Below are 71,892 nucleotides of genomic sequence, written 5' to 3' on the forward strand. Positions count from 1 at the left end.
TTGTTATGAACGGTGTGACATACTCAAATGCATATCAACGTTACAATGAACATCCATATCACAATGTTTTTAGGCCGGTTGATTTGCAAGAAGTAGACCCGACTTTCTCTTTGTTGGAGACTCATACGGAAGACCCTAGTATTTGCACCAATGAACTACAATTTTTGGGGGAAGATTCTGATTCCGATAAAGAGGTTGACGAAGAAATTGAGATTGAGATTGAAACAAAGTTGATTGAAGTCGTGGAAGACCTAATTGAGATAGATAATAATAGTTCGATAGAGGACCACGATATACTTGAGGTAAATAATTCACTGTTAATTAAGAATGAGGATCCGAAACAAGGTTTGTCTAATCCTTTGCATAATTCAATATCTATTGATCATTTTCTTCTAATCGAAATAGCTTCTCAAATAGTTGTTAACCCAACTTTTAAGAAAATACCTCAACTAGGATTGGAGTTGTGTGATTCTAAAGTTTTAACGGATTATTTTGCTTCTAAGTATCCACCACTTGATGTGTTTGATTCGAGTATTGTGCAGGTTCACCAAGCTGAGAGACCTTTTGAAGTTCCCGAATTCCATGTTCTCTGTTCACTTTCGAGTGTAGAAAGGACCAAGTGTGGGGGAAACTTCAACAAAGTGATAGCTTCAATATTTATGGTTTGTTCTAATATATTTGTGAAGCTATTATTTGAATTGCAGATTGTTATTTGGAAGGATTACCAAATTTTCAGATTATTGGTGTATGGACGATAACAATAACGTTGGGCTTTGACGACGTTAAACCAAGCGCTAAATGGGAGGAAACCCGTCGGTTTTGTATCTTTATCCCTTTTGTTTTTAATTTTCTTAGTTTTTCATATCATATATTTCATTCCCATCTTAGATTTTACAAGTCCTATATCTATAATGAAAGTTTTGACGAATTCTCGTCAGAAAATTCTGACTGCGCACTTGTTACGAAAATAGCTCTCGAGACTTCATTCGAAGTCCGATTTGAGTGATTGACCCCAAATTTTAAATAGGACAGACTCACCTTTCTTTCACAAAAGAAAATATGAATTTGGAATCTGTTAAGTTGGACCGATTGGCCTGGACATTTGAGTTTCGGTATTTTTCCAGAACTTTTTCAGATTGCATGTCAGTCAGTCCGGAGGCCATCAAAGTCAGACCGTTTTTCTAAACACTGTGCCCTTTTGAAAAGTTATATAAAAGACGTAGGCGAAAAACTTTCGTTTAGGATGTTTTTCGTAGTTTCCTACCCATTTGTACATTTTTTGAGTTTTTCAGGGTTGTTATGTCAGAAATCAGAATTTTCGGTTTTGAACATTGAGGACAATGTTGAGTTTAAGTGTGGGGGAGCATTTAGTATCTACTATTTGCATATACACATAAAAAAAATATTTGATTTATCTTTTGGAGTTAATTATGAGCTATTTAGGATGACACTCTAAACCTTTTAAGGTAGAAACAGTTCTTACGGCTATAGATTAAGTTCCATTTATTTCAATCCTTAAATATATACGTTCATAATTGAATGCGAAACTAAGATATGGTAGTCATTTGAAAGATTTATCCTCATAATTAATAATTACTGAATCACTTTCTTTTTATTTTTGCAGTTTTATGTTTCTCTAAAGTGATTTGGTGGAATCCTAATACTGCCATGGATGTTGTAGCAAGGTAATCATTGGTTGAGTATATAAAAGTCCCATAAGACAATTGTCTTACACTCTTAAAGAGTAAACAGTGAGCCGGAAAAAAAAAATATATATATATATAAGGCTCCTCTTCATTTCTCGACACTAATAAATGATAGGTCCGGAATCGCGGATAATCATAGTCGATGAAAACAAAAACCATATCATCATTACATAGCAAGTCAAAAATACTATTGATGAGGTTCTTGACACTTTGATAGCAGTATGTGTGGAACGTTGTCCCTGTCTCCGTCGCCTAAGCAAGCGTGGAGTGCAGGATCCAAGGCAAACTATCATGTACTTGCTGAAAAGGAACATGCGCTTAGATTATCTAATCATGTGGTCGAGTTAAATGGGTGCTTCTCTCAACTATTGCGCTATAAATAAATATCCTTTGACGACATTCATACAAGTATTGTGGGTAACATCTTTCACTTTGGTCAACATTTGCACACTTCACTTTTCTATTTCCATTTTCTTATCTATCCATGTGATTTCAGTATGCGAGTGTTGTGGCAAACGTTGCAAAAAGTACGATGACTATCTTAGTAGAGTTCTGCAATCAGGTTGAATGTCATAGTAAGTAATTGCTTATGTGTGATAATTGGAATGTATATGGGATGTTTGTAGCTAAAGAACATATGCAAGCTAATTATTTGGTTTTCTACTTTGTGTCTATCCTTAGCAGTTCTTCCAGGACGAGAGATTGGAGTAGGTTTTGTGGGTATACCTCTTGTAAACCCTCACGAGACTACAACTCGTCCACTAGGGACACCTAGGGGTTTTAAGGCCTGTTATTCATGCTAAGAGTAATCGTATCCTCACGACATGAAGTTGTTGTATTTAGGATTAGTTTTATTTAGTTTGCTCGAGGACTAGCAAAATATAAGTGTGGGGGAATTCGATAAGTGCATAATTCATATGATTTTAGTGTCCATTCCATACTTGTTTTAGCTATTATTCTTGCATGTATTCGTATTATTACTCTTGTTTTATCTCATTTGCCTCTAATAGGTGAATCATCCACAAAGGAGCTACAAAGTTCTTAAAAGAGTTAGGAAGAGAATTATTCCAAGAATCCGAGTGCCCAAGTCCAGGAGAAGTGGAAGAAGTGCGACGAAAGGAGCAAAACGCTCATAATCAAGACACAGGCCAAATACCAATCTTAACTTATTCAAATTAAGGATTTCTCATCATCATCTTGAAGAGAATTGAAAGATAAAAATAATTCAAAAATAATGAGGTCATTACGAGTTCGTATGAAGAAGTTGTGGCCAAAACAGTTTTCATTGAATACCGAAGACAGTGAAGTCCGAGAACTGGGTTTGCGAACCGAGTTCGCAGACTTATTTCCGAAAATATCTGCTGGAATTTGAATTTTGTGGACTGGGTACGCGAACTTATCAAATGGGAAACATGTATTCACACCTTGGAAGGCCCAAGGGCACGTTTGGAGTCGTCATGTCATATTTTCGAGTCGGGTTCTTAAACCTAACTAAACACTTGGAGACCAAGCAATGTAAACCTATAAAAAGGTATTAGGTTATGTAAAATATATTTATCATCAAATCTCATATCACAAGTTCTACATCAAAACCTAGGGTTTACCCCTTTAGGGGGAAACCACCATTCTTCATCTTCTTTGTAATATGAGTAGCTAAATCCTTTATTGATTAAGGATGAATTCAATGTTCTAAGCGTGAAGCTTTATTAAGAATACAAACCTATTGAGAGTTTTTATCATCATCGTTTGTCTTTACTATATATAAGGTTTATGAGTGAATATTAGATTGGTTTGGATGCGCAACCAGATTAGTCTATTGATTGTTCTATTGCTAGTGGAAGTTAGGAGATAAGTAATCGTCGAATAACTCTCTACACAAGTAGAAATCACGAGACCTTACAGAGGGATTCTGTGGAAGAATCGTGTGTGAAGACAACACCAGCAAGTAAACCTTGATCTAAGAGTTTAACTACTGGGATCAACCTAAATTCACAAAGCTTAAGGCGTTCGATTGGATTACACCTTGAGTGATCTACTACTTGGTGGTTCGTTGGATAGAATCTGGTAGGCGAGAAATTTTGTATCCAGTAATAAAAGGAGTTTGGGGAATAACACTGATCTAGCTGTCATTCTACGGTTGGTGATGAATGGTTCTTACGAACAATAGATAAGTATTCTAATCCTGTTAACGCTTGGTAACGGCGAAGGATTCCTTAATCATCTCTTTTCTTTATTGTATTTCTATTTATCTAACAACCAAACCCCCCCTTTGTTATTTAATTTATCTTGCTGATCAAATAACCTATCAATTACACAGCTCTCTGTGGGAACGATCTCTTACTACCGCTATATTACCAGTTAATTAGTGGGAAATATATATATTAATTTGTTGAGCCTACGACAGCCTATAAACATTATGATCAAAGTGTCAAGGAATTTATTGAATTACGAAGTATAACGCTTATCTTTTGAACTTCGTAAATACGACATCGACATAATCTATGATATATAGTTGCTTGATTATGTGTGCATGATATAAGTATGATTTCACCCTAGGAAACAATGATTTATAACATTTGTTTAAAGGAGGTACATATACGAACTTGTTTCATAACCGAAAGGAAATCATGATTGGTCAGGTTCTTTATTGAATATCTTTTCAATGACCAATATAAGATAACAAGTTATAACATATCTTAACTTGTTGAGATTTATGGTAACCGGTGATAGCCTATATAATATAGCTAGTAGTAATCTGTCACAAGTTACATTGGAAATTGAGGTGTAACTGATCACAAGTTATATTGGAATGCAAGTTGTAACCGGTCATAAGTTACTTTGGGATCCAAGGTATAACCGGTCACAAGATAAATTGGGAAGTTAGTTGTAACCAGTCACAAGCTACCTTTGGGAAGCAAGGTGTAACCGATCATAATCTACTTCGGGAAGCAAGGTGTAGCCGGTCACAAGCTACTTTGTGGAGCAAGGTGTAACCTATTACAACCTATCTTGGGAATCATGTTATATCCAGTCACAACATATTTTAGAGTTGTGGTACAATCACTTCCATGAGAAAAACCAAGTTTCCATGATTCACATATTTCTTCATGATGTGTGTGAATTAGGGTTTCAGGTTTGCTAAGATGAGAAGCTTCAAGATGTCGACATTATTTGAACATGTACATAACTCTTATCATTAATTGTTCAAAGATATTCCTTGATACTCAAGGTGACCCCACGTCCAAAAAAGTGAAAAACATTTAATTATGATTTCGTCATTAAATACCAGCAATTAAAGCATATCCTCTGGAAAATATTATTAGTTAATGTGCTAGACTAATAATAGAAGTTTTCTATGAGAGTTTTCGGAAATATAGTTTGGCCTTTAAGTGGAAATAGGAAAACCAAAATTATGCACTTTAATGTGAATATCTTGAGAATATTTTTCCGTTTTGGAATTTCCTAGTTTTCCAAACAACCATGGTGTATAAATACTTGAGTTCGCATTTCTTGCAAATTATTCTAAGAGCCAGGCAAACTTCATTCTTGTTGTTTCTGGTGGAGTCGTCTATCTGGAGAGGAAAGTATCCTAATTAGGCGAAATCTCTTACGACCACTCGTTTAAAGACTTCTGTGGGATCAAGAGGTTATACGAGTATCGTTGGTGGGAAACTAGATAATTGCACTGTTATAGTTTTCGATTATTTATTTGATTGACTAATAGTTGTTGAAACTTTGATTGCACCTAGTTTGTTTATTCTTGAGAATCTTCTTTTTTGATATAAGGTTCACTCAAACTAGATCAAAGTATTGACGGGATCTTTAAAACCATTTTCTGATCTAAAGACATCTTGTGATAATCCATTGTTAACAGACTTCGTTCTGTGCGTGATTGATCACACTTGGTAAATGACTTATAGGTTGATAAATAAAAGATTGTGGTGTATTTGGGTACCATCGTCTTTTCACAAGTTTTCTATAATTTAACAATTTCTTTTCACCGGATGTTTGAGTCATCTCATCATCGAATGTATATAATACATACCAGCTAGCATATGCCACGTCATCTCTCCGGTTTTACATACTTCTCAATTTTTTAATTGTCTACAAAAATTTGTACCACGTTCTTCCAGTGATGGCAATACACCGTCTTGTGACCGTGGTACTTATAGTACGTGCAATATAAGATGCCCGACGCTTGTGGTTTTTTCGGTATTTCATACTCTTCTTCGGGAATATGATTTGGAGTTTCTGGTTCACTTCGTAGAATAATATGTCTAATGGCAGCATGATATCCATACTAGATAGTTTTGTGGCAATCCTCATGTAGCTGTCATGCTTTGCTTGTCTGTATCGCGGTCTGCATTGGTGGTACGTACTCTTCAATGGCTTTTTGTGCCATTCATTGGTATTTGTTTGCCGCTACCAGTATGTATACTCTAAAAGATTGAATTTTTTTTAGCACGACCATCATCCTCGGTTTACCGGATATTGATAATAATTCTAGACACTTCCTCATGAATTTTTAGGTATGTCGCTTTCATCGTTATACTCTCCAGCGATTCTTCTTTCACTAAGGTGTAAATCATACGTTCAGGGTAATGTTGGCGTCTCTTTCTAAACCCTTCCGGAATAGTGAACCTAGCAGCTTTCCCGTGTGTTGTCCTCGACCATGTTTCGTTATTATTGCATGCTTTTTAAACCGTTTTCGACGTGGTTGGAAATATTGAATGGGTAATTACTTGGTATTTGATTCGTGATTGCTTTTGGTAATAATCGCATGGTCATCATTTGCTAGGATACGATTGATATATGTGTCTCTGTTATTTTTAATAAGGCGTCTAAACGTGTAAGAATCATTTTTAGTTTTATTCCTTGGATTCATTCTGCGACGGATTTATATGGTGTGTCGCTCTCTAGCACTTCCATTGGGATCTATATCTTTCTCGATGACTTCTTTTCTTATCGTTTTATGACCTTCTCCAACTCTGATCTAGTTGGCGGTGTGAGATCCTTCATAGCCTTGACATGAAACAGGTAGAGATCTAGTGTTTTGGGTTGTGCATTAGGTAGTTTGATAGGTAAAAGGTGTTCAAGCCTACTGGACCGATCTTTTCACATCGTTGTTTTCTAAAATAAAATTAGGTTACATGCAATATGGTTCCTCCCCCTTTTTTCTTGTAGATTACATGGTTAGTTTCCACATAATTTTTTAGGGATAAGTTTAAGTCGGATCTGCGGCCAAAATGTAGTTGCCAGGATCTAGAATATATACACCCATGTACACAATAACACTAGAAATCCATAATAGTGTAAAGAGTAATGTTATTTCTAAACACAATATACAACCTACTCTAGACTCTCGGGAGTCGGGGACTATTTATAAGGATCAAGTGAACACAAGCTCTTTGTGGTCTTGTACCATGCTAGAACTACCGAGACTATGTTATAATTGTGTATAATATGTAGCGGCATCGATCCGTTTCCTGGTCGGGTGTTCTTTGGTACCCATAATATGCATGTTCCTATATTAAATAATAATAATGATATGTTGATGTAAATTATGCAATGACTTTAGATATATATATACATGCAATTGGTAAAAAAAATGGAGTCAGAGAGTGAGAATTTTCAGTCTTCTCTTACCCCCTTCTCAAAAACCTAGAGAAAACTCATCATCTTCTTCCTCCCTTGATCAGATCTAGTCCTTTTGGTGCTAGATCTGAGCAAAGTTTGTTTGTTTTTAGGAGATATTTAGTTATTTTTAATAAAAAAAAATTGCTATTAGAGCACTCTTTTCTTAGCTATTAGGGCGGCTTTATCTGCATTTTAACAGTGTTTCTTTCTATAGATTTGTTCATGATTTGATTTGGTGGATACAAGTACATCGGTGATTTGACGGAGGCAAGATCAAGTTCTTCTTCAACGGAATAATAAATCTAGGATTTCTGGGCTTCTCGTTACACATGGTTTTCGGGAAAATCACTCCTCTCTCATAGCAATATCTCTTTTCAAGAAGAAAATCAATCAAATTGGTCGAATTATGATTTCGAATACCATTCCTTCTCCAATATCTACATACAAGATTTGGGTGTTACCGTTGTGGATCGCTATTTTTCTTCGCGATTTATTTGCGTTTTGCATCTTTCATTCTATTTTTTTCATGCTTATGTTGTACTTGTTTTTTCTTAAAAACCATCATGTAAACGTTTCTTAAATGGGATGAAATAAAAAAAAATGGATGAAATGTGATATTTGAATGAGTTATCACTATCAAATCAATTTAAGGTTTTACATTATTTCTTCAAATTTGGAAAGGACCGAAAAGAATCTCTATGATATATAAGAACGAATATGGAGATAGAAAAGTCAACACGAAAATTTTTCCACCCTTACTAATGACCTGACCCTCCACTGTTATCGTCGCCACTTACCTATTGCGGTTATATGATAGTGTGGGGTTTCAACGACCACCGTAATAGTCATCCGGAAAAAACTTACTAGGAGGTTATCCATCCATGAATTAATCACGTCCAAGAATGTTTAACTACAGAGCTTATTATCAATTCTTGAGTCAATTGCGTTGAAAATTCCTCGGTATTAGTAAAAGTCAAATCATTACTTATATTCCAATCGGTGAACCCTACCTGCCGAATCGAAGTATATAACCACAGATCTTCGGCGCTCCTTGCCCCACATGAAATAAGCATCTGGCTCATCTGATCCAGCGTACCTTCCCTTCCTAGGCAGGTGACCAGTCATCTGCTCTGCTTCCGATACCATTTATAATGATCTGACCCTCCATATGTATTGTCCCTATTTATCCACTGTGGTTATCCGGCAGTATGGGATTTTCAATGGGCACAGATACGGTCATCTAACAACAGTTTCCCAGGAGGTCACCTATCCCTGAATTACTCCCATTCGAGCACGCTTAACTGCAAAAAAAAAAAAAAATGCCGGCTCTGGAGTCTATTATCTTAATAAGGCCTCGATATTTGTAAATATCAAACCATTACTTTTATCCTCCTGCCACTCGACAAACCCTACCTGTCGCATAGGCGTTGACTGTTTCTCCTTTCACTCTGGGATAAAGATAAAAATTAAGATTTAGATTGAGATAGAGAAATAACTATAAGTTTTCCTGGTATCTTTTCCAGAAATGCTAGGTTTACCGAGAATAAATTTCGAAAAATTCCTAATAGACACAATGATTAGGCCTAGCTTTATCTGTACATATCCCAATACTAGAATGGCTATATATACTTCCCTTAAGTCTACTCTCAGAATTTTCCTTGAGATTTTTGACGGCACTTAACTCATCTTTCTTAGTTGGGGAAACATATAACATCGTCGTTACCTTTTAGTTTTATCATCGGGTATAAAAAAAATCCATCTAGACAAATCAAGATAAAAAACAGAAACAAACAATCGACTCTCATATTATCCTTTGGTGGGCCTCACTGTCCACATGGTATATTTTTCGAAAATGCTAGATTCATTGAGAAAAATTTCCGAGAAAAATCTTAATAGACACAATAGGTAGTCTTTACTTTACCAGTACATATCTCAATGCTAAAAAGTAGGGCTGAACATGGTTTCGGTTTTCCGCCAGAACTGGAACGAACCACACCGATTAGGAAGAAACCGAACCAAACCATTTACTAATGGATTGGTTATGGTAAAAAGAAATTAAAAAACTACATTACTGGTTCGGTTTTGGTTTGACGTGAAAACCGAACCAAAAACCAGTGGAAAACCGATAAGTAATTAGGTACATGAAGTATCATACCAAGAAATACTTGAAGAAGCACAATGTCAGAGACTGGTTGAGAGTCATTGACTCATTGTGGCACATGTAGTTATGAATATGGAATTTGGAGCATGCAGAACTTGGAATTTATGTATTTTTAATCTGTAATGTTTATGTTTTGAACTATGCTTATAAACTTGAGTTATGAACTACGCTTGTGTGTTAATTACATTCTGCAGGTAGGTTAAAAAAATTCAACTGTGTTATTTTTTGTAAAGATTTGAACTGTTCGTTTCAGAAAACTGACATACAGTCGGTTTTCCATTAACCCAATGGAACAAACCGAAACCGGGTAAAACCATTTAGAAACCGAATCAATGGTTAATGGATTGGTTAGGTTTAGATTTTTAGAAACCGATAGTAATGATTTCAGTTTTGGTTTGGCTGGAAACCGAGCAGAAACCGACTATGAAAAACCCTACTAAAAAGACCATCCATATTGTCCTTAGATCTCCTCTTAGAATTTTCCTCGAGATTTTTAGCGACACTCAGCTCATGTTTTTTAGTTGTGGAAACACATATTGCATCATCATTATTTCTTAGTTTTATGGTCAAGTATAAAAAGCGTGACGTCTTTAGGGGCGACCCTGAAAGAATTAGGGGCGACATAATAAGACAAAATAGGTTGAAAATACTTATATGTCCCTTCATAATCGGTAGTATAGTTTTTTTTATCTACCGATTACAAAATCTCATTTTTGGGACAACTCTATATTCGGTAGTTATGTGAACTATTTTGACTACCGATTATAGGCTCAACCAAATTAAAAAAAATAGAGAATTTTTGCAAAATCTCATTTTGGGGCTACTCTATATTCGGTAGTTATATGAACTATCTTGACTACCGATTATGGTAGGATTCCAGCAAAGATAACCACTATATAATTGGAAGTCATGATAACTTCATTTCCTACCGATTGTAGGCTCAACCAAAATTCAAAAAATAGAGGATTTTGCCAAAATCTCATTTTGGGGCGACTCTATATTCGCTAGTTATATGAACTATTTTGACTACCGAATATGGTTGGATATTTGCAGAGAGCGCCACTGTATAATCGGAAGTCAGGATAACTTCATTTCCTACCGATTATAGGCTCAACCAAGATTCAAAAAATAGAGGATTTTGCCAAAATCTCATTTTGGGGCGACTCTATATTCGGTAGTTATATGAACTATCTTGACTACCGATTATGTAGGATTTCAGCAAAGAGGTCTACTGCATAATCGGAAGTCAGGATAACTTCATTTCCTATCGATTATAGGTTCAACCAAAATTCAAAAAATACAAAATCTCATTTTGGGGCTACTCTATATTCGGGAATTAAATAACCTAAATTCACTACCGATTATGGTAGCATTTTTGCCAAAGGTCTAGTTTAATCGGGGGTCAAAATAACTTTATTTGCTACCGATTATAGGATAATCAAAATTCAAAAGATAGAGGATTTTTATTTTGGGGATACTTTATATTCGGAAGTTATATAAACTAAATTGACTCCCGATTGTGGATTAACTTCCCGATTGTAAAATTATCTACCGATTGTGAAGGGTAGTTTGGCCAATAGAAAAAACGGGAGATAAGGAATAGCTACATTTTACGTTTGGGTGACCCTATTTTGTCTTTAGTGTCGCCCCTAATTCTTTTGGGGTCGCCCCTAAATATGCCAGGATAAAAAATATCTTTTAGACCAAAATAAAAACAAAAAAAAATACCCAGAACTAGCCGGGAGGTCCACTATATGTGAGCCCGTTTTCCCTTTGTCAAAATCTCTCTGTTTGTCAAGGATTTTTGATATAAAAACTATTTCATGTTTAATTAATCGAGATAAGATGAGAATCCAAAGATAATCTAACAGGAAAAGACTTGGATATACAACAGGGCCAAGGCTTTTGAGACCCTGGGTCACTGATGTGCAAGTGCAATATCCTTTGCCAAGAGATAATGATGAAATAGACACGTAAAACTTTGGCGGTGTTTCTGTACCGATCATTTCAGCTGCAAAGTACATGAGGAAAAGAAAAAAAAAAAAGAAAGAGAGAAAGCTGGAAAGCAGTGGAGACATGGAGCCGTCTTGGAGAGTCGTCACATAGAAGTTGCCCAAAAAGAAGACCCCCCTCCTCCAACTGCTCAAGTAAACAAAGCTTGCAAGAAATACTCGTCGAACTTTCCTAATTCTTATAACCACTGATATTCCTCCACGTGTCACCGCACCGCCCAAGCGCAGTTGGTTTTCAGGAAGCGGAATCAATCCAGTAGTATTCTTTGTTTTTGTATACCTAAATTCCATAGGTGGGAGAGAGAGAGAGAGAGAGAGAGTAGTTGCAAAAGCTTTTTTGAGTTGGACTGGTGTCTTGGGGGTCAGTAGTCAGTCAATAGTGAATGAGTTGTATTTGGATAAAAATGGGATTTTTTTTCTTGCTTTCTAGTGCCATTAGTACAGCTCATGTGCTGAGCAAACACACTCTGTAGTGTTCTCACTTTCTTAGTTGTCTCTCTGGGGTTAAGTTGCTGCTTCCACTTGTTAACCCTCCTCCCTCCCCCATTTCATTCAATTCCTCCCTTGCTCTCTCTTTCTCCCTTGCTCTCTCTTGATTCTTTCTTTCTTCCTTCAAATCAAAACTAAGTAAACTCTATTCTTGCATCATATCATGGCTACTGAGACTGTTGCTATTCCTGATCATACTACTACTGAGGTAAAATAAATTCTCTTGAGCAAAACTGCTATTATTATGTTTTTTCTATTATTGGTTTTGAGGATTGGGTTTTGTATAGACTTAACATTCTTTGGGGTTCCGTCAAAAGAAAAGAAAAAAGATTTGGTTTAGATAGAAGTTTCTACTTGAGGGTTTTTAAGTAGGAGTATTTGGATTCCTTTTGAGTCTACATACCCAACTTTAACTCTTTAATTACTTTGCTTCTCTGTCTATTTTCTTTTCTTTTTTACTTTTAGAAAATTTTATGTTTTGGAAGAAATTGTGTGAGAGTCGGTAAAATTAAGAGCTTATGCATCAATAGAAGTTCAAGAGCTTATTACTTTCGTCTACCAGAGCCGATCAGTGGACTTGTAAACAAATAAATCAGTGTTTGCTTTTGCTGAAATAAGTACTTGATTTTCTCTTATCACTTATTGGGATGGGATTTAAGTAATACATGGATTGACCAAGTGACAGCATGAACATCTGTTTCTAGTTTCTTTGCTAAATTTTTAAGTCTTTGGTTTTGTTATTTAATTCCTGTCAGGGGGTTTGGTTGCTTGGTATTTTATTAATTATGATGCGTTTCGTACCACGGACTTTTGCCTTCCAAAAACAAATATTTTGGTTGCCTATTGATGGATCTTTTATTTGTTGAATTTGAAGCGCAAAACAAGAAGGTCTCATTTGAAATTGGTTGAGGATTTTATGTTTTAGCCAACGCAAGAAATTTTTCTGTCACTTTCTTTAGGTTTGTTTTGTTTATCGGTTAATAACTTGTTAAGAACTTGATATACTCGTATAATATATGAGTTCTACGTTTCTCTGGCGTGATAATATTTGAAGAACCAAACTTGGAGAGAGTGAATGGAGGATTCATATTATAGCATAGTTTCTTGGTATCCATTTGAATTATGTTAACAACTCCTTGTTAATTTGATTGGATACGCAATACTCCCTCCGTTTATGGCAAAGAGATACTATCCGATAATGATTTCCTTTGCTATCTATATCCCGACACTTTAGCTTATTGTTTCACAATTCTTGCAGCAAGTTGAGAAGCAAGTATCTGAAGTTAAAGCCATTGAACAAGAAGTTATTTCTCCACCCAAGGAAAACGGAGTAGAAGTTGTGGAAGAAAATCCCAAAACTGAGGAATTAGCATGTCCAGCTCACGCAGTCGCATCAGAAGAAAAGAAAGAAGACCAACCAATTGAAGCACCTGCTGTTGTGCCCGTTGAAAAGGTTGATGAGGTTCCTGTTTTGGATGCTCAAGCTGTAGATGGCCAAAAAGTTATTGAGGAATGCAAACCAGAACCAGATGTTTCTGATGCTCCCGTTGCGGCAATTGCAGTTGTTGAAAAGGAACCAGAAGTGGTGTCAAAGTTAGATGATGTCCCTGTTGTTGAGGAGGTTCCTGTTTTGGATGCTCAAGCTGTAGATGTCCAAAAAGCTATCGAGGAATGCAAACCAGAACCAGATGTTTCTGATGTTCCCGTTGCGGCAACTGCAGTTGTTGAAAAGGAACCAGAAGTGGTGTCAAAGTTAGATGATGTCCCTGTTGTTGAGGAGGTGATACAACCTGAAACCACCCCTACTGAGGTCGTGAGTGATTCCATTTCCGCTGTCGCAGTTACTGAAAAGTCACTTGAGGCGGTAGATATATTGGAGGAGGTAACTCCTACTTCAGAAGTAAAAGTTCCAGAACCAGACTCTAAAGTAGTCGAAGTGCCAGAACCGGTTGTGGTAGTGGAGGAAAAATCACCTGAAGTTGTTAAAGTAGTGGAAGAAAAAACTGAGGTTATTGAGCCTAAAGAAAGTGCAGAGAGTAAAATTCCAAAAGGTAAAACCCTCGAGGAACTGATGTCTAAAGATCAGGAGCCTGTTGCACCTGCAGTTCTTGATACAGTAACTCCTACCAGTCAGGAAACTCCTGCTGAACCAATAGAAATTAATGTGGCTAAGGTAGAGGAAGTATCTGCTGTTCCTGATGTTGTAAATACAGCCGATATTGAGGTGGGAAAAGTTGAGGAGGTCAACGAACCTGAGATTACCAAGACCGAGGATGTAGCTAACAGTAACGTGGTTGAGGAACTGGCAACAGAAACTGCACTTGATGCTGGAAAGGTTGAAGAACAGAAAGAAGTAGAAAACATTAAATGTGAAGAAGCTGTTGAAGAGAAGAATGTGAAAGTTGAAGAAAAACAACTCGAGACTGCCAAGGAGGAGGAAGTGAGCCATTCCAGTTCGGCTACTGAGGTTACTGAAAAGCCTTCTGAAGTAGAGACCACATCTAGGGATGTCGAAGTGGTCCCTGAAGAGAAAAGAGAGGAGTGTGTTAAAGATGATAAAGTCGCTTCTGTTGAACCTAGCAAGGATAAAAATGTAGATGAAAAAACCGGTGTTGTTGATACTGCTACTGCTGCCGCTACTACTGCTACTGTCGATGCACCAGTGGAAGAAACCAAGGAGTTAGTATCAGAGGAGAAAGCAGCAAACTCTGTAGAATGTGGTGCAGATAAATTGGATAAAGCAGCAGACACGGTTGAGGAAAATGCAAAACCTGATGCCCCAATTCTGGAGTCCAGCAAAGATGTTACAGTCCCAAAAGCAGAAGAGGACCTACCTAAACAAGATACTCCACCCAAGGCAAAACATTCAAACAACATCATGTCAAAGGTGAAACAGTCGATTGTGAAAGTGAAGAAAGCAATCATTGGAAAATCTCCTAGCTCAAAAACCATCTCAGTCGATACCAAGGAAGATTTGAAAGCAAAGTAGGATGAAGATACTTCAAAATCGTTTTATCAGGTTGCATTTTCCTGCTTGGATTTTGTATTGTAATATGGGGTCATATTGAATGTCGGGTCTTGCTGTGTGCTGTCTCTGCTGCGGATGCTTCAGTAACATCAAATGGGTGTACATAGAAGGTAAGATTGATGCACTTGCTCTACACGTGACTAGTTTTTTTTTTTTTACTTCTTCAAATTTTATTCATTTTAGTTGTAAGTATTGTTTGGGTTTGTTAGTGCTTCGTTCAGGTATATGTTTAATGCTTATCAATTTGTGTGGCGGTTTTCAGTTGATAGGATCATGTAATGTTTGTGTTACAGTTATAAACTTACGATTTGATAAATGTAATTCGCTTGGTGTTGATAATTTTCTCTTTTCAAAGTAATGTGAACTTTTTTATGCCATCTTTCCTACACATTGTCTCGTGCAGTTCATATATGTTTGGTCAAAACTGAATACAAGAATGTATAATGTAGCTTCTCGTATTGGAACCACCTGATAATCTTCAGTGTGAAATCTCTTTCCTCGTTATAATGTCAGGTCAGGTCAGGTCAGGTCGCTTATATCTGATGGTGAAATTTATATATACGAGTTCTTGTTTTAAAAATCAGAAAAGGCATTTCATTTTATATGATGACGATGTAAAAGCTTGATAAGAACAACCACATCATACTCTGCATTTCTTGTTGGCCTCAAAAAATTCTATTATATGTATTCTCATTGAATGGGGGTCATATCTTTGAAGTTAACTGGTTACCTACCACTCTCTTTCAATCACACCTTGGCTCCAGAAATAGACGTCACATTCTTCCTCTTCTTTCTATTACGGCACTTCGAGTGCTTTTCACCGGAAAAGTTTGTAAATGTTGGGGTGATCCGAAACGCAAAGAACAGTACACTTTCTATTAGCTCATTTTATTTCACTTATATACATAGATAAAACAACTGCCTGCCAAGTTTATTAGGTTCACCCATATAAACATATGAACATGATCATTCAAGTATCGGCCGAGTCTCGAGTTTTTCTTTTTTCATTTGACACTTTCATCTATGCATCTAGTTATTTGTCTTCTCATTGCTAAACAAAAAATATGAAGCTGAAATTCTGGACACGAAAATATAGAGTGGTAAGGATAATGACAGAGCATTCTGTATTAGACACCCAAACTCTTTAGGACCACAGGGAGACCGAACTGTGGTTGCAGAGTAAGGTTGTCGACTGGTGCATGGATGTACGTGGAGGAGAGAGAGAATGAGAATCTCTGAAGAATCAGTGCAATCACCAGCTTCGCTTCCATCATTGCAAAATTCCGTCCAATGCAGGCTCTAGGACCTACTGAAAATGCAAGGAGCGCATTTGGATGTTTTGCAGCTTTTGACACCCCCTGGGAAAATCTCCAGGGATTAAACTCATTAGATCTTCCCCCCATTGCATTTTGCTCCTGTGAATCATTGCAAGAGGAATTGTCACCATAGTATCTTTAGGAATCATCAGTTTTCCCAATTTCATGTCTTCGGAAGCTACCCTGACCAACGAAATCACTGGGCAGTACAGCCTCAAAGCTTCAAGAATAACCATGTTCACCTGCAAAGTTAACATTAACATTTAGCAGGTGCAACGCACATAAACTCTCTGAATATGTTGTCAATGTAGTAATCATCATGAATCAATTTCTCTGATTCTAGCACAAGATACCGAAGAAGAAAAAAAAAAGATGATTTATTACCAGTTTCAATCTGTTCAGTTTTTCTGCATCAGGAACCTCACTTCCACATTCTTTCAGGACTTCTTCTCTGAGTCTCTTCTGCCATTCCGGGTGTAAACTCAGCAGGTACACTGTCCATGTAAGCAAATTGGAAGTAGTTTCATGCCCTGCAAAGTAGAATGTTTTGCACTCCTCTATGATCTCATGCATGTTCAGCTTTAGATCTGCTTGCTTAATGCTAGCAGGTTCAGACACACCCATCAATACCCCGAGTAAATCGTCTCCATAGCCAGATTCGTCACCTTTTTTTAATCTACTCTCCACGATGCTTCTGACAGTAGTTCTTATTTTCGAATCAAGCTTCCACGTCTGACGATTTGACCAAGTAGGAATATATCTGCAATAAAGGAGAGCAGGAAGTATTCAAAGTGCCTATCTCATAGAGACTGTATTAAAAATGAAAAGAATGAAGAAGGGTGAGCAAATCACTTACTGCCTTCCGGGGATGTATATATCAGTAGCAGATGCAAGTACATATGGTTGAAGCTCCCGTTGAGTCTCGAATACTGCTTTCCCTTCGAGATAGCTACTACCAAAGGCAGTATGCGCAATTATATCGCCTGTTAAAATTTGAAATTCTCTTCTAATATCGATCTCTTTAAAATGATCCTTAGAGCAAACCAACTGATGTTCCCAGCCTTCGAGTGTAGATAGAGTGCATGCTGCCATTCTTCTAGTCATTGCCTTGAGTTTGTCTGTGTTGAATGCAGGATTGACAACCCTTCTATGCTTCACCCAATCCATTCCAGTAACTAGAGCCAATCCCTTCCCTATCATTGCAACTGCTGTTGGATTAATCCTCGGTTTCGTGTAAAAACCAAATTTGTTCGATAAGACTTGTTTCGCCAGATCAGGGTCAGTAATGCAAATTCTGGGGTCTATTCCATACCAATAGAGGAATGGTTTTCCTGTTTGAGCCCAAGAAGAAGAAAAAAAAAACAGAAGTCAGACATTTACAAGAAGAATGCATTCAGGGTGGGAAGAACTCCTAGTGGTGAGTACAATGTTAGAACTCCTCCCCAAGATCTTTCAAATGGTTGTCCATGGGTTCACTCACACAAGTCCAAGCTGCCAAGGTGAACGTGCAACGACTAACATGCAAAAGGCTAGTGAAGAAACTAGTGTATCATGTTATCTTCCCTTTGTTCTTCATTTCTTTCTTGTAAGCAACACAATTTAAGGCTGAACTATAAGACTTGACAGGATTCATATTTGGAAAACCAAACTAGAGAAGAAGACTATTAGAAGAAGAGAAAACAGCCAATGGTTAAATTTACCACAAGAATAACAATTTAAAAATATGAAAAACCCCACAGAAACCCACAGTAAATCAATAAATATGAATTTAAATGAGAGATGGAGACCATATTCTGAGGTCCACTTGAGGTAATAAGGCAAAACTTTAGGAATGATGTCATGAGAATTCAAATCCAAGACCATATTTCTTGCTTCTTTCTTCAGCTTCTTGATTTCAGGTAGTGAACCTGACAGCACCGAATACGGAGGTCCTCTGATTCCTTGTTTCTCAAAAAACCTTGTAACAACATAAGGCCTCCATATAAGAAGCTTAAAGAGTTTCCAAAGTGTAGAGACTAGTACAAGTGTTAGCACCAGCAAAACAAGCCTAAGATAACCCATTTTCTCCATGTCCTTCAATTCTCACTATTGATGATGATGATGATGATGAGAGAGTTATATGTACTGTGTGAAAGACCGAGATTTATCGAGAAATAGAATTATATGATGTTATATGAAGTCACGGGTGATGTAAGCATGGTAGATGTGGTGCCATAACTAGGATAAATCAGTTTTTCGTGGCTGTCATGCAGTTACCAGAGCCTTAGGCACTACTACTCTATGTCAGTGTCACTCTCAAAATCTCTGCTTTTACACCACAACCAGTTACCTTTAATTTGAAATTTTGTATCTTTTGCACTAATTTTGGAAACATAGGTAACCAAATTATCTGGCATATCTCTATCTTCCAGCTCTACTTTTTTCTAGAAGAAGTTATATGCCCCCACTTTGTGAGCTGAGCACCCTTTTCTCTCTCTGCCTGTAATCGAATTCTAACTCCAAATGTCTAATTACTAAAGTTGACAGTTTATCTAACAGAACTAATTTCAGTATGTTTATCCTTGCAAGATTTCCCAGTTTGTAATTGTCTGTGCCTTTCTAACCAACTTTAGCATGACATATTAACTAAGAGAGTATGACAACAAAAGAAGTGGTTATGAGTTGGAAAAAACAATATCACTAAAGGCGCACTAAAATGCATCAAATGGAAATGCCAAATTTGGTTTGGATTCTAGCAAATAATTGACTTCGGTAGAATTCAGATAAGCAGGATATAGCGCATCGAGTACACCACAATTCAGACCTGATTGCATTTTTTTCTAGATTGTTTCCGCTCGCATAAGTGAGTACACCACAATTCGCCAACAAAGAGTTTTAGGAAGAAGAAGTTGGGTAAGTCATTGATCTTACAAATATTAGGCGTAATTATCAACCTTCAGATTGGGAGGAACAGGGTATTAAGCATGTTAAGATTGCATGCAAGGGTAGGGTTCATTGCCTGATCGAGTCTGTGAACACATTCTGTTCACAATGTTATGCAGTTCCATCAGAATCGCTCCAAGAAGTATATCCTTGTTCATTGTACTCCAAGGGTAGGGGTTCACTACTCATGCTGCCTGTAGCTCATCGGGGTTATCATACCTGAGGCGACATATTGTAAATTACAAAATATATTCAGTTCTCCTTTGTTTTATACTGATAAAACTGCAACAAAATTTTCCAGAATTTGACTGGAAAACTTTACAATATACACCAAGTAGAACTAGAGTTGAACAAGTAAAAACTGGAAAGGGATAGTGTGACAGAAGAAAAGATATATTCATTCATGGTTTTCGAAATACAAGCATTTGAGATGGTTACAAACAGAAGCAAAGCTCTTAACACTTTACAAATGATGAAACAATTACAGAACTCACAATAGTTTGAAGTTTACAACTAAGCTGCCTCAAGCTGGAGATCTGATAACTTACTGACCAATGATTCAGCAGATTCTCGCGGAACTGCTTCTCCTATCCTCCCACTATCTGCTATCTTAGTTTCTGATATTTTACTTTCTTCTTTCTTTAGTAAATCATTCTGAGTAGGTGCAGCAGTATATTTCTGTGGGGTCAAATCTTCAAGTTCCATCTCCAGCATCCTGAATTCCTTTTCCAAATCTTCGTCGTCAATTTTTGTGCATTGAATTGGAGCTGATGCTGCCAAAATCCGGAAATCCAAAGTCAGTATCATAACTTACGAAACACCTCGGCGAGGGAAGTTATTTAGGTGGCTTAAATTGTGTGGAGAATTTTCTTTCTAACATGATAGTCTAACCATTGTTTCTCAAAATAAAATAAAAAATTAACATTTTTTGGAGAATTTATGATGCAAGGAATAAAATGGGATAGCTACAGAGTAGCAGAATTACCTAAAGCTTCTTCAACTTCCTTTTGTGAAGCAACAGTTTCATCAAGCTCTTGTAGACAAACGTGGACTTCTTCAGCACTAATCCCACTTTCCTTCATTGCCCGAGAACCAATTTGCATTGCCTCGACGACCTGGTATCAGTCAAAATAACTGGGTAAGCAAACCATAAAACTAGGATAAAGACGGGAAACTTGGTAAAGTAAAGGCAAAACAGTCAAGCTCAGCCAAATAAGTAAAGCAAATTGTTCTCACAAAAAAATCAGCGTTTGGGAGAAATTTTAAGTTTTGACACATTTGACGAATCACGATGGACTACAAGTGTAACTGAAGATATTCTAAAAGTTTCTAATTAACTAACCTTCTTTGTGGATTCAGCATTTGTAATGATTGTGAGAACTTCCTCAACCCTGTTCAACATGGACATGCACTTTTCTCTGCTTTCAGAGTTCAATTTTAATTGCCTTGCATGCCTGAGCGCGACTTGTTTGTTGCCAGCCTTCATGAAGTTTAATGCCGATTTCCTTGACCTGCAAAAAGAACAACCAATTATAAGCAGACATGTTTACCACCTCATAGCAGCTAACCAACCAACTCATCATAACATGCAGAGTGAAGTAAGGTTTCCACGAGCAACACAAGTCCAGCACCAAAAAGGCCAAAATAAGCGGAAATATGAAATCGATGGTGAAAAACTTACATCTCATAACGTTGATCGATCACATCAAGTTGCTGCTGAAGCTTCTCCTTCGTCCAGATCAATTGCAGAACATCATAGTCAAGACTTGAGATAGTAGGGACAGCTTCTTTCACAAGAGAGACCTTGACACCCTATAAACAACTAGTTTAAGTACAGATTTTAATAACAAACGGAGCACAGACACCAATTTTAAGCTGGCTCTTTCAAGGTCTAAAATTAGCAGCTTCCAACGTATTTCATCAACTCACTGAACCAGCGACAAACTTGATTAAGTTAATGGTTGACCAGAAAAACTTATTGAGCAGTAAACTTGTATATCAGAGAACAATGGTTTTCAATATGATTACGGTTTTAGAGATTAAATAAGAATATGCAGTACCTCAATAAAGTCCGCTTTACAGATCGAAAGGTATCGTGCTTTTCCTGTACTTGATAAGTAACTCAAAACCGTAGAGGCTTCAGTGGATCCATTACAGATCCTCTGGAGCTCACTCATAGTAACAGTGCAAAAAGATGTCCAGTGGCTTTCAGATAAAAGTTTGACTACTTCAGCAGCCTTTTCCTACAAATCAAAAAAACTTTACTAAATTTTAGAACCCTCCTTGCTCAGACACAACGAGTGATGAATCTGCATTCAAGGCCTTTTTGTGGAACAAACACTCAGAAAGAACAACAAATTGGAAGATAGTAGATACACTCTGACATGCAGAAGAAGACTCGTGGCATGAGACATACCTGAAGTGGTATACTTAGAATAAGAAACTCTCCAATTAGTTCTTCGGAAGAGGATGGTCCTGAAATGCCTATCAAATTAACCATCCGTTTAAACATTTGGGATAAACGCCCGGCAGTTGGATCCATAAGATCGCTCTTCCGCAAAATATCACCCGAACTATACATTTCAAGCTGTAAAAGTACAATGCGAAGTTCAAATTGACAAAGTTCACAGAATAACATAGTATAGCATATTGTTATACCCAGTATAATAGCCACTAACGGCATTACTAAGGCTTGCTATGTAATTATATTATAGCAAATTGGCAGTTACAAACTAAGTTCTCAAAATGTAAACAACAATATAAGCTTACCAGCACTTGGTCAATGCACAGAGGCGTTAACCCTTTTCGGTTAAACCAAATATTCCTCACCTACAAAAATAAGACTGTCACTTAGTCATGTACTAGATAAGTATATAATTCAACACTATTAATTGGACCTAGAAAATGAGCTCGAGTAGAGATACAATATAAAGATATGATCCTAAAGACGGGCATGGGGCAGGGCAGGGAATAGGGTTCCCATGCAGCGGAATTGAAGTAACAAAAGAAGGAAACCAAGTTGTTTGACTAAATGACTAACTAAGACATAATGGTAGAAGTTTTAGTGAACATTCTGCCCTAAATTTAAAACCTACTAATGAAAAGCAAGAATTTAAACCAAAACGAAAGAAAATGAAACCTCTGACGATCGAATTACGAAGACATTGAGATGTCGAGCAACTTTCAGAATCAAGTTTTTCCAGAACAGGAGTTTGGATTCCCAATCTGATTTTTGTCCACTAAAAGCTTTAAACCGAGCAGTTGCAACTACTTCATCGTCCCAATCAGGTACTTCCTTCTTTATGAATTCTCTAACTGACGAATTCATGACTACTACGAAGTTGCAAATCTTGTTAAGACGCGAAAGACTCCCGCGGAAATTATAGTTAGGAAATTTTCAAAAGAACTGAGAAAAAAAATAGAAAATCAAAAACCCAAATAAAGATCACAAAAGTGTGAGGGTAATTTAGGAATTAGGTGTTAGACGGAACAAGAATGAAAGAGAAGGGGTGGGGTGGGGTGGGGGTAGTAAATAAAGCTAGACCCGGTTTCATATACCGTCCCCCACCGGGCGCCAACCTCCTTATAGAAATGGGTCTTACAAGTTACAAGTACAGTACAACGCACTTGTGCATCCTAGTGTAATACTGGTATGAGATTCGTCTTAGACTTAGATCCTGTTTGGAATGCAAGCCACAGGCCAAGAGTTAATAGAGAAGAATATGGTCAGTATAACCATTGCATTGATTACTTTGGTTTTTTTTTTTTTTTTGAAGCATACTTTGGCGTATGGTTACTTTGATGAATACAGCAAAATAAATTTCAGCAACATTTTCCACCTATTGATATCTAATCTAAGGGATCAACAGACAAAGAAAACATAAAAGGTGATAAACATTTATCAATCCTGTCGTGTACCAACTAATAGTCGTGGAGATTGATTACATATACACTGTTAGCTATTTCTTTTGCAGGAACTGTTTGGAGCAAGGCATACAAAATTTGTACCTTCAGAATGAGAATATTATCATGTTGGTATAGGAAGAAAAAATCACGATACAATCTTTTAATCATCTTCTCTGCACTTTATCTTCATCTCTTTGTACAGTTAACCCATGAAAATTGCATCAACTAAAAACACCGTCTTTCAAGCACTCTGCAATCATACGCTTCAATTGCAACATATTTCCATTCGCCACCTGCAAAATAATTATAACAAAATTGTTTGCATTTTCCAAGATAAACAAAAAAAAAAGTACAGATCTTTCTCAGCTGATTACCATCTTCGTTTGATTTTGAAAGCCTATATAACACCAATCAATTCTAAAAGCAGGGAAAACCTAAGCGGAAATTATTGTGATAATGCTGGCACTGACAGTGACTATCACAGTATTCTAACTGAGTGCATAACAGAAGAAAAGTTGCTAATAAAAAAATCTGTAAATAAAAGCAATGAGAGCAAAATCTGACAAAGTAGCAATGCCACATAGAAGGGACCTACTAATCCAGATGGTAAGACGGCTGTATGCACTCATAATATTTTCACGATGAAAAAGGTATGTACTCATTATGGATCATCTTTAACATGCTTAGATAAAAGTGCTACTGAAACAAGTTTTTCGAGAATATTACATGAGTCGCCCTAGGGGTCTTTTAATATAGCCAAGTGCATATACTGCAACCCATGGTTTTGTTGCCAACTTTTAGGATAAACACAATAGAGTGACATGCATTAGGAGGCTCTGTGGTGAAGTATCAGCAGAAGTGCAGAACAGATAAACACATAAGAAGCAACTTACCTGCTGGATGGATGCAATTCTTCGTTCTGCATCACTGAGCTGAGTTTCAATTGCACCTTCCACTTGTAATAAAAGCTTTCTGTGTGATGTGTCTGATCAGAAAAGAGGGTAAACAATTTGATTGAATTAAGTGCATTAATCAGAATCCGCATCAAAATAGTGAAAGGGTATTCAGTTTTGCAAGAACATCTAACAACAAAGCTTTGGACTCACACAAGATATAACAATCCAGAAAGCAATTAGAAGTGGAAATAGATAGACAAAGCTTCGGAAATGTGAGTTTCCGCAAGCCGTATAGGTAGTCTACCAAAATTAGATTCAAAAGAATATGAATAAATTTCCCTCGGTGCAATCAACTCAAGTTCACCTAAAATCATTCTATGTTGACTTTGGTTTAGCATCCTTATAATTGTTTTCTGTGTTAAACATATTCTGAAAATGTTTGACAACCTAGACAACCTAGAATCTGATTAATGGGCCACAACTAAGAATCTATTTTTTATCAGAAGCAGTCTGGAAATAACTTGACGAATAACAGGTCAACATGGTATATAAGATGGAACAAATGACGTTCATTTAATCGAGTAGGGACTGATTCTACAAAAGAGTGAAGGTTGGTGATATGAACTAGCGTAATGTTGGTCTTCTAGAAGCACTGGAAAATGAAACTTCAACACAAAAGGCTCGGGGTAACAAAATAAAAGGTCGATATTCATACTTTGTTTCTCTGCATTATCTTTTAACTCAATCTGATAGGCTTCCAGATCATCGAGTGTGTTCTTGCAGTCCTGGATATGCTGGTTTATCTCCTCTTTGAACTTGTCCTGTATGAGCTTCAGCCGCTCTTGTTGCTCTGCAAAATAATGAGAGCTATCAACCCTCATAGTATATACAGAATAAAGTTTGTTTACTGTCCTCAGCAGCACTGGAATTACTCTCAGTGCCTAACTCAAAAATCAATAAATCACTTTCAGGTTTGACTCTTTAAATCGTAAGACAAGAATAAACATGAAAAATAAACAATCATTCTTATTAACATTCAATCCTGATGCTCAAATCCAATCATCAGCTTGCAGTAGTGGTATAGCCAGAGAGCTGGGAGAAGTACTACCCGTCCGATGATCAATGTAGTCAACTTAACAGGAAAACTCAGAAAATATATAGTTTAACAAGTCATGTGAGCTACAGACGCAGTTCAATCAATCTAACAACTGTGGGTATTTCAGAAGAATTGTGGATACCTAGGAATCTGGTTTCCAGGCGTTTCCTCTTAGATTTACCAATTCCAGTGAACTTCCCTCTGCAAATAAGAGAGAAGACAAGTTAAAGATCACCATCACTCCACCTACCAATTTATTTACTTCTGAGTCAAACCACCTACATGTCTTTTTGAATCTGAGAGTTAATGTCCTGCAGCTGTAACTTTATTCCTTCAGTGACAGACGCCAGAATCATAGAGCTTCTCTTGCTTGTCTCTGCCTTCATTCTGGTCTTGAATTTTTCTAATGCGAAAGCAAAGAGAGATACGGCCCTGACATATTGTAAGAGGAAAGAATTAGTTGCAACATTGTATAGGTAAAATAGTTTGAAGTCCAAATGAGGTTGATCATAGCTTCTTTCAATAACATGCAAGAGAAGATAAAAACCTGGCCAAACCATCTTCGTCATCTTGATAGGATGGTTCCTGAAGCTTGTTACTCTCTTCAGTTCCTGAAAGTTTTATACAACAGAGAACATTAGTTCTCCCATGAGAGATAGCAGGACAGAGGAAAAGAATGATCCCAGAATCTTGCCTTTAGGGGATAGTGGAGTGGGGTCAAATTCACTAACTGGGCTGCAGAGCCTCTTCCTTGGACGCAGCATGAATTTTGGTTTATCAGGGCTACCTGATTCTGGAGCCCATGTCCTTGTGATCCGGGTAACTGCGTGATCATCAGTCCACATAAGAATCAAATATTTCTAACCTCGGACTTCTCTTATGTTCTATGTAAAGGAAACCACTATGTACAATCAAGAATCCATATCCTGGAAAGGTATATCCAAACCATTATGTTGGTCTGCCACCACTATGGTTCAATATAACGGATGAATATTAAACAGGTCATCAGAATTTTAGAGGGAAGCTGTAGCCCAATGCAACAATATGAGAATATAAATACCTATAATTACCTATCTATTCTTTTTTCTGTATGATAATATATACATGTTATAGAAATTCTATATTGTCTTCATATAGTCGGCGGCGAAAGCAGGGGTTGTAATAGCTGTATCTGGTCTAATATAGTTCATCTCTTTAGCTAAAATCATTACTTGAATGATATTTGGCATCAAGACATCAAGAACTGAAATGCTAGGTTCCTTCAAGCTTCAAGGGGATCATTTCAAAACTGAATATGCACACTTATGTCTTTAATATGATTATACCTTTTTTGATGGGTGCAACTTCTTCCAAGCTTTCAGCGTCCTGCTCCTTAGATGATTGAGATAGATTCTCCTCAGCATCTTCGACATCCTGTTCCTTGGATAGTTGAGACAGCTTCACTTCTGCATCTTCAGTATCCTGTTCCTTGGAAGATTGAGACAGATTCCGTTCCACATCTTGTTCTTCGACATGTGATCGTTCCTTGATAGGTGACTTCTGAAGCTCTCCTGTAGGATCCTGAATGCCTCATAAGGAAGGACAAAAGACTGAAGAAGTATCTTTTGCAGTGAAGCCCAAAAGAGAAAATGACTATCAAATGTTACAAGAAATAAGGATACAGGAGATTTTGTTTCTGCGTCTGAAGCAGAAAAATCTGGCCGAAAGATCTGGGAAGTCCTCAACTCACAGAACCCTTCAGACGTGAATCTTCTCCCAACTGGCTGCGTCTTTTTAGTTTTTGCAGATGGTGGGCTCAGAGAACAGTTCTCCGTAGGTGTTTTTACTTCCAATCCTGGACTACTGACATCATCCTCTTGAGTGTTTTTCTTTGAGGAAATGCTATCAACATTATCATGGTGGTTTTCCTCTTCGCATAAATTGGGAGTCTTCAGGTTTTCTTGTCGGTCTAACTTTTCCCTGGCTGGTTGTGGCGACTCTTTGTTGGTTTGAGTTGAGTGACCATGAGAACTTTCTGTTGTATTGCTATGTGATGTCGCCTTCTTACGTGGTGATGGCTTTTTACTCTCCCCAATAGCTCGCCTGCGCTTTTCTGGGACAGCTTTGCCAGAAAAGTTTATCCTTCGTGGTTCGACTTTAGTACTCTTTCTCCCTCTCTTCTTACTTGGGGTGCCACCACTGACAATCCCATGTAAGCCTGTAGGCCACCCTTCTGCCTCACTGAAATTAAATATACTTTTCTCCTCAGACTGTTGCTTATGGTTTGAGGAACTTGGCAACTTTCCACCATTAATAATCTTCCTCGGCCGCTTTGGGTTAGCTAAAGAGGAAGTCTTCTTTAGTGTTAATGATCGGGTCACTGGCCTCTTGATAGTTCCCAGGGGACTTTCAGGCCTTTTAATGGTTTCCTGGGGACTTTCAGAATCCTCCTCTATTGTGTCCGAGTTTTGCCTAAGCTTGGCAACATTGCTATTGTTTTGATCTGAATTACCACCCAGCCTTGAATTCTTCACACCATCCTCAAGAGTCTGAAAGTTAAACCTGTTCTCATCTTCCGGAGCAGTTCCTAATATCTCCCACAGTTTCAATTTCAGGGATCCATTGCTTTGTGGAGCTGATTTTTGGTTTTCCACTTCTGCTCTTTTGTCTACCACGCGAACTTCTTTTGCAGCAGTGAATGCAAATTCCTCTACCCTCTCTGTCCGTCCACCTTTTTCTTTCCTCCCATATGTGATGATATCAAATTTCTTCTGCGCACCATCACTAGACTGTAAAACTGACATACGGTTTGCATAAAACTGGACTGTTTTTGTCATAGGTGCTTCACTCTTACTGTTAGATTGGTTCTGAACACCCTCTTCAAACTGTAAAACTGAAGTCTGGTTTGCAACAACATTAACTGTTTGTGGGATAGGTAGATCACATGTGCTGTTGGGCTTCTTCTGTGTTTCATCACCAGATCTTAAAGCAAAAGTCCTTCTCTGATGAAATTGAACTGAATTAGTTGTCGGTGTCTCTTGGTGGAAGGATTTGGTCGAAACCCATGGAGAGTTCTCCTTCTTAGAAGCTTCTGCTAGTTTTCCTTTCTGTAAAGCTGTCATTGCTGCCCCCCCTTCATTGATTTCTTCGACGAATTTTCCAGCAGTAGGAGCTACTTTCTCTTCTTTCCTAGTTTTGTATCCTTTCAGAGGTTCATTTACCATAACACCAATAGACATTTTCCTGGACTGGCTCTGACTATATGGAAGATTATCACTGCCAAAACTGGCACATTTGCTTGTCCCATCCTAAAATTATTATTTCAACCAGCAAGTGTTAGACATTAAACACTTCAAACATACAAACCAAACCATTATTTAGGGGCAAAAAACATGAAAGACAGACTGAGATGAAAATATATAGACACTTACATCTCGAAAATCCCGAGGTTTCTTAAGCTCCATCGTTGTAATTTAAGTTGCACCAGTAGAGAGCCAAATACAGAACTAGCACATAATAACCTGAAATCCATACAAAACCAATTTATAACATAGAGACCAACAAAACCCTAGCACCATCAACAACAACCGTATTTCAATATATTTAAACCAGAAACAGATCAACACCATCGCGCTAAATGATAATCCAAGTGACAATATGAACCAAAAATTAGCCTAACAATCTACTAGCCTAACTACACTAATCTGAATTGTCCAAATTTCTGATTTGAGAAACCAAAAACTTGAAGTTCCCTTTCTAGATTCGATTTCGCACACAGAAATGAGGCTCACCTCAAGACAACACCAAATCTGAGGATTAATTACCAGTAAAAGTCTCCAGAATTTGTAAAGACACGCTCAAATATCAGCTACAGAAAACTTGACTAACAAATAATTCAGACTTTTTCAGACAGAAACAAGTGAAAACTATGAGTAAAACTTGGAGAAAGCACAAAAGGTACGAATCAAACACAAAAAAAGTGAGAATCGAACCTGTTAGGTGTTACGAGTTGAAGATCGGACGGATTTCTTACTTACTGATGTTGAGGTGTTGTTCGTGAAGATAAAATCTCTTCAAATCTGTAGAAATCGTTTGTTATTGAAGAACTGAATTCAAATTCTTCGTAGATCTAAATTAGGGTGTCTGAGATAGAGAAGGGAGGATAGAGAAGAATGAGAGATGGAATCAGAGGAGGCGGGAAAAATAAGTGATTAGAGTTTTTTAGTGATTCTATCGTACGCCATGGTGCGTATTGCGGGATGAATAGTCTCGATTTCTCGTCTCGGACGAGAATTTGAGATGGTGAGAGTTGAGAATTTATCGGGTAGAAGGAGAGGAGCGCATGGTATGTGTCATGTGTGCTCTGCATGTAAAACCAGTAAGACCTGATAATAATTTGCCCTTGATTTCTTATGAAATAACGACGGCAGCAGGGATAACCAACGGCACAGTAGTGTTTTCTTAGAAATGAAAACGTCAATAGTATTTTTAAAAATTTTATTTTTTTTAAGCATTTGTACATAGCAAGGATTAGGTTACAATTTCTGGCGGATATGTGCTATTCACAGATTCATGAAAAATAATTTGACTAATAAAAATTGGGATTGCATGGTCCCGAATTTTGATTGGTAAATTTCCCATTTAATTTCCATCCATTTAGCCATGCCAATTGCCGTCCGGTTTCCTTTTTTATAATAGTGTTAGATAGCTGCTTGCGGAATTTGACGCATGCTATTCTTTATTTCATCCATCATTTTTGAGATGTACCTAAGTAGAGCAGTGTGTGAGGTGATGCACCATGCACCTTCAACTCCTAGGTGACCCATGGTCTCCCCATCAGTCTTGATCTTTATCCAGTTCATGTTTGGGTTGGACCATCCCACATAGATTGTTGATATCCTTTTGATACTTCCAAAATGGTTAGGTATCGGAAATTCACCTGGTAGCATAAGAGGTGTTGTTTTTAAAGCTCTGATATACTCATGTTGTTGTTTTAAGTCCCAAGCTAAAATTTCATCTTATGTTGTTTGCTTTTGTCGGTAAACTAGATCATTCCTAATCAGCCATAAGGTCCAAGATAGAAACATATTGAGGATATGTAAGAGCAACTGCAGTGGTGCGATCAAAACCAAAGACCAAAGACCAAAAAAAACAACCAAATTTGAGTTTACTACGTGGTGTTACACTAGGATGGAAGAGTAAATTTGGTCAGGATCACATATAATGTTCTCCCCATCACAAGGATCACATATAATGTCCGCCCTATTTGGTCAGGATCACATATAATGTCTGCCCCATCACAAGGATCGCATATAATGTCCGCCCCATCACAAGGATCGCTTTATACGTTCGCCCCATCACAGGATCACTTTATACGTTCGCCCCATCACAGGATCACTTTATACGTTCGCTCGACTATATTTGGGTTTGGTCTTGGTCCCATACCAAATATAGTCTGGGATTTAGTTTTAGTCCAGCTTTTACTCGATAGTCTGTCCCGCTGTGTCTCGTTTCTTGACCAAATATATAGGTTTGATCGTCCATTGTGGATGCTCTAAGGTATTGGTGTTGATTATTGTAAGATTTGGGAAATGGTTGTTTGAGGAGTTATAACAATTGTGGGGATATAATTGGAGTTTGTTGTGGTTGAGAGCTGAGTGAGTAAGGTGATCCAAGATGTAGTAATTATTGGGCAATGTAGTAGCACGTGATTCACAGTTTCTGGATTAGCGTTGAATTTTGGGCAAATGTCAGAGTTGGTCAGACGGATACGATGTAAGATGAAGAATTTTGGTAGTCCTTCATTAATTGATTTCCACAAGAAAAGCTGAACTTTTGGTGGACATGGTAGTGTCTACAAGAATTTGGTATTTTCCAGGGGGTTTGAGGAGTTTAACCAACTCAATGGGTTAAAAATTTGTATCATGAAGATGTAGGGTACTTTCCAGATTTTAAATGTGGAAAGATGATTCTGTCTTGGGGTCTATCTTGGCGTAGGTAGATATTTATGATTTTTTTTGCTGCAAGAGGGGGAGGCGTTTATTTTTTTCTTGTGTCCAGTTATGGGAGATCGGGTCGATGATATCTGCTATGTTGCGAATGGTGTAACATTGTGCTGGGTCCTGGTTTGGATAACAAGGAATCCAATTAACTCCGATGGGTGTTGTTAGACCATTTCTAGTAAGATGGAATATTAGATGTTGCATGATGGGAACTAGGGATGCCAGTTGCCTCCATTAAGCGCTAGAAGAATATGGAATGGTATCAATGCCATGCAGAATTGGTTTCTGATTGAGATATTTGTCGTTGCATAGTCTCCCATATATGGAATCGGTTTGATCATGCAAATTCCATATTATTTTCATGAGAAGAGCTTTGTTATGTTCACTACTTTTCCTTATGCCCAGTCCTCCTTCATATATTGTTTTTGTTACTTTATCCCAGCCAATAGGATGAAGCTTTTTAACTGACGAGTCATGCCAAAAAAAAATCCTAGTGATACGGTTTATTTGTTCGTGTACTTGGGTGGGTACGGTTTGTGTTTACATAATGTCGTTTCTTGTGGGTGTTAGGGAGGTATTAATGAGAACCAACCTTCCAACTTGGGTTAGACATTTTGTCATCCATCTTGTTGATTTTCGCGCTAGTCTTTAAAGAAAAGGTGCAAAGGTTTGTATAGAGGCTCTTATTTGTTTGAACTGTACTCCTATCTAGATAAGTGGGAGGGTTTGATGTGGTCGGCATGTTGAAAAAATATTGCAGATCACTCACTTCAATTAGGTCTAATCTTAGGTGATGAATAAATACATATTTGGATGTATTTATTACCTGTCTCGTTGAAGATCCATAAGAGTGAAGAAGGTTCTTGAGTTGAATGTTACTTTGGGCGGAAGCTTTGTAAGTGAGATTAGGAGGTTATGAGCGTACTTAAATGGATGACGGGTGGTGCCTTTTTTGATGTGTTAAGTCCTTATACTAGCTTTTGGTTTTGGAGGTTTCCCATGTTAGTAGAGAGGATTCCCGCAAATATTATGAAAATATAGGACGAAAGTGAGTCTCCCTGACTAATGCCTCTTATTGGAGTGATATGTCCATGTGGTGTAGCATTAATGTTGATCGAGTATGTCACAGTTGTAACGCATAACATGATGTAATCTATGAATATTGTTGGAAATCCAAGTTTGGTGAAAGCATTTTTGACGAGTCCCCAATCTAAGCTGTCATATGCTCCAATTTGAGAGCTATTTTTGGGTTCTGATATGGTGGAATAGTTTTCTAGCAATTGTTATGTTATTGGGAATTGATCTTTGTGGTACAAAGGCACTCTGGAATGGGCTTATTAAAAAGGGGAGGAGTGGTATAATTCCATTCACCATGATTTGTGCAATGATTTTATATATGACGTTGCAAAGTCTTATGGGTGTGAATTGAGAAGGCTTTGATATATGGTACACGTTTGGAATTAACGTGAGGTTCTTGAGATTCATGAGTGGGTGGAAATTTAGATTATTGAAAAAAATTCAGACCATAGCAATCAATTGAGAATGAGTTTGTTTCCCATAAAAATTTAAAAAACTTATTGGTGTAGCCATCTGGGCCAGGAGGACTCTCGGAGTTCATGGAAAAAAGAGTTTGTTTAGTTTCTATTGTAGACACCGCTTTAGTATAAACATTTCCATTTGTATGATAGTTAATCTAGGGTTTATATCTGTGAAAAAATCATCATCTATGATTGTACGTGGAGTCGTGTATTGGTCAGAAAAATGGTCAAGAATTAGTTGAACCACATCATCCTTATTGTTAACCCAGTTGTTTTGTGTGTCTTGGAGTTGTTGAGTATTGTTACAACCCTGATATAATGGTTGATGTAGTGTGGAAAAGTGTTGTGTTAAGATCTCCTGATTGGAGCCATGGATTCTGGATCTTTGTTGCCAATATGTTGCGTGACATTATAACAGATCAGGGTGGTTGCTTCTTAGTTTCTTTTATTGATATATATATAGGATTCCAAGTCATTTCCAGTTTGGGTAGCACATTGATGCTGAGATATTTCGATTTTAGCTGTCGATTTCTTGAACATAGTTGGTTGATGGCCAAAAGTTTCTTTATTCAATTCCAAGAGGGATTGAATGGTTGTTATTAACTTCAGCTGAAGGTATAAGGTTAGTTCGGTATCATGTTGTTGAATCCAAGTCGAAACCAATTATTTGATCTACGGGTGAATGAGCCATATGATTTGTAATTTTTGTTCCTTACCAATTTATTGCTTTTACTTACAATAGGATTGGTGCGTAATCAGATGTTATTCTCGGAAGATGAGTAACTGCTGCATGTGGATATGTGGTACGCCAGCCAGGGCTCTATCCAGTCTCTCTAAAATGTTATCTTGCCCCATTTGGTTGTTGGTCCAAATGTAAGGGTCGCCTCGAAATTCTAGATCCATGAAGCCCATGTGGTCCATCATTGCGAGGAAATGTTGAGATTGTGCATATGTTACTTGTCTTCCTCCTTTGAAAACGCGGGGGGTACAACAACCACACCCAACTATTTCGTTCGACTTTCTGTATGGACTAAACTCCAATATAATTCCGAGAGCACCAACTTAATGAGACCCAATCAAGAAAGATATCAAAGAGTTTTATCTCTTTCCCAACACAATCAGTAAATCAAACAGACATGAATCCGTGAACCTGATTGTTATGAGAATAACTCGGATGATACCAAAGACCAATGTCCGAGTGTCAATCAAGTTTTATCCAACAAACAAGGTCAGATTTATCAACTGTGATTAAACAATGCATAACTTGTGATATTTCATTTGTATAGTGAAAATATAATGCGGAAAAGAAATAACACAGACACCAGAAAAAATTTTAACGAGGAAACCGCAAGTGCAAAGAAACCCTGGGACCTAGTCTATACTTGAACACTACACTGTATTAAGCTGCTACAGACTCTAGCATACTACAAGTTAACTTCGGACTGGAATATAGTTGAGCCCTAACCAAATCTCACGCCAATTAAGGTACGGTCGCATTTCTTACGCCTCTTGAATTTCGCAAGACTCTGCGCACTTGATTCCCCTAGCTGACGTCCTTTACAGTATATAAGTTGCTATGACCCAAAGTCGAAAACTTATAAACAAATCTGTCTCTCACAGATAAGTCTATTATATTTGTTTTTTATGTCTTAAGATAAAGATCAAGGTGAATAGGAAACTCAACTAATAATCCGGTATTATACTACCGAATAACAGCCTAAAAATATTAGTCACCTCACAATAACCTATCTAATTAATAAAAGAAGTTATTCCAGAATCACAAGAGTCTGTGACGAAGAAACTGTTGTGATTAAACTCAACATGGTAGAAAAAGTGTTGTTAGAGCATAGCTCGGTTGAACCCACCAAGCGTTGGTATGTCAAGTTTGATTGTCATATTTTAGTGAATCAAAACTCATTTTAAGAGTCACTTGATTATGTACTAGAGTCAACTTCGTATAGGTTAGCTTGAAAGTATTAGGATATGAGACATTACAAGTATTGCGAAGACTTGAAGAAGTGAATAAGTAAGAAGCTACAACGACAACGTCATCCTTCCACTTGAGGTTAGTGATATTTGACTTGAACTGTTTCATTCCCTAACGTATCTTTCAAGTCGTGCATATTGGAAACAAAACTGCGAAGCATGAACACTCTAGATAGACATAGTATTAAGTAATACAATATGAAGTTTATTACTTAACCATTAAACTTTGTAGATAAGACATCGATATAATTTTTTAAATGCTATTATGATTATGTATGGGTATGAGGTGAGGATTTCATACTAGGAAACAATGTTTTACTTGTGTTATAAGAAAGTAAGTTCATAAACTTGTTTATGAATCGAAAAGGAAATCGCCAGGCGTTATTGGTATTGTTATTCATTGCATATCTTGTGGACAACCAATATGTGTGATTTAGTATAACCGCTCAATAATTGTTTGTGTTCTTGGTAAAACTATTCACAAAGGCCTGACTTATGTATTGGTATGACTTTTATTAGTGCAGCCGATCTTAAGTAATCACCTGAGATCGATGGTATGATCGAGTTTGTGATTTGTGTATGACCGAATCTGGGTAAAGGGGAACCGATCCTAGTAAGAGGTGTAACACATCATGTGACTACTCGTTTTCTCGTAGTTTACGTAATGTATACAACTCTGAGGATCTAATACTAAGCAGTATTGACACCTCTGTTGAACTGATAATCCTAAGTGATAAATGATATCTAAGATCGCAATAATAACGAAGAACACAAATATAATGTAAAAGCTTCTAAGTTATCATGAGACATAAGAGATTACGTGGTTCGACATTTGTCTACGTCCACGGGATAATGAGTGATTGTTTTATATTAAGTTTGAGGTGGTTACAAAGATCTTAAATGCTTCCCAGAGTAATAGAGAGAACTCAAGTAGAAGTAAATACTTAAGTTCTAAACATTAAAGAGGTATAAGCTTAAGACTATATCTTCTCTCCTAGATATTTAATGCCTTTAGTTTGTTGGTGAGGCTTGGTATTTATAGCCCCTCTTTCTCCAGGTATATCTTTGATACTTATTTCGTACCAATGGTACCTTCGTCCGCCACCTATCTTCTCCAGTAGTATTTCGCCACCTCAGCTGGCCCACGTTCCTTCGGGAACTGCCCAACCTTAGTACAGGTTGTACCTTCGTTCACCGCCAGCTTCCGCCAATCGGGTTCTACCACGCCTTCTCTCTCCACGTGCCTTGATTCATGCGTGTAGATAAGAGACTTGAGCATTTAATGTTGATTAGATGCGTCATCTACCTCTGTCCCCTCGCCAGCTGCCTCTTTGTAGACTAGGCTTTTACCATTCTTATCTTGATCGTTTAGTCCTTCTTTCTTGGGTTGAGATAAAGTAGATCTGCGGAGGTATCCTTTGCTACTTAGGCTTCTCTGTTCAGCGAAGGATACACAGTTGAATATATGTGCGACCACTAAGATCGTGACAAGTGCTTCACAGAATATTGGTATTCACAGTTTGCCCCTTTTCTTTCATATTCTACCGTTTGGTAGAAGTGGAAGAAAACTTCTGTTACGCCGCCATTTTTGCACGTACCGATTGGGTGGTCCCACATGTCCTTTCATGCAATAAATTCCCCTTGAATTTCGGGACACCCAAATTTTTGGATTCTCCAGCCGCCTATAAGAAGAGAACAAAGAGAAGGAATTTTTATTTATTCCCTTTCTCCTTCTTCTTCGAACTGTCGCTCTCTATCTCTTTCGTTGAGATTCTTCTTTGCTGCTAACTGCTCCTTCTTTCCTTCGATTCTCCGCGTGCTTTATCACCACAGTCGATCGTACAAGTAAGTGATACTCGTTTTTGGTTTTGATCTTCTCCATGTTTTCCCATGTTGTCTCCTTTTTTTAGTAGGGAATTACTGATGTTAATGTTATACTTGCATGTGAGAACTTTTTTTCTTTTTTACTTGTTTGCACCGTATGGGAACTTGGGTTTTGTTCCAATTTGACCGTTGATGGCGATTTCACCATGATAGTTCTTCACCTGCAAATTTGTTTTTCGTGATCAATGGTTCTTGATTTTCCCCCATGATATGTTTAGACTGTCCCCTTTGGTTGGTTAAGTGAAACCCATGCCCAAAGTTCGTCATTTTTTTGCCCCCAATTCACTTTTGAATGAATTGCAATCTTCTTTTGCCATTGTTGACGGAGATGTTCTTCCTGCTGGTGTTAGGCATTATGAGGCTTCCAAAGAAACCTACGCGTAAGGGTCCAAAGATATCTTCGTCGACTGATCCTCCTCCGCGAATGGATCATCTTGATGCTACGCCATCTCCTCCTCCCGAGGACTCTGAGATGCCTGCTGGTACTGAGGTGGATACGGTCACTGAGGAGGAATTTTTTATCGAGGATCTTCCACCTCCTCCTCCTCATTATGAGCTTCAGAGGCTCCAACTGCGTGACAAGGACAGCTTTGCTCATTTGTCTATCGATGAGATTACCAAGTCTTTTCGCCTTCATAAATTTGAGATTTCCTTCGTCAATGGCCCTGATGTTCTCACTGAGTCTCTCATTCGGGATTTCCCTTATGATGAGAATAAACTTTTGATTAGCGTTGGCCAATTGGCCGCAGGTATGCTTCTTCCTTTCTATTATGAAGTCTTGTCCACCAGGGATGATCCGTCAAACAAGACTCAGGTCCGAGGAATTTACCAGTATACTGGTAATTACTGGCGTGCCCTTCGCGAAAGCTGGTACCATAGCAAGGGAAAAACTACTTTGAAGTCATATGACCCCTTTGTTGAAGGGAGATCTAAGCAGGAGGACTATACCCTTGCCAACTTCAATTCTACGTATGCTGATGCTATTCAGAAAAGCAACCTTCTTCCTTGGAGTGTTGGTTCTCGTCGTATTCATGTTACTTCTAGGCAGATTAGGGAGGGTAATAGCCTTCGCTTGCTGGAGGAGATTGATAATACTGGTTTGACTACCATCCCTTATTCGGGCAGGCTGCCTTTGCCAAAGTCTGACCGCATTCGTCTTGATCATGATGATCGCTGGGCTCGTACTCCTCTTCGTGTGGTTGGTCCTTGGGCTTATGGTTTCACCACTGCGGACCCCTTAGTCCCTCGTTCAGCTCGTTCTTTGCCTGAGAAGTATGATGGGTATCAGCCTTGGATTTTTAACCCTGCTGCTTCTCACGAGGTACCTTTGCTGTTAATATCTTCGTCTGCTTAGATATCTTTATCTGCTTTGATGTCTTTGTCAACTTTGATATCTTTGTCTACTTTGATATCTTCGTCTACTTTGATATCTTCGTTCTGATGGTTTTATTTTGCAGTCTGCCCCTGCTTCTTCTGCTGGGACTGCTCCAAGCTCTGCTGGTAATTCTGTGGACACAAGGACTAGGAAGAGAAAGGCTTTGGTTGAAACGCCTGCGGAGGTAAGGATCATTATCATACCTTTGTGCTTGTAAGTTCCTTAGTACCTTGCACCTGATTCTTAGCTGACGCATGTGTTTCTTCATAGACTTCCCAGAGGAAGGGTAAGTTGAAGACCGTGATTGATCTTGATGCTTTGGATGATGATCCTAAGGCTGTTGGTGAGGGACCCAGTGACGAAGACATGGAGGATATCGAGGATACTGGCCTTAGTCCTCATTTGGATGATATTTAGGAGGATTTTGCCAAAGATAATCCTAGCCCCGTCCGAACTGCTTCAGTTGAGGGTGAGAACCTTCTTGTTGGTACTGGTGCTCAGCTGGTAGAGCCTGTTAGCATTCAAGCCCCTGCACCTACGCTGTCCTTGAAGATGCCTTTGTTTTCTGCTCCTAGCAAAGCTTTGCCTGTTATTCCTGCTGCTGCTGGAGCTGTTGTTGTGGCTTCTAAGAGTCTCCCTTCATCTCCTGCTACCTCCCTTCAATCAAGTGGTTCATTTGCTAAGGTTGTTACCCCCACAGTGAGGGCTGGTAGATCAGATTCTCAGCACAAGAAGAAAGTTGTGATTTCACTAGCCAGCTTCTCCTTCAATGCTGCTCCCGCTTTACTAGGGAGTGCTCAGTATGTCTCTACTGCCCCCGTTAGCAAAGTTGTTGGACCCCCACCTTCGTCACTAGATTGGACCGGACTGGGTAGTCTTCCTTCTGCCGGTGACATGGATTTCGGCGGCTCTCAAGACCCTCTTTCTGTTCCTAGCTCTTCCACCATGCCATCTCTTCATCGTGGTGAGGGTTCAGCAGTCATGCCCCTTGTTCGTGTTCAAACAAACGAGGGAGTTGCCGCTGAATCTAGCCAAGGTAGGTTGCCGGAGAGCTTGAGCTTGGGTAGTTCTGATGACGCTATTCTTGAGGCCATCCTGCGGGATTCCAAGGGTCCATTTTCTTTTGGGGTTGATCATCATCATCTTGATAGTTCTTTCGAGATAGCTTCACAGCTGGACGTGTTATCTTCCCAGTATCGTGCTGCCAAAGACTTGTTCTTTGACCCTGATTGTCTCCGCTCCAGTCAGAGCTTTGGTGAGATCCGTAGGGGTAGCATCCAAGAGATGGAGGCTTTCATGGATACCTACGCTAACTTCCTCCCTCGTCTTTTAGCGTTCTCAGTAAGTGATTCTTACCTTATCGTTTTTCTTCTTAATTTGATCCTTCGTTCGTCCTTATACTCCTTTGTTTGCATCTTTGCAAGCAAATCGATGTTGGTTATACCCTATTCAAGGTTTATATAGCTAAGTGCACTCATTTGAGTGCCCTGTTGGAACGTGCTCATCAAGAGTATGCTCTTGCTGTTGCTCAGCAGCCTTCATCGAGTGATGCTACTTCTGCTGCTAAGATATCTTCGTTGGAGGATGATTTGAGGAAAACCCAGAGGTCTCTGGAAGCTTGTTTATTGTCTCTTGAGAGAGATAATAATGCTGCTAAGGTTACCGAGGAGGGTCGCAAAGCCACTGATACTGCCTTGGCTGCTGAGTCCTCTAAAGCCATAGGTTTGTTTCTTCTTCTCCTTAGCTCTTTTCTTTGCTTTCTGGTTGCTTAGTCCTAAGACAACCTTCGTCTGCCAGCCGGTAGCTCTAGTGAACTTAGATGTCTCCAAGATCAAGTGGCCAAGATGACCTCCGACGTTTGGTATTATCAAAAGAAGTCTGATAGGCTGATGAACGTAACTGTTCATAATGAGGCCCAACTTTCCCTTGAGTCTGCCCATAATGCAGACTTAGTGAAGCAGATGGCTTTGCTTCTTAAGGAGTGTGACGAAGCCCTTAGATGGAAGGAGAGTCTCATTCTAAAGCAAAATGAGGATATTTCCTTAGTCGAGAAATGTCTCTCAGCCCAAGAAATAATTCGTAAGAAATATCATGCCGATTTTGAAGATGTTTGTGCTTCCTTAGCTAAGGTTACTGCGGAGCGTAATGTATTAACTTCTGAGGTCTGTTCTCTTAAGAACAAACTTGTCGATGCCATCTCCGTGCCTTTTTCCATGTCTCATGCATCTTTAGTAAAAAGGTTTAAAGAGTTAGAGAATGTGTACCAAGCTTTATCCTCTGAGAATGCTTCGCTCCGGATAGATGTTGATGATCTTCAGACGGAAAGGAATACCCTTGTGGAAGACCTTGATGCGGCTGAGGTGGATCTTGCTGAGGCTCAACATAGTTTAGAAGAGTCCCTTAGCCATTCCGAAGGTAGCTTAGGATTATTTTTTCCGTAGCATCCTTTGTATCTTTAGCTGCTTTTTCTCGTTGCTGATACCCTTCGTACCCGCAGGTCTCCAAGAGCAGTTGGTGGGTGCAAACGCCAAGATTAGCTGTCTTGAGGGTCAGATATCTCAGTTGGAAATATCTCGCTAGTTTGATGTTGTTGCTAAGCTTAAAGATGAGGCACTTCAGCAAGCTAATGACCAGCTTTGCGCTCAGATCAAGGAGCTCCATCAGAAATCGGATTCGGACCTAGAGGCGCAAGCTTCTCAAATGAAGGTGCAGTTCGAGCGTTCTGCCATTGATTACATCAATGATGCTTTCGCAGAGGCTGAGCTCCAAGCTGAGGGTGTTGTTTTCCCTCGTCTTCCTTACCCATGATTATGTTATGCTGACTTTATTTTCAACTGAACTCCTTTGTTGTATTATGCCCCCAGCTGAGGGGACTTTGTTGTCTCCTTTCCTTGAAACAATGCTTCGTTACTTTCTGAACCTTCGTCATCTGCAACTTTTGAGATGTGTTATTTTTATTTTAGTAGTAATATTATGGTACCTTTGTTATTATATATAGACGTATTATGTCTAATTATTTGCACATTCGAGTCATGACAAGGTGCTAAGGTGTTTTTAACCTTTGGTGGAACATTCATCATCCTACCCAAGTATCCTTTGGCCAGAAGGTACCGTGGTGGCGAGGATTCCTATGTGGGTAATAATTTTCCTGTAACCCTACGCGTTCAGCGCGATGGCTGCTTTACTTCGACAAGGTATCTCTCTTTGTGGGATATATTGCTTATTATTTTCCTTTTAGTGGGATTCATTTGCCCTTAGGATCCGAGATTGACATATGCGCAGTTATGCCGTGCCTTGCCTCATCGTCAATTCTGACGGAGGGTGTATGTTATAACCCAATTTGTACTTAATCAACATGTACTTTTTCTTAGCAAAAAGTTTCTTTCATTAATTAGTTAGGTTTATAATACGTTTGATCAGGGATAGAACATGGTGGGCCACTGTCCATTCCCTTCTTCTCCTGAGTAATAACCATTCTCTTACGAGTAGTACTTCTTTAGGTACATTGCATTCCAAGGGTGTTTCAATACTTCTCCTTTGAGATTCTTTAGGTAGCATGAACCCTTTCCAGCAATATCGTGTATGATGTAGGGTCCGTCCCATGTCGGAGCTAGCTTTCCCCATTCTTTCTTCCTTTGATATGGTGGTATTTGACGTAGTACGTATTCTTCAACCACAAAGTTTCTAGGAATTATCCGTTTGTTGTATTCAAGAGCCAGCCTTCGTTGGTAATTCACCATTCTTTGTAAATCTACTTCCCGCCTTTCTTCAAGGTCATCAAGCTTTTCCAGTATAATATTTGTTGTCAGGTTCTTTTCCCATGCCTCTGTCTTTGTCGTTGGCAGTATTATCTCCGTTGAGATGACTGCTTCGGCTCCGTAGGTTAGCAAGAACGTAGTTTCTCCCGTGGCTGCCCTTCTTGTAGTGCGGTAGGCCCATAAAACATTGTGTAGCTGTTCGCACCATCTTTTCTTGTATGCCCCGGCTTCTTTTTTAAGTTCATTGCTATCGTCTTGTTAGTGGCCTCCGCTTGTCCATTGCTCTTAGGATATATTGGAGTAGACTTGTTTTTCTGAATGTTGAAGGCGTTAAAGAGTATGTCTATGTTCTTTCCTTCCAATTATTTGCCATTGTCAGAGACTATGGCGGCTGGTATCCCGAACCTGCAGATGATTTGCTCGAACAAAAATTTAAAGATATTTGTGTCCCTAATTCTTGCGAAAGCCCTTGCTTCCACCCATTTGGTGAAATAATCCGTAGCTACGATAAGGTATCTTCTTTTTGATGTCCCCTCTATCAAGGGTCCAACAATGTCAACTCCCCATTTGGTGAATGTCCATGGGCTGATGACCGAGTTAAGCTCCGTTGCTGGTGCTTTAATCTTTTTGGCATAGCGTTGGCATCTTTCACAACGCCTTGCTACGTTCTTTGCATCTTCGTCCATGCTTAGCCAATAGTATCCTTGCATTTTGGCTTTGATTGCCAAGGACCTTCTTCCGCTATGGTTGCCATCTTCTCCGCTGTGTATAACATGCAGTATTCTTCTACCTTCGGTTTGGGAGAGGCACCGCATCAAAGGTCCAAGAAATGACCTTCTATACAGTATTCCGTCTCGTAGGTTGTACATTGCTGCCTTTGACTCGAGTTTTCGAGCTTCTTTGACATATGCGGGTAAGGTACCTTTGTCAAGGTACTGGTGAATTGGAATTCTCCAATCGTCCTCAGCTTCGTCCTTGTTACTTCCATCTGACATGGGTTGATCTTTGTCAGACTCATCGGCTTCGTTATCTGGTTATTCCATTCCTTCATCTTCTTTTTCTTTTTCTGCTTCCCTCATGGCCCTGGTCTGGACGACTAAGGTTTCCTCAGTGGCGGAGGTTAGTCCTTCTATCGAAGGTTCATAAATTCTCCCAATTTGGACCGAAGTAGTGTTTCTGTCCCTCAACATTGATGATACAAATGCTAAGGCATCTGCGTGTTTGTTGTCTTTTCGGCAGACATGTCTGAATGTGAAATTGTTGATTTTTGACGCATGCTCCTGTGCTATCTTTAGGTACGAAGATAGTATCGGATCCAGAGTTTGGTACTTAAGCTCTATTTGTCTAATGACTAATTGTGAGTCACTAGTCAAACGAACGTCTGTTAAGCCCATCTCCTGTGCGAGGCGTAAGCCGTGTATAACTGCCTCATATTCCGTGATGTTGTTAGTGTATTGTTCGAATTCTAACCTGAATGCATAGATGAGTCGGTCTCCGGTAGGGGTTGTTATTACGATCCCTATACCTGCACCTTCTCCGTTGGAGGAGCCATCTACGAGTATTTCCCACCTTCGTGAGTTTTGTGGTTCCAATAGGTCTTCTGGTTCCGGATTTTCTTCCTCCAATCCTGGGATATCGTCTATCTCCGCTTCGTCGTTCAGAGGTAGGTCCGCCAAAAAGTTTGTTGAGATTTGTGATTTCTCCGCTTTCCTGGTTTCGAAGATTATGTGAAACTGTTTGATCATGGCATTCCATTTTGCCACTTTTCCAATCTTCTCCGTGCTGTCGAGGATTTGACTTATTTGAGCCTTTGTGAAAACTCGGATGGTGTGTGCATCGAAATATATCCTTAGATTTTGCGTTGCCACTACTAAGGCATATATGAGTTGTTCCACCTTGGTGTAGTTACTCTCCGCTGAACTGAGTGTCTTGCTGATGTAGTATACGGGCTTTTCTCCTTGTCCTTGGTCTCGTACCAATACTGCGCTCATAGCGTAGCTTGTTGCTGCTAGGTATAGGGTGAGTATTTCACCTGGCTCCGGTTTCCGCAGGATGGGTACTGATACTAAGTACTCTTTGATCTTGTGAAAAGCTTGTTCGCACTCTTCGGTCCATGTAAACCTGCTTCCTTTCCCTAGTGTGTCAAAAAATGCTTTGCATTTATCTGACGACCTTGATACGAATCTTCCCATGGAAGCTAAAATTCCATTTAGCTTTTGTACTCCTTTTAGAGTTTGTGTAGATGGCATCTCCATTATTGCTCTGACCCTTTCAGGGTCTACTTCGATTCCTCGTTTCGTGACCAAGTAACCCATGAATTTTCCTGAGGTAACTCCGAACGTGTATTTTTCCGGGTTCACCTTCATGTGAAAGTTCCTCATGGCTTCAAATATCTCTCTTAGGTCTGAGAGATGGTTTTTTGCTTCTTTGCTCTTGACGAGCATGTCGTCCACGTAGACCTCCAGTATTTTGCCTATCCATGGCTTGAAGATTTTTTCTACTAATCGTTGGTATGTTGCCCTTGAGTTCTTTAGTCCAAAAGGCATCCTTGTATACCAATACAAGCCTCGTGGGGTAAAGAACGCAGTATGCTCCTGATCTTCTTCCGCAAGGGATATTTGGTTATAGCCTGAGTATCCGTCCATGAAAAGATAGACTTTGGTGGCCTTCAGTTGCATTGACCAGTTGGTCAATATTTGGCAGTGGGTAGCTATCCTTGGGGCATGCTTTGTTGAGATTGCTAAAGTCGATGCAAATGCGCACGCCTCCGTTCTTCTTAGGAACAATGACCATGTTGGATATCCAAGTGGGATATTTGACTTCTCGTATGAATCCAGCTGCAAGTAACTTTTGTAACTCTTTTTCTACCCCTTCGTGGTAGATGTCCGCCACCTTACGTATGCGTTGCTTAAATGGTGGTATTTCCGGTCTGAGCCGAAGATGGTGTGAGACCAAATTCGGATCAATTCCTGACATGTCTTCCATTGACCATGCAAAGACGTCTACGTACTCTTTTAGTAACCTTTGTAGTTGCACCTCCTCTTCCTCTTCAATTAAAGTTTCGATATTGAGCATATTTGGTTCTGCCTCCGTCCCAATGTTGATTTTCTTTGTTGGTTCCATCGATGAGCAGATTTGTTGCTGAGGTCGTTGAGGAGTGCTTTTCTGTAATTGTCATTCGACGGAGACATCTGCGCATGTAGTGGCGAAGGTGCTTGTCTCAGGGGCTGAGACGACTTTGGGTACCAAGGATGTTGCGTCCTGCACTTCCTTGGTATTTGCGTTGCGTCTCTTTCTTTCATGCTGTTGAGCAGCAGTTCTTTCTTCGTTGAGTCTGATTTCTGCTAGATTGCATAGCCTTGCGTCTTGCTGGTCGCCTTTGATTTCCATTTCACCCATAGGTGTAGGAAAGCGTAGGTATTGGTGATATGTCGAAGTTGTTGCTCGCAATCTATGGACCCATAGACTTCCCATGATTACATTGTAGGGCGAAGGTGCTTCTACCACACAAAAGCGTGTATTGGTTACTAAGGGTCCTGCATGTACCCGCAAGACGATTTCTCCCTTTGTTCTAGAGACTGCTCCGTTAAAACCATATATTGTGCAAGTGGAAGAATACATTTGCTCTGCTGTCAAACCCATGCGTAGGTAGGGTTCGTAAAATAGTACATTTAACGAACTGCCCCCGTCCACGAGGACCTTCGTAACATTCCATCCATATATTGGAAGAGTGATCACTAATGGATCGTTGTGCATTTCAACCTCCCGGTTGACGTCCTTTGTTGAAAATATTAACGGCGTGGCCATCCATTCCTCCCAAGTGCTAGTGGGTGGTCCACTTAGCTTGAACACTTCATGGGATTCGATCTTCTTTCTGTTTCGAGCTAACTCGAGTATGTCCTCGAGCATTTCTTCTTGGCTTCCACTGGAGAAGGTGATCATGTTGATGTATTTTCCACCCTAAGGTAGTTATACCCTTATTCTTTGGGATCTCCTCAGTCTCCGCTAGCTGTAGCTGTACGTACTCAATAAACTTGCCTTCGTCGATAAATCTTTGGATCACGTTGCGCAGGTGGTAGCATGTATCAGTAGTATGTCCGTAGTATTGGTGGTACGCACAGTACTCCTTGGCATCCTTCGTCTTTTCTGGCTGCTTTCCCTTAGTATTAGGGTAAGGAAAGCCTGGATTTGCTTCCTCCTTGCTTAGGATGTGAGATAAAGTTGTATTCAACTTTGTGTATACTTTATCCATAAACTCTTCTCTTCATTTGCCTATTTTTTCATCTCCGTGTTTGGATCACTTATCTCGAGAACTGGTCCTGCCCTCGGCTTCGTTTTGTCGCTTAGGTACCTCCGGAATTGGTTCCAGAGAGTTAGTTCGTTGTGGAGTTGTTGTTGTCTTTGCTTGTGCTCTGGGGTTGTCCTTCTGGATTTCTTGGAGTCTGATGTAACGGTCTTGGACAAACCTGAGCTCGCCTTCGGAATCGAGGGCTCTGTTGTGAAGCTCCACGAAGATGGCTGAGGTTCTATCAAGTCCTTACTTATAGCAGTTTATGCTAATTTCTAGATTGACTTTCCCAATCGCTTGGCATGTATTTTTCCACCTGTATGTGTACTGCATCAGTGTTTCCCGGGGTCCGATAGCTAAAGCAAATAGCCTATCCAACCATGCCTTTATTGATTTGTTGTACGTGTATGTCTCCAAAAACATCGTAGACAATTGCTCGAAGGAGTCAATTGAGTTCGCTGGTAAGTTGTCATACCAGGCTAGTGCTAATATCGTTAAGCTTGATGGGAAGTACCTGCAAAGTACCACCTCGTTTCTTTCCCAATGGGCAAGGACACGAGTGTAATACCGTAGATGGGCTGCGGGATCTGAGGTACCGTTGTATGCTTGGAACGTAGGTAACCGGGCATTTCGGAGGGATGGATTCCCTCAAAATGCGAAAAGATAATGGGGACGTGGTTGCCTCTTGGAGCACTTCTTCTAGTCTTGCGCCTACGTGGACAGTTTTTAGGCCTTGAATCTCCTTCCGCATTTTCTCCATTTGCTCCATGACCATGTTCACATTTTGAGCATCTTTGGAAAATGCTTCGTCGTAGTAGGTCTGAGAGGGTTTGTATGTTGAATCCATTTCGTCTGGATCATGGTGCGCTCTCCTTGCTCCCTTAGGTTGATTCGTCTTTGGTGGGTTGAGATCCACCCTTCGTCTTCCTGAGATAGCTCCGTTTTCACGCCTCTGTTACGGAGGCTGAGTTTGGGAACCTTAGATTTGTATGTCTAGCATACCTTTGAGGTTTTGGTTCTCCTGGGCCATCTCCTGCATGGCATCTTCGTTTTCCTTGTTACGGAGTAACAAAGCTGCTATTTGTGCCGCCATTTGGTCTTCGTTGTGGGCTCCACCTCCCTGAGGAGTGATGTCGGCTGGATCTTCAGAGTTTTCCACTCCTTCGTCTACAATTGGAGCGTCTGGATCTATCTGGATTGGAGTTAGGTTTCCAAACCCTCATCCCGTAGGAGCTAAGGTTCTGGGTAACCCTGTGTTGGCCGCAGGTGGCTTTGCAGTGGTAGCATGCTCCGGTAACGGCATGTCGTAGATTGGTTGGGCTCCCGATGTCTGCCCCATCCCTTCAGCAGGAATAGGTGATTTGTTAGCAATTCTTCTTCTTGCTATTTCGCTTTGTGCGTCCTCCGCTTCATTCCTTTGGTTTGCTTGAGACGGATTTTGGGATCTCCCTCTTGTGATAGCTGGTCGTGAGCTTGTTGGTACATCAGTTGGTTTCTGCATGCCTTTGGCTTTTGTTATCCTGCGATCACAGAAAAGGCGAAAAAGTCTGCTACTTGGGTATCTTCGTTAAAAGTAGCAATTAATGCTCTGACACGGAAGACGGCTAAGCAGCTTTTTTCAGAAAAAGGACTGAAATAATGTTTTTGACAGACGGGTATTAAATGCTTATCACACCCTTGGAAAAAACAACCTTAAAACATTGAAAACCAATGAAAAAGGGTGTCAGATCTTGCGAAAAACAAGGCTATTAAATGCGTTAGAAGATCTTTTTTCCTTAAAATTCGACTGAGATTCCTCTGTCAGTCAAAGGTTCTCAGATCTAAAATATGCTCTGTTTAAGAAGAGTTGTTTTAGTATAAAACAAACATTTTGGCGTTTTGTGAGTTTGTTTGTTTTTTTGGAAAATTTTGTGGATCTGTAACAAGGCACGTTTTTAGAGGCTATAAACTCAAAAAACATACACAAATAATGGATGAACGAATCACTGAGAGTGAGATTCATCGCTGGAACATAGATCCCTTCATTTCAGAAGATGTATGGATAAAATGTAAACTGTGTCTAAACTCAGGTTCGTGAGCAAAACACGGTGGGCGCCAAACTGTGACTACTTGTTTTCCCGTAGTCTACGTAATGTATACAGCTCTGAAGATCTAATACTAAGCAATATTGATACCTCTGTTGAACTGATAATCCTAAGTGATAAATGATATCTAAGATCGCAATAATAACAAAGAACACAAGTATAATGTAAAAGCTTCTAAGTTATCATGAGACACAAGAGATTACGTGGTTCGACATTTGTATACGTCCACGGGATAATGAGTGATTGTTTTATATTAAGTTCGAGGTGGTTACAAAGATCTTAAATGCTTCCTAGAGTAATAGAGAGAACTCAAGTAGAAGTAAATACTTAAGTTCTAAACATTAAAGAGGCATAAGCTTAAGACTAGATCTTCTCTCCTAGATATTGAATGCCTTTAGTTTGTTGGTGAGGCTTGGTATTTATAGCCCCTCTTGCTCCAGGTATATCTTTGTTGCTTCTGGGTCCGTCGTATGCTGATATACCTTTCGTACCAATGGTACCTTCGTCTACCGCGTATCTTCTCCAGTAGTATTTCACCACCTCAGCTGGCCCACGTTCCTTCGGGAGCTACCCAACCTTAGTATATGTTGTACCTTCGTTCACCGCCAGCTTCTGCCAATCGGGTTATGCCACACCTTCTCTCTCCACGTGCCTTGATTCATGCATGTAGATAAGAGATTTGAGCATTTAATGCTGATTAGATACGTCATTTACCTCTGTCCCCTCACCAGCTGCCTCTTTGTATACTAGGCTTTTACCATTCTTATGTTGATCGTTTAGGCCTTCTTTCTTGGGATGAGATAAAGTAGATCTGCGGAGGTATCCTTTGCTACTTAGGCTTCTCTGTTCAGTGAAGGCTACACAGTTGAATATATGTGCGTCCACTAAGATCGTGACACGTGCTTCACAGAATATTGGTATTCACACATCACAAAGAGGAATCGATCCTTGTATGAGGTGCAACAAGTTTTTAGCAGAAAGGGGAACCGATCCTATGAACATGTGCAACAGAATACAAGTTTATACCATAAATATATGGGAACCGATCCTATAGACATGCGCAACAAGGGGGAACCGATCCTTGGAACATGTGCAATCGGCCACAAAAAATCTCAATCAAATCCGAGCACGTTTTGTGTTTTTAACACAAAAAATTATCCAAAAATATCTTTTCGAATTTTCTATTATTCTAGAAATATTAGAGATACCGAAAATATATTTGGTTAATGTGGAAAGATGTCGACATACTTTGAACACTTACAGTAATGTTTATCTTTTATTGTTCAAAGTTATTCCTTAATAGCTAAAGGAAGACAATCCCAGGATCGAAATATAAATAAGTTAAAAATCTTTTATTTAAGGTTGTTAATTTTATTTTAGGAAAAGAATTAGTAATGTGCATTTACTAGTTAAAGATTTTCCAAAGAGATTTCCGGTCATTATTTTGGACAGAGCATTTCCAGGAATTATGGAAACCAAATTTGGAATATATTGCATATCTTGAGAATATTTTCGGTTTTGGAAATTTCTTGGTGTCCAAACTTCCTTGTCTATAAATACTTGAAGTTTGCATTTCTAGCAAACTAATCCTTCGTGACAACAACTTCCTCGGTTGTGTTGTTACTGGTGTAGCCGCCTATTCGGAGAGAAGAGTAACCTAATTAGGCGAAATCTCTTATGGCCGCTCAGTTTAAAGCCTTCTTTGGGATTGAGAGAAGCTCTATTAGTACCGTTGGTGGGAAACTAAATAATTGTGGTTTATCTTTTGTTTTTGATTGATTTGATTGACTAACGGTGGTTGAAATTTGATTGCACCTAGTTTTTTTATGCTTGAGAATCTTCTCTTCTGATATAAGATTCACTCAAATTAGATCGAAGTTTCGACAGGGATCTTTAGACTGTTGTTAGTTCTAAAGACGATCTTATGATAATCCATTGTTAACAAACTCTGTTCTGTGCGTGATTGATCACAAGAGATTCAAGTTGTTGTGTGCATATGTTTATTGAAGATCTAAGAAGATTTGAAGACAAAGAAGATATTGAAGATTTCTGATTTGGGTTTCATAATCTTTGGTGTGCACAATCCTTGTTTTGGTGTAGGAGGATCCAACTATAATCGGTTTATCCCTGTGGTAGATTGGATTGATTAGTTGTGTAGATCGGCATCAATAAAATTCTTTGTGATTAAAAGTATTGATTGCAAAATCTTAACAATTACCTTTGGTAGTTGAACATAAGATAGATCTAAGAACCTGACGAAGGAGTTTATTGAGATAAACAGAAGAGCCTTTGTCGAACTCACATCACTTGGTTGAAGAGAGTTGATACCAAACAGATTTGTTGTTCCTTTACTATTTGGAATACGAACCAAAGGAATTGTTCCAAGTACGTGACTTATTCATAAGTTGGATGCGTGGGAATACAGACGGAACTAGGTGAACTATAGGTTTAGTTGCTTGGTCTCAACTATACGAAGTTGGTTTAATTTTGTGTAGCGGCTTAATCCAGAGAGTATTCAATTCTGGACAAGGTCCGGGGGTTTTTCTGCATTTGCGGTTTCCTCGTTAACAAAATCTTGATGTGTCATTTACTTTTATTTTCCGCATTATAATTGTTTTATTATAATTAAAGTAAATTACACAAACGTTAATTCCTATTTACTTGATAAGCAATCTTATTGTGTTTGGTTAAGTCCGAACCTTTTTATCAAGTAAACGTACATCGTTGTTGTATTGTATCGATCTCGTATCCATAGACGATCTCACGAAGTGTGAACCGATTAGTTGCATTATCTCGACTCAGTCTATAGACAATCACTTTCGGAGAAAGGACTTATAAGTAGGAAAAGTTTTAACTTGAGGTATATTTGGGTACCCTCGCCTTTTCAAGTAAGATTAAACTCAATATAGTAGAAGTTATTGGAGATAAATCTCGAGAATATCTTAAAGAAGATTAAACTCAATATGGTAGAAAAAGTAAGATCTGGATACACAACTATAGAGAAAATAGTTGTACCTGGCTTCACAAATCCCAAGTGAAGTCTTTAAGTCGTTAAACCTAGTAATGGTTCTCAAAAGAACTGGAAACCTAGGTTAATGAAGAATCGAATCTAGTTTGCAACTAGGACACACGGGAGTGTCGGGATTAGATTTCCCAGATGCTAGAGATTATCCTTATATTGTCTTTAAAATTAGGGTTGCTTACAATCAACGCTAAGATAGCTTAGTAATAAAGCAATTAATATCCACTGTTAGATGAACTCCTGATTTAAGATTCAAGCTAAGTTTGCTTAGAAAATAAGCAACCTCCACTTTTAGATGGTTTAGCTTGATACACACAAATGAAATATACCTATATTTAGATATGGATGAACCGTACCTAAACGTGTATAACAATAAGTTGGATCAATAACAGTTAACCAAAGTTAGCCATATGAACACTTTTAACTTAACTATATTCATCTAACACTTCTAGACTCAATCTGATAATCAATCAATCATGATAGATAATCAAATGTATCTAAATGTGTTTTTCAAGAGAGTTGTTCAAATGTTCACTATCTCATAGAAATATCCATGAAGAATTTGAAACATATTCGGCTTGGTTCATAAGTGTACAAAGTACTTATACAAGAACCAATTCATGAATATAATGCCACGGTTTGCAAAAAAAGTTCACATACCTTAATACATTAAAAATCCAGGGACTTTAATTCGCAAACAAAGTTCACAAACGAACCTGAGTTTATGAGTATAAACAATAGTTAGCATACATAGTTGTAGATGGTGGTTTTTAGTTCAGGTCTAAAATTGTAAAACCTGTATTTAATGCGCTGCCACCCTGCAAGGGGTAAAGCCACTTAAGAAGTGATGAGTGCAAAAAAAACCTCTTCGTTCGTTTGACGCAATTATATATATATATATACACACACACGAAATTCACTCAGAATGGTGCGTGCAACAACAATCCCAAATATTATGTGAATTCTATTTTATTACCAGCATTATTAATTAATGCATGATTTGCCTAGTATTTTCCGTGCTATGTTCTCAGCCGAACTCTCATCATTGACATGAAATGACGATTAAGTGCTCACTCTCAGCAGAATAGCATGAATCTCCCGAAATGCCAATATTGAGATCTGCATGAAAGTACCGGCACATGCTACATCACTCTCTGACAAAGAGAATCTTGTATCGATACACTTTTAATTAAAGACAGATCGATCGAACATGTTTAATTTCCTTAAGGGAAATCTAGACTGTCCATATCAGTCTCAAAATAATCACGGCCACATAATTTGGTCGCGCAATTCAACAAACCTAGACCACTCCTGACAGAACTAGGTAATTACCGCATTGACTGCCGGTGGGTCCACCAACGTCCCAACCAACCAGACTTTGCCTAAACATCCCAGCATTGTCAAACGCCAACCCTAAACAGGGTGGCCGCGTTATTGAAAGAAGCTCGAATGAGCTAGACTAACTATAACAGTCTCAAAAGTGTTACAACCGCCCAACTTTGCCAGCCTGGTTGGACGGCTTGGATTTTCCTGCGAGTGATTAAGGAAGTGCCAGCATGCACACCCGCAGCCCAGCCTTTCCCCCACTCGATCGGTATGTCCACGGCAAGTCCGTAGAGCAATGAATCGTTTGCCCAAACTATGGCAGACGCGATGCTTTAAACCCTAATTTGGGTCGCGGAAGTGTATTAGTGTCTTAAATTGATCACGTCCACCCACTTAGCCAGCCTGTTTGGATAGCTTAGATCGCGTTTTGGACAATCAGGGAGATGCGCACGAGTTCACCACCGGCCCAACACTATTCCTGTTCGATCGACTTACCCATGGGAAGTCAATGATGCATCGAATTGCTAGATCAAACTAGAGAAGTCGTGGTTGTTTCAAAACCCTAATTGGGTTTACGACAACACATTTCTGTCGTAAATTAATTACAAAAATCCATCTTCGTCAGCCTAAACGTACGGTGTAGATCTAGATTCAAGTGGTCCTAAAGGTGTTGACGTGACCACCATCGACCCATCTTTACACGTGACCGACCGACCTATGCAAACCAGGGCTCGATGCCTCGAAATGCACGCCCAAAGGGTGGTAGGTCACACGGTTTTCAAACCCTAAATTATATCAACGACGACAAACATCTTCCGCAAACCAGCTCGTCCGTCCAAATTCGCCAGCTCGGTCGGACAGTTTGGATTATATATTAGGCGATCAATGAGGTACCTCAATGATCACCGGCCGCTACTCTGTCATAGGGAGCAATCAGACAAGTGGTGGCTCATTCAGGCGGCCTTCAAACGATCACCCAAAGGTGATCGGACATGCTGCCGTTTTAAGACGCTCAATCCGCCACTTATTTGATAAGCTCTAAGACAACGATGCTTCATTCACGTCGATTGTCTTGAGCTGCTTGCTTAAAAGAGATGCTTTACATGCATCGAACGCATACGATATTTTATGTCGGCCTCACAAAACAACTTAGTTGTTTCACCTAATAACACTGTATGCTATTCTTTGCAGCAAGTCTAACGACTTGACCCACTTACTCAAGACATCAAACATGTCGCAAAATGGGGGGATACTTACCGGGGTATTGGTCTGGCGGTTTACCGCGTGCGGCGTGCAACGCGCCCATTACGAGAATATGCCAGGAAAACACGAACGGTTAACAACGTGAGAGTAGTGGGTGAAGGTGTGACTGCGTAACGATCACCACCTCTTACACAACCCCACTACTCCACTACTTAACCTTCTCCACTTCCTACGAGATACGGGTGGTGCTCAAATGACTTGTATAAATAGGTTTTTTGACCTATTTCGAAAGGGGGGAACACAAGTGTTATCAGCATGAGTAGCCAGAAATCATTTTCTGAAACAAGTCATCAAACATCCACACCTTCATAATCTCAAACACCTTCTTCGCTTCCCTCCCTAAGATCAACCCTTCCCCTTCACTTTGTGACCGAATTGAGTCTGGAACGACCATTTCTTGGTTTAGGCCAGAGTCTTACAGATTGATCTCTCGAATCTAAAAGTACTCCCGTGCAGTGCATTTGTTTAGGGTTTGAATTCGTTTCTCATCAACACACCCAAGTTTACCAAAAACAGCAGAACTAGTTTTTACCCTCAAATAACTGGCGACCACAGTGGGAGATTAATCTCTCGGTTTCAAGATCAATTTTCAATTTCATTTTTAATTTTCTCAAATTCAAGAGGGTGGATTTTAGGTCTAAACACATTCGTCAACCCAATTTCATTTCAATCACAAATATCAACTTTCACTCTGTGATACATCCTCGCCAGTCAAGCTCTCCGAAAGTCATGAATTATCAAAGCGCAATCACCGCGGAAGACATAATTATGGTGTTAAAAGATATCCTCGCAAGTCAGGCTGATATCTCAAAACGGCAAGACGAGATGCTTTGTCTTTTAAGAAATATGGTAAACCGGTTGTGGAAGGAGACGACTAACATTCGCCCGGAGAACACCATTAACGATAAAGATGATATCGGGTCTTTACCTGAAGTCCGTGCTTCCGACAACAGTGATACAGACAGGATATGTAACCACGTCGGATATGAGCCGAAAGGAAACAATCGACAAAATCCATCCAGCGATGAGGGGCCGAAGCAGTTTCACAGGGAGACGGACTCGCCAGGAGTGTCGCAATACCCGCAGAATAAAAACAAAGGCACGGCTTATGAAACTCTGTTGGAGAGTATATATCTCAAGACCCTTGCGGAAATTCAGAGAGTTGTTCAACAATCCACAACCACAACCACCATGTCTTTACCAAACAGAGAAGCGCCTGAAGAAGGGGAAATTTTCTAAGACCACCACGAAGACAAAAACTTCACTAATGAACGGTACCCAGTCCAACCGTGTCGCAGCGCCATTGATGCAAGACCCTCGAGAGAAGTTGCACTTTAGCAAACCGCCAAGCTAAGTGATCCGCGTCTATACAAACGCACGTCTAAACCACACTCTCGAAACGAGCCTCGTATCAAAGCCCGCAAGAGTTCTCACGACAACATCTGGAAACACAAGAAAAGCTAAACTCAGGGTACCCGCACTTCCCATTTCCAATGAGGAAGGTTCTCGAGCTATTGGAAGCTTGGGTGGAAGACGGAGTAGTCCAACTACCTCTTGTATGGCATTTACCAACCGATCAAGAGATGATTGATCCAAGATATTTCCATTACCACAGATTCATCCATCACCCCACCAGTGAATGCAACGGCTTGAAACGCATTGTCTGGGAGAAAATCAATTCAAGGGAGTTGCGCCTATGAACTGGGAATATTTCCTCTCTCCACAAGCCGACATTCGTAGTTTCACAGGAGAGATCGAATCAGCTGGGGATTTTTCATTAGCAGAGGTTACTAGCAGAGGCGTGTTACAACAACCCGGGCCGCAACTCAGATTTTAACCAATTATCTGGGAAAGCCCAATTTCGTTCGTTGGAACCTCGTCAACAAGTAAGTCTCGTTAAAACAATTATTTGTACGAGAAGTCTTTTGGAAATTCGTTGGGGACTTGACGCACGCGTCCCATTTTTGAGAATGAAGTCATTATCGTTCTCAATCTCCATTTTATGCTTCACTTTACATGTTTTCCTTTCGTGTAACGTTTGCAATTTTCATGCAACATACACAATTTCTCTAAGTTGCATTACTTGCATTCAAAAATGAGAGTTTCTGGAATTTGTGTTGACCCAATCATAATTCCTCTCAGAAAAAAAAAACTACTCATGAATTATCCCAGAATCAAAGTCAGATATCTTCATAAAAAGCAACCACTTGCTAGTTCAAAACCAAAAAAAAAAAGAAAATCATCAAACCATGAAAGGAATTTCTCCAGTCACTCAAAGACACCTAAAAACAAAGAGAAAGCACAAATTATTCAAGGGAAGTCATCCAACAACAACTCGTTCTTCTTGGAAAAGACATCTTTCATGTTCTGGAGAGCAGTCTGCTTCAGCTTCAACTCCTAGGACAATTTCTCGACTTCTGTCTCTTGCTGAGTAATGAAGTCCATTGGATGGAACATCCTCCATTTCGCTTTGCAACTTCTGGATTTCAGAAAATCCTTCACAGAACCAAGAGGCGTTAAACTCATACTTCACGAACACATCTCGATGGAACTCTCAGTTTGAAACTATCTCTTCAGAAACGGTGCGCCCAGTCACGATGCTCATGCCATAAATGGAGGATAAAGCTTCTTCGACACGTTTGACTAATGCAAAGCGACTTTTTAGCTTCTTGGAAGTGAAGATGTGACCATGCTTATTCCATGCGACTCTTCATACTTAGCTGGCACACTGAATCCTCCAACCAGCACATGATCCACGAAAGGGGCGTCAAAAGGAGGGTCAAAAATGACCCCAGCAATGGAGGAGTGCACAACCAATGCCTTGTCGGTCGCAGGAGGCTCTTTAAAGGGAAGCACGTCTACAACCATAGATGAAACATATCCAGTGGTCCCTGCATCATCATTTCCCTCAACCTCAAGGTTGGTATCTGTCACAGTCTCATCTCCCGGATCGCTGGAACGGTCAAACTCCCTACTATGTTTGGAGACGCTTCCTTCGTCGCCGACCGATCCTTCGTCATCCTCGTCTTCACCCTCAAGAGATTCAGTATCGCCGGATTTCTCTAAAGTTGCGTTATGACTGCGTGCCAGCCTCGTAAAAGCATTTTCCTTCCTGAGACCCTGATTTTGAATAACAAGTACATTCAACGAGGATTTTCCGAGATCAGTGGATCAAAAGAGGAAAAACTTAAAGTACCTGCATATGGGAAGAATTGAAAACCACCGGTCCACCTGCCTTCTTCTTAGACCTCGCTCTTGCATCATGGGACTACGGTCATCAGAAGCGTCATCCCTAGTTCGCTTGCCTGGAAGCGGCTTCAACAATTTATGCTGCTTCAAAATTTCGAGGGTAGGCCTGCCACGAGGAACTGTTACAACTTCTTCCGAGAAATTTTGAAAAGATAGTAGCTCTGCCCTCCAGAAATCCTTATACCTACTAGTCGCCACTGGTTTTCTTCCGAGGAGCAAAAATGGAAGGCTCTGCTTTGTTGCAAAGATGCTCGCATCGAGAATATACGGCACAAGATCCGCTGAAGGCATTGGCGGACGAAAAAACGGGATTCCTTGATCAAATCCCATGTGACGAGCGGCTCTGTAAATGTTATAAGGAACTCCAGTAAGAGATTCATCAAAGAAAGATGGAATATATCCCGGTGTGCAACTTCGCAGGAATATGATCTCTCCAAAACTCATATCCTTTCCACCCGTGTACAACACAGTGTCAGGAGCAGCGGCAAAAGTTTTTGGTTAAACCGTAGAATAATGAACCAGTCCCCACAGACGAAAATCTATGGCGTGCACGTTGTCAAAAAATTCGATAAGCTTGAACCCAGGCTTTGGACGCCTGTTTTTCCAACGGAGTATTCTTGAACCTCCACACAAACTGGAAAACGGAGTTGCGGGAGCAGGAGCATAAACTTTGAAATGTTCCCATAAGCAGGCTTGGAGAAAGGCGATGTGAATGTGCGACTCCACCTTCATGTAACCGTTGGAAACATACATGTCTGCTACCAAGGAATCCAGATGAGAGTACAACGACCCAAGGAATAAGCTGCCTAAAGGGAGGACTACGTCTTGCGCTAACTTAATGGCAAACATGACGAGATCGCGTCTTATGGTCTTCTTTCTAGAGCCATCGTCATAGACATACCTAGACAGCCACAAAGACAGAAATGCGACAACACTGAGTTCATCATCCAACACTTGGCTCGGTTTTGGTTTTGTAGAAAACCATTCAGACACCCACCAAGTATAAAAGCATTTCTTACCATTTTTCTGTTGGTTACATCCTTCTTCCTTCTGAACTAGAGTATCGAGCGTGACGCTTTCTGTGGCGGACAATTTATAATTAAAATTTCCCGCAATTGGAAGACTCAGCAACGTGGCTACACTTTCCAAAGTGATGGTCATTTCTCCCCATCTACATATGGTCGTGTGCATAGAAGGACACCACCGAGAAATAAAGGTGATCAAACCTGCAGCGTCTTTCCTAATATGAAGTGTTGTTGACGCCATGATAGGCTTGACGATTTGTGCCTTAGTCAATTTATTCTTGATATGCTCATTCCCCAACATGTGCCTCATTCATCCTTCATAAGAGCGTAGTGGAGTATGGAAAACCTTGAAGTCAATGGGATAAGTTGGATATTCTTTCTTTTGGAGACAAAACCTCATCACACGTGCTGGAAAAACTGACTGAGCAGCCTCTTCATTCTCTGAGCCTGTAAGCAAGGTTATCTTATGACCAGGATGAGTTCTAACATTTGGATAAGGCACGACGAAGAGATCATAGTCTATATTCGGCATATCGTTGGAGTTGTTAACACACATCAGTTTAGCGGCAGCATTATTTCCAGGTGACATCTTAATAAGAGCTTCTTAGTTTACTTTCGAGCAACTACAATGAAGCACAACGGAAAAGAGTCATTACTTCAGGCTAAAAAAGGAATCATACACACAACTTCTTATTGAATTCGATGCAACCAATAGTCAAAGCTCAGAGATCGAATCATGTGGATAACAAACTAATGAAGGAGTTGTATTCATTTCCATCCATTATCATCTGCGGAATACATGCCCACGGCTGGCTTATTCCCATAGATAGCTCGAGCAGGGACTTACACCCATGACCGAAACCTAAAAACTAGGTTTTAAAAGAAGGAGCAAACAAACGGCACTCGCCTATGGACTTCTTTTCACCCTGCTAGTGACACTGGTAATGCTGATTGCTTTATTATCAATGGTGTTTTCGATACTGCCTACAAGGAGGGATCATTCATCTTGGGACGATTTCTCAAGTTCATGGAAGCTACGCCTACGGATAAGGTTCGAACTAACATGCGAGAACAAACAAAATCCGGAAGTAAAGAAGAGACGTTGGAAGACATACCTGAACGATGCTCGCCTTCACGAATTGTTGTTGTTGATCGGGTCTCGATCGACACGCCCTTGCTGCTGAAACCAAAACACAGAAGTGAAGCCAACGAAAGATAAAAAAAAAGAAGAGAGGAAGTTGATCCCCTTTTATACACACAGCGTGTTGGTTGTTCGAACGAGAAAAGGAATCCATCTTGGATTCGTGTACGGACGAAGGCAACTGGGCCCGCCAAGCTAACTCCTACGGACGAACTAGTGGCGCGCCAATACCAAACCCGCTAGTCACGCGGCCCCATGCTCGAGGGACGATTCTACCTTTCCTGGTAAGCTTATTTTCTTCGTCTCTATTTCATCTTTTACTGTCACCATCTAGTGCTTACCCCGCAATAGTGTGACCATTGCGTGCTAAGCAGGGGACTTAATGTTGATGGTGGTTTTTAGTTCAGGGCTAAAATTGTAAAAACATGTATTTAGCGCGCTGCCACCCTGCAAGGGGTAAAGCCACTTAAGAAGTGATGAGCACAAAAAAAAACCTCTTCGTTCGTTTGAAGCAATTCAATATATATATATATATATATATATATATATATATATATATATACACGAAATTCACTCAGAATGGTGCGTGCAACAACAATCCCAAATATTCTGTGAATTCTATTTTATACCAGTATTATTAATTAATGCATGATTTTCCTAGTATTTTTCGTGCTATGTTCTCAGCCGAACTCTCATCATTGACATGACATGACGATTAAGTGCTCACTCTCAGCAGAGTAGCATGAATCTCCCGAAATGGCAGTATTGAGATCTGCATGAAAGTACCCGCACATGCTACATCACTCTCTGACAAAGAGAATCTCGTATCGATACACTTTTAATTAAATACAGCTCGATCGAACATGTTTAATTTCCTTAAGGGAAATCTAGACTGTCCATATCAGTCTCAAAATAATCACGGCCACACAATTTGGCCGCGCAATTCAACAAACCTAGACCACTCCTGGCAGAACTAGGTAATTACCGCATTGACCGCCGATGGGCCCACCAACGTCCCAACCAACCGGACTTTGCCTAAACGCATCCTAACGTTGTCAAACGCCAACCCTAAACAGGGTGGTCGCGTTATTGAAAGAAGCTCGAATGAGCTAGACTGACTAAAACAGTCTCAAAAGTGTTACAACCGTCCAACTTTGCTATCCTGGTTGGACGGCTTGGATTTTCCTACGAGTGATTAAGGAAGTGCCAGCATGCACACCCGCGGCCCAGCCTTTCCCCCACTCGATCGGTCTGTCCACGACAAGTCCATAGAGCAATGAATTGTTTGCCCAAACTATGGCAGACGCGATGCTTCAAACCCTAATTTGGGTCGCGAAAGTATATTAGTGTCTTAAATCGATCACGACCACCCAACTTAGCCATCCTTTTTGGATGGCTAAGATCGCATTTTGGACAATCAGGGAGGTGCGCACGAATTTACCACCGGCCCAACACTATTCCTGTTCGATCGACTTACACATGGGAAGTCAATGATGCATCGAATTTCTCGATCGAACTAGAAGTCGCGGCTGTTTCAAAACAGTTTACGGCAACACAATTCTGTCGTAAATTAATTACAACCATCCATCTTCTCCAGCCTAAACGGACGGTGTTGATCTAGATTCAAGTGGTCCCAAAGGTGTTAACGTGACCACCATCGGCGCACCTTTACATGTGACCGTCCTACCTATGCAAACCAGGGATCGATGACTCGAAACGCACGCCCAAAGGGTGGTAAGTCACACGGTTTTCAAACCCTAAATTATATCAACGACGACAAACATCTGCCGCAAACCACCTCGTCCGTCCAACTTCGCTAGCTCGGTCGGACAGTTTGGATTAGATATTAGGCGATCAATGAGGTACCTCAATGATCATCGGTCGCTACTCTGTCATAAGGAGCAATCAGACAAGTGGTGGATCATTCAGGCGGCCTTCAAACAATCACCTAAAGGTGATCGGACATGCTGCCATTTTACGACGCTCAGTCTGCGACTTATTTGATAAGCTCTAAGACAACGATGCTTCATGCACGTCGATTGTCTTGAGCTGCTTGCTTAAAAGCGATGCTTTACATGCATCGAACGCATACGATATTTTATGTCGGCCTCACACAACAACTTAGTTGTTTCACATAATAGCACTGTATGCTATTCTTTGCGGCAAGTCTAACGACTTGACCCACTTACTCGAGACATCAACATGTCGCAAACTGGGGGATACTTACCCGGGTATTGGTCTGGCGGTTTACCGCGTGCGGCGTGCAACACGCCCATTACGAGAATGTGTCAGGAAAAGACGAACAATTAACAACGATGAGAGTAGTGGGTGAAGGTGTGACTGCGTAACGATCACCACCTCTTACACAACCCCACTACTCCACTACTTAACCTTCTTCACTTCCTACGAGATAAGGGTGGTGCTCAAATGACTTGTATAAATAGGTTTTTTAACCTATTTCGAAAGGGGGGAACACAAGTGTTATCAACACGAGTAGCCAGAAATCATTTTATGAAACAAGTCATCAAACAGCCACACCTTCATAATCTCAAACACCTTCTTCGCTTCCCTCCCTAAGATTAACCCTTATCCTTCACTTTGTGACTGAATTGAGTCTGGAACGACCATTTCTTGGTTTAGGCCAGAGTCTTACAAATTGATCTCTCGAATCTAAAAGTACTCCCGTGCAGTACATTTTTTTAGGGTTTGAATTCGTTTCTCATCAACACACCCAAGTTTACCAAAAACAGCAGAACCAGTTTTTACCCTCAAACAATAGTATGTGAACAAGTTGTCAAACTTGCCGATGTTAAAATCTAACCACTGAGTTCGCAAATCGAGTTCGCGAACTACCGTTCCGGACCTTGCCTAGTCTTGTCGTTCGCAAACCACAGTTCCGGACCAATCACAGATAAACTCGTTCTCAAACACAGTTCGTAAATAAGAGTTCTGAACCTGAACTAGCACTTCACCGTTCGCATACTGGGTACGCATACCATGATGTATCCAGACATTGGTAGTAGTACTAAAACTCTCGTTCAATCAATTTGAAACATCCTTAGAAGACAACAATGGTAATCTTATACATACAACTAGCTTCAAGTAATTTTCAAATGATTATTTGACCAATACAAAATATCCCGAGTTAACATCAAATAACTGTCTCAGATAGATCATGTAAAATGTTCAAGGTTGTTAGAGCATTGCTCGGTCGAACTCGCATGCGTTGCTATCTCAAGCATGTTTGTCAATGTTAGTGATCAAAACTATAAGTCTTGATTTCTCGTCTACTATAGCTAAGGTCTCGGACTAGGATATAAAGTGTAGTTGAGCTCAAGAACTCCATGGAAATCATGATACAAGATGAAGGACTACTCAAGGAACCGGTGGATATTCATCGACTAAAAGGTATGTGGAGATTTGAACTTATCTATCACTCAGAAGTCTATTTATCTCCTATCTTGAGACAAAATTCGTTTTGCTATATAGACTTAGATTATACACATTTGCTATTTCGAGTCGAGTTTAACTCGCCTATCTATTTCTCGAAATATGTGTTGGTAAGTTTTCGCTTTAACCAAGTTCATTTTTACCTAGTGACAAAAGTCATGAAAAATTTCAATCACTTTGAAAATTGCTTACTTTGACGAAAAATAGTTTGTGAATAACAACTATAGAATATCAACGTCCTCTAAGAATGTTTCAATGATTGAAATGAGAGTTTAGATTATATAACCATTGGAGGATATAAGCATTGTTGTGGAAACATATATATGTATAAGTCCTTATTCCTTGAACCGAATTTTGCGAACTTGGTTGACCAAAAGAACCGGCGTGGTGGCGTGAGCCAAGTCCGCGAACTGGCGGAAGTTCTCGTCCCGAGAATTTCTGTTGGAGTTTGTGAACAAGTATGTGAACAAGTTGTCAAACTTGTATGTGTTAACTCGCCTATCGAGTTAACACATACAATAGTATGTGAACAATTTGTCAAACTTGCCGATGTTAAAATCTAACCACTGAGTTCGCAAATCGAGTTCGCGAACTACCGTTCCGGACCTTGCCTAGTCTTGCCGTTCACAAACCACAGTTCCGGACCTATCACAGATAAACTCGTTCTCAAACACAGTTCGTAAATAAGAGTTCTGAACCTGAACTAGCACTTCACCGTTCGCATACTGGGTACGCATACTATGATGTATCCAGACATTGGTAGTAGTACTAAAACTCTTGTTCAATCAATTTGAAACATCCTTAGAAGACAACAATGGTAATCTTATACATACAACTAGATTCAAGTAATTTTCAAATGATTATTTGATCAATACAAAATATCCCGAGTTAACATCAAATAACTGTCTCGGACAGATCATGTAAAATGTTCAAGGTTGTTAGAGCATTGCTCGGTCGAACTCGCATGCGTTGCTATCTCAAGCATGTTTGTCAATGTTAGTGATCAAAACTATAAGTCTTGATTTCTCGTCTACTATAGCTAAGGTCTCGGACTAGGATAGAAAGTGTAGTTGAGCTCAAGAACTCCATGGAAATCATGATACAAGACGAAGGACTACTCAAGGAACCGGTGGATCTTCATCGACTAAAAGGTATGTGGATATTTGAACTTATCTATCACTCAAAAGTCTATTTATCTCCTATCTTGAGACAAAATTCGTTTTGCTATATAGACTTAGATTATACACATTTGCTATTTTGAGTCGAGTTTAACTCGCCTATTTATTTCTCGAAATATGTGTTGGTAAGCTTTCGCTTTAACCAAGTTCATCTTTACGTAGTGACGAAAGTCATGACAAGTTTCAATCACTTTGAAAATTGCTTACTTTGACGAAAAATAGTTTGTGAATAACAACTATAGAATATCAACAACCTCTAAGAATGTTTCAATGATTGAAATGAGAGTTTAAATTATATAACCTTTGGAGGATATAAGTATTGTTGTGGAAACATATATATGTATAAGTACTTATTCCTTGAACCGAATTTTGTGAACTTGGTTGACCAAAAGAACCGGCGTGGTGGCGTGAGCCAAGTCCGCGAACTGGCGGAAGTTCTCGTCCCGAGAATTTCTGCTGGAGTTTGTGAACTCCGTCCGGGAAATTAAGTCCGCGAACCCAGTCCGCGAAATTGAGTAGGTTATATCTAAAAACGATGTTTGTGAACTTATTCTTATATAAACTAAGGAATGCAAATTGCAAACCGTGGCTATATAGTTCATGAACCGATTCGAGTGAATCAAATCGTTTTTTCTTCAATTGTGTCTTGTGTGTTACATAAGATTTCCTTGCAATTGAACAACTCTCTAACTAGTTCATTTGAGTCAGTTGAACTAGTTATGGTGAAGAAGAATATGGTTGAATTGAAAGTGATCATATGGCTAACCATTTGGTTGACTATTGTTGAACCAACAAATGTACAAGTTTGGGTACGGTTACACAAGCCTAGAAACGTGCATTTCATTTGTGTGTAACAAGCTAGTTTTCGATCTAACGGTTGAAATATATTAGCTTGAAATCTAATCAGGTTTTCATCTAACGGTGAATATTGAATGGTTTTTTACCAAGCTAACATTGATTGCAAACCCTAATTTGAAAGACTATATAAGGGAGAACTCTAGCAACTGGGAAACCTAATCCCCACACCTTCTGCGTGATACTAGTTGTGCTAATCTAGAGTCAATTCTCCTTTAACCTTTGGTTTCTTCTTCTAAACCAGGTTAACGACTTAAAGACTTCATTGGGATTGTGAAGCCAGACCGACACTACTTTCTCGTAGTTGTGTAATCTGATCTTGCTGTCTCTATCGTACGAGTACAATTGTAATAATTGGCTTGAGATTGATATCTCCAATAGGCAAGATATAAAAGTAATCACGAACAATTCGTCTCATCGTTTGTGATTCCACAATATCTTTTTTCGCTGCGTCGATTAGGATTATTGTGAGGTGATTGATAATACTAGGTTGTTCTTCGGGAATATAAGTCTGGTTTATCAATTGGTTCTTGTTCACCTTGATTTATCAAAAGACGGAACAAAGCTCGTAGGTATATTCGTGGGAGACGGATTTATCTATTACCGTAGACTTTTCTGTGTGATACAGATTTGTTTATTAAAGTCTTCGACTTTGGGTCGTAGCAACTCTTAGTTGTGGGTGAGATCAGCTAAGGGAATCAAGTACGTAGTATCCTGCTGGGATCAGAGATGTAGGAGCATAATTGTACCTTGGATCAGTATGAGATTGATTTGGGTTCAACTACAATCCATACCGAAGTTAATTTGGAGTAGACTAGTGTCTGCAACGGCTTAATACAATGTGTGTTCTATCTGGACTAGGTCCCGGAGTTTTTCTGCATTTGCGGTTTCCTCGTTAATAAAATTCTGGTGTCTGTGTTATTTTTTTCCGCATTGTATTTTTTCATATAATTGAAATATCACAGGTTGTGCATTGTTCAATCAGTTAGAATATCTGACCTTTTGGTTGTTGATTTAAATTGATTGACACTTGGATATTGGTCTTTGGTACCATCCAAGTTATCTCTCTAATATTTGATAAAGACTCGCAGATTTCTACTTGCTTGAGTATATATCAAATCGAGAGATTGAGATATAAACTCTTTGATATACTTTTTATCTAGACTGAGTCTGACCGTCTAGTTGATTTTCTATAAAATTATATTGGAGTTTGTCCATACAGATTGCTAAGCGAAATATTGGGTGTAGTTGTTGTACCCCCGCTTTTTCAATTGGTATCAGAGCAGGCAAACACGTTCAAGACCTTACAAGTCTGTGTTTGTAGCGATTTGAGGATTGACGATAGTATCTCTGATAAACGCGTCACCAGAAATAAAGTCTTTGTATTGTATAATTCTATTAAAGAGAAAGATTCTTCAATCTCGTATATAGACGAACCATGTGTTCCAACAATACAGACAGGCTCCGAGATGAGTATTTCCGATTACCCTTCAAAAGAGTCTATCTCTCTAAATGAACGGGAAACAGCTAAAGAGAGTGTCTTGATTCTAAATATTTCTAGAATCCAAGCTGATAGATTTAATCGGTTAAAACACCATGTCGATGTTCTGCTTGGTGTAATAAGAGACCACAAATTCAAAGAAAATACTGAAGATCATTCTTCACGTATGACTCTTGAGGCTAGCCTCAAATAGGATGCTTTGGAAATTGAACATCGCTTGAATAAACTCTCTATTCAAGGATGCTCTAAGCAGTCTAATATACCAATCACTTCTGCTACGCCTGAAAACATTCCAACTCCAGAAGTAAAATTGGAATCCCTTCCTGTTAAAAAGAATGTATCTGAATTTCCCATTGATCAAGGATGTTCCACATCACATGGAAGAAAGAAATCTCCTAAAGAGGTTGTTAAGAATACCTTGTCTAATCACTCTTGTGATCAGAAAGTATGCCTCTTTTGCAATGCAAAAGGCTCTGCTAAACAAAAGAGAAAATCTAGGTTGAATAAAACCTCCTTGGTTCAACTTTAATACACCTTAGACTTAATTCTCAAAGGTGTAACTGACATTTGTATGTCTAAACCAGTTGGTTTTCGTACTTACCCTGTGTATGTTACCAGGAAGGTCAGTTCAATGAGTTCCTCAAATGCTCTAAAGCAGAATAGGAGTTTAACAAGAATCGTCCAAGGAAAGATCAAGTCGTTTCCTCTGGAAATAACATTTCCCTTAATGTGAACGAAATTCCAGAAGAAATAAAAAAAATTGATGATATGAGAAATAACCTGATGGAGATAATTGAAGGATATAAAGAAATTGTCGACAGGTTGTCATCCTCCGCAAGTCAAAATTCTTCTGGTAAGAACTCTAACTATGTCTCGTATTTTGATGACAGTAAGTTTTATGATAATTTCTCACAGAAAAATGGATCTCTTTCTAGATTCACAATGAAAAAGAGACTCGATCATAAACACAGTTCTTTTACTGAGTTCAGAGCTCATACTTGTGCTAATTAATCACAAGGGTTAAGAACTTGCTCATAAAAATCATGTTGAGCAAGATGTGTAAAAATCAGGTATACTATGGCAATTTGGTGTTCTGCTTAGTTGAGTTATCCTCTTATCGTTTATAGCTAAACTAGTGTTTGCAGAAAATATTGCCTAAGAAGTATTGTGTTGTCTAGTATCGTTTCTCTCTTTATTAAATTCATTTGCTACTTGGTGGACTGCTACACTTGTGCTCTAAATTACTCCTATGGTAAGGAATTTATTGAGCTATTTATGAATTCTCATGTAGCAAAAGTTCTTTTGTTGTTTTATTTCTTATGGGCCATGTTGTATTCGTATGTGTACACGGGTTACCATCACGAGTCAACGCTTAGCAAACCCTAAAGGTCTTCTTCCGTAAGAAACCATATAAATACCAAACCTATGAGTCACGTTTTCGTACTCTAGGTTATTTTGGTTTATCAAGAATGTCGTCCTCTTCACAATCGTGTGGTCTTGCTAAAGGCTTTCTTGATAAAGGTATTGGTTTTGAATCCGAAGGGAGGAAGAAAAGAACCCTTGTAGATTAAAATCATCCCAATGCCTAGTGTTACTATGTGTATACTCATGAGAATGTTGAGAAGAATGATATGATTTCTGCTGAACTGGTCCATGACTTTCTTAAGTATTTTGAGGAAGCAAAACTGCAGCTCGTTGATACTCTGAAAAGTCTTGATGTGTTGAAAACTGAGTTGAAAAAGGTTTCAACTGACCTTGGTCTCATAAAATCTCACATCAATGATCTTCATAAAGATAATCTGTTCTCTGAAGATGCAACAGATTTTGCTAATCACAAGCTCAAAGACGCCAAGACTCGTGAGGATCTTGAACCGTCTATTTGACCTTAGTTTGTGTTCGGCCATGGCACTGGAGTCTGCTTTTATTCCTTAGCTTGTTGATTTCTTCTTTTTTTGCCTAGTAAATCTTATGTTTTCTTGTTTTTTTAGAAGAATAACTAGAGTTTGGAATAGCCATTATTGTGATTACACATAGCTATGTCCAACGTTTTCATCTTCTTGTTTTTAGATTTATTGGTTTAAATTCTAAACTTGTTTGGAAGATGATTTTTGCAGTATTAATATTTATGGTTTTATATATTACGATATTGTTATGGGATATGTGTGTTTACGTCCGTGAACTATTATTGTCCCATACCTTGTCAAAAGTAAAGTCTTTCGTATGTCGATATGCATGTATTGATAAAAGAATGAATATACTTTTGACAAATACAAAAGTTAAGCCTATTATGTCAATTATTGATGGAAGATAGGTTAAAATCTTTTGTTTGCAAGGATTATGTCTATTGAATGTCGTTATGCGAATAGTGATGGAAAATAGAATGAATCCTTGTGTATTCCGCAGTATTGATCTTCCCTGATCCATATCTTATGTATTACTGTGAGGCTCCGTAAAGTGTCTTATGTTGAGCATTAAACGACCAAGCTAAGGGAATCAAGTACGTAGTATCCTGCTGGGATCAGAGATGTAGGAGCATAATTGTACCTTGGATCAGTATGAGATTGATTTGGGTTCAACTACAATCCATACCGAAGTTAATTTGGAGTAGACTAGTGTCTGCAACGGCTTAATACAATGTGTGTTCTATCTGGACTAGGTCCCGGAGTTTTTCTGCATTTGCGGTTTCCTCGTTAATAAAATTCTGGTGTCTGTGTTATTTTTTTCCGCATTGTATTTTTTCATATAATTGAAATATCACAGGTTGTGCATTGTTCAATCAGTTAGAATATCTGACCTTTTGGTTGTTGATTTAAATTGATTGACACTTGGATATTGGTCTTTGGTACCATCCAAGTTATCTCTCTAATATTTGATAAAGACTCGCAGATTTCTACTTGCTTGAGTATATATCAAATCGAGAGATTGAGATATAAACTCTTTGATATACTTTTTATCTAGACTGAGTCTGACCGTCTAGTTGATTTTCTATAAAATTATATTGGAGTTTGTCCATACAGATTGCTAAGCGAAATATTGGGTGTAGTTGTTGTACCCCCGCTTTTTCAATTGGTATCAGAGCAGGCAAACACGTTCAAGACCTTACAAGTCTGTGTTTGTAGCGATTTGAGGATTGACGATAGTATCTCTGATAAACGCGTCACCAGAAATAAAGTCTTTGTATTGTATAATTCTATTAAAGAGAAAGATTCTTCAATCTCGTATATAGACGAACCATGTGTTCCAACAATACAGACAGGCTCCGAGATGAGTATTTCCGATTACCCTTCAAAAGAGTCTATCTCTCTAAATGAACGGGAAACAGCTAAAGAGAGTGTCTTGATTCTAAATATTTCTAGAATCCAAGCTGATAGATTTAATCGGTTAAAACACCATGTCGATGTTCTGCTTGGTGTAATAAGAGACCACAAATTCAAAGAAAATACTGAAGATCATTCTTCACGTATGACTCTTGAGGCTAGCCTCAAATAGGATGCTTTGGAAATTGAACATCGCTTGAATAAACTCTCTATTCAAGGATGCTCTAAGCAGTCTAATATACCAATCACTTCTGCTACGCCTGAAAACATTCCAACTCCAGAAGTAAAATTGGAATCCCTTCCTGTTAAAAAGAATGTATCTGAATTTCCCATTGATCAAGGATGTTCCACATCACATGGAAGAAAGAAATCTCCTAAAGAGGTTGTTAAGAATACCTTGTCTAATCACTCTTGTGATCAGAAAGTATGCCTCTTTTGCAATGCAAAAGGCTCTGCTAAACAAAAGAGAAAATCTAGGTTGAATAAAACCTCCTTGGTTCAACTTTAATACACCTTAGACTTAATTCTCAAAGGTGTAACTGACATTTGTATGTCTAAACCAGTTGGTTTTCGTACTTACCCTGTGTATGTTACCAGGAAGGTCAGTTCAATGAGTTCCTCAAATGCTCTAAAGCAGAATAGGAGTTTAACAAGAATCGTCCAAGGAAAGATCAAGTCGTTTCCTCTGGAAATAACATTTCCCTTAATGTGAACGAAATTCCAGAAGAAATAAAAAAAATTGATGATATGAGAAATAACCTGATGGAGATAATTGAAGGATATAAAGAAATTGTCGACAGGTTGTCATCCTCCGCAAGTCAAAATTCTTCTGGTAAGAACTCTAACTATGTCTCGTATTTTGATGACAGTAAGTTTTATGATAATTTCTCACAGAAAAATGGATCTCTTTCTAGATTCACAATGAAAAAGAGACTCGATCATAAACACAGTTCTTTTACTGAGTTCAGAGCTCATACTTGTGCTAATTAATCACAAGGGTTAAGAACTTGCTCATAAAAATCATGTTGAGCAAGATGTGTAAAAATCAGGTATACTATGGCAATTTGGTGTTCTGCTTAGTTGAGTTATCCTCTTATCGTTTATAGCTAAACTAGTGTTTGCAGAAAATATTGCCTAAGAAGTATTGTGTTGTCTAGTATCGTTTCTCTCTTTATTAAATTCATTTGCTACTTGGTGGACTGCTACACTTGTGCTATAAATTACTCCTATGGTAAGGAATTTATTGAGCTATTTATGAATTCTCATGTAGCAAAAGTTCTTTTGTTGTTTTATTTCTTATGGGCCATGTTGTATTCGTATGTGTACACGGGTTACCATCACGAGTCAACGCTTAGCAAACCCTAAAGGTCTTCTTCCGTAAGAAACCATATAAATACCAAACCTATGAGTCACGTTTTCGTACTCTAGGTTATTTTGGTTTATCAAGAATGTCGTCCTCTTCACAATCGTGTGGTCTTGCTAAAGGCTTTCTTGATAAAGGTATTGGTTTTGAATCCGAAGGGAGGAAGAAAAGAACCCTTGTAGATTAAAATCATCCCAATGCCTAGTGTTACTATGTGTATACTCATGAGAATGTTGAGAAGAATGATATGATTTCTGCTGAACTGGTCCATGACTTTCTTAAGTATTTTGAGGAAGCAAAACTGCAGCTCGTTGATACTCTGAAAAGTCTTGATGTGTTGAAAACTGAGTTGAAAAAGGTTTCAACTGACCTTGGTCTCATAAAATCTCACATCAATGATCTTCATAAAGATAATCTGTTCTCTGAAGATGCAACAGATTTTGCTAATCACAAGCTCAAAGACGCCAAGACTCGTGAGGATCTTGAACCGTCTATTTGACCTTAGTTTGTGTTCGGCCATGGCACTGGAGTCTGCTTTTATTCCTTAGCTTGTTGATTTCTTCTTTTTTTGCCTAGTAAATCTTATGTTTTCTTGTTTTTTTAGAAGAATAACTAGAGTTTGGAATAGCCATTATTGTGATTACACATAGCTATGTCCAACGTTTTCATCTTCTTGTTTTTAGATTTATTGGTTTAAATTCTAAACTTGTTTGGAAGATGATTTTTGCAGTATTAATATTTATGGTTTTATATATTACGATATTGTTATGGGATATGTGTGTTTACGTCCGTGAACTATTATTGTCCCATACCTTGTCAAAAGTAAAGTCTTTCGTATGTCGATATGCATGTATTGATAAAAGAATGAATATACTTTTGACAAATACAAAAGTTAAGCCTATTATGTCAATTATTGATGGAAGATAGGTTAAAATCTTTTGTTTGCAAGGATTATGTCTATTGAATGTCGTTATGCGAATAGTGATGGAAAATAGAATGAATCCTTGTGTATTCCGCAGTATTGATCTTCCCTGATCCATATCTTATGTATTACTGTGAGGCTCCGTAAAGTGTCTTATGTTGAGCATTAAACGACCAAGTTAATTATTTTTATTATTATCTATGTTGTTGTTCCGTGA

General features: G+C 39.1%; 3 protein-coding genes and 1 pseudogene across 7 annotated transcripts; 1 reads left to right on the top strand and 3 right to left on the bottom strand.

Annotated features, from left to right (window-relative positions):
- Positions 1-11,833: 11,833 nt before the first annotated feature.
- Positions 11,834-15,405, top strand: LOC113332749 (cytadherence high molecular weight protein 1-like). 2 transcript variants are annotated; one of them, XM_026579262.1, is made up of 3 exons: positions 11,835-12,213; positions 13,264-13,626; positions 13,786-15,405. In XM_026579262.1, exons 1-3 carry the CDS (start codon positions 12,169-12,171, stop codon positions 14,992-14,994), a joined length of 1,617 nt encoding a protein of 538 aa, XP_026435047.1. In that variant the 5' UTR covers positions 11,835-12,168; the 3' UTR covers positions 14,995-15,405. The 2 variants fall into 2 exon arrangements, with proteins under 2 accessions (XP_026435046.1, XP_026435047.1); XM_026579261.1 differs by having other exon boundaries at positions 11,834-12,213; positions 13,264-15,405.
- A 483-nt stretch (positions 15,406-15,888) lies between these two features.
- LOC113333138 lies at positions 15,889-18,474 on the bottom strand (annotated as a pseudogene).
- Positions 18,475-19,648: 1,174 nt separating this feature from the next.
- LOC113333101 (charged multivesicular body protein 7-like) lies at positions 19,649-22,677 on the bottom strand. The gene is made up of 8 exons (XM_026579592.1): positions 22,411-22,677; positions 22,041-22,100; positions 21,688-21,858; positions 21,332-21,514; positions 20,953-21,083; positions 20,614-20,782; positions 20,257-20,386; positions 19,649-20,044 (listed from the first exon to the last, which is right to left on the bottom strand). Exons 1-8 carry the CDS (start codon positions 22,597-22,599, stop codon positions 19,785-19,787), a joined length of 1,293 nt encoding a protein of 430 aa, XP_026435377.1. The 5' UTR covers positions 22,600-22,677; the 3' UTR covers positions 19,649-19,784.
- On the bottom strand, positions 22,650-29,404 carry LOC113333100 (meiosis-specific protein ASY3-like). 4 transcript variants are annotated; one of them, XR_003351801.1, is made up of 12 exons: positions 29,141-29,404; positions 28,580-28,669; positions 26,831-28,456; positions 26,495-26,729; positions 25,864-25,992; positions 25,717-25,780; positions 25,452-25,601; positions 25,312-25,370; positions 24,789-24,923; positions 24,071-24,162; positions 23,280-23,470; positions 22,650-22,677 (listed from the first exon to the last, which is right to left on the bottom strand). XR_003351801.1 is itself a non-coding variant. In XM_026579591.1 (12 exons), the coding sequence occupies exons 3-12, from the start codon at positions 28,610-28,612 to the stop codon at positions 23,399-23,401; spliced, it is 2,595 nt and encodes an 864-aa protein (XP_026435376.1). In that variant the 5' UTR covers positions 28,613-28,669; positions 28,940-29,016; positions 29,141-29,404; the 3' UTR covers positions 23,140-23,398. The 4 variants fall into 4 exon arrangements, 2 of the variants coding, with proteins under 2 accessions (XP_026435376.1, XP_026435374.1); XR_003351800.1 differs by lacking the exon at positions 22,650-22,677 and adding an exon at positions 22,883-22,948; XM_026579591.1 differs by lacking the exon at positions 22,650-22,677 and adding an exon at positions 28,940-29,016 and having other exon boundaries at positions 23,140-23,470.
- Between the last annotated feature and the right edge of the window lie 42,488 nt (positions 29,405-71,892).

The sequence above is a fragment of the Papaver somniferum genome, unplaced genomic scaffold (assembly GCF_003573695.1).
Source record: "Papaver somniferum cultivar HN1 unplaced genomic scaffold, ASM357369v1 unplaced-scaffold_132, whole genome shotgun sequence".
In the NCBI taxonomy this organism is placed as follows: Eukaryota; Viridiplantae; Streptophyta; class Magnoliopsida; order Ranunculales; family Papaveraceae; genus Papaver; species Papaver somniferum.

What these genes read in the sequence shown, in the direction of transcription:
- LOC113333101 (XM_026579592.1), bottom strand. Translation starts at nt 22,599, where the DNA reads ATGAATTCGTCAGTTAGAGAATTCATAAAGAAGGAAGTACCTGATTGG. An exon ending in TTCTAAGTATACCACTTCAG is followed by an intron (nt 21,515 to 21,687) that starts GTATGTCTCATG and finishes TTTGATTTGTAG; the next exon opens with GAAAAGGCTGCTGAAGTAGT. An exon ending in GTAAAGCGGACTTTATTGAG is followed by an intron (nt 21,084 to 21,331) that starts GTACTGCATATT and finishes AGTTGTTTATAG; the next exon opens with GGTGTCAAGGTCTCTCTTGT.
- LOC113332749 (XM_026579261.1), top strand. Translation starts at nt 12,169, where the DNA reads ATGGCTACTGAGACTGTTGCTATTCCTGATCATACTACTACTGAG. An exon ending in CTGATCATACTACTACTGAG is followed by an intron (nt 12,214 to 13,263) that starts GTAAAATAAATT and finishes CAATTCTTGCAG; the next exon opens with CAAGTTGAGAAGCAAGTATC.
- LOC113333100 (XM_026579589.1), bottom strand. Translation starts at nt 28,612, where the DNA reads ATGGAGCTTAAGAAACCTCGGGATTTTCGAGAT. An exon ending in AACCTCGGGATTTTCGAGAT is followed by an intron (nt 28,457 to 28,579) that starts GTAAGTGTCTAT and finishes TAATAATTTTAG; the next exon opens with GATGGGACAAGCAAATGTGC. An exon ending in TCTCAGATTCAAAAAGACAT is followed by an intron (nt 25,371 to 25,451) that starts GTAGGTGGTTTG and finishes TCTTATTTGCAG; the next exon opens with AGGGAAGTTCACTGGAATTG.